Source organism: Rissa tridactyla, chromosome 9, assembly GCF_028500815.1.
Source record: "Rissa tridactyla isolate bRisTri1 chromosome 9, bRisTri1.patW.cur.20221130, whole genome shotgun sequence".
Lineage (NCBI taxonomy): Eukaryota > Metazoa > Chordata > Aves > Charadriiformes > Laridae > Rissa > Rissa tridactyla.
Window position 1 is genome coordinate 42,678,402 of NC_071474.1, and position 72,089 is coordinate 42,750,490.

A 72,089-nucleotide genomic window follows, 5' to 3' on the forward strand; every position below is an offset into this window, starting at 1 on the left:
CTAAAGCAAGATTTGCTCTGTTTTGACTATACAGTTGGCTGGAGGACAGTAGAGGTACTTAGACATATCAGGGAACAGCACATTTCCATGTGTAGCTCGTTAAAACTGAAGACGGCGGTTCAGCAAATCCAAGTCAGAAATATCAGAGCCAGAAATACCCAAAGCTACAAATAAGACACAAACATTTGGTATTGCAGACTTTGGTACTATTTGGCTTTGTGAGGAAGGGTAAGTATACACGCGCTTTTGTTTTCCAAATTGTCACTGACATATCAAAGGGGGGAAGATGAAAGGCTTAACTGGTACCATCAAAACGGAAAAGAAACTTTAAATCGTGGCTCACATCCAGAATGGTGTGCTAGTTCTGAAGCTGGAAAATGCCCTGTGGAAACTATTTGAAAGAGAGCATACTCTTGAATTGAAGTTCCCTCTGTTTTGTTAGGGAGCTTAAGGAACCAAATGGAACTAGTCTGAGTACATCTTTTAAGCTACAAAATGGTTAGAGGAGAGAAAGTTTATTTCAGGTAAATGTCGAGGACACGCTGCTTTTACTGGGAGCCCACTCTGAAATAAATGATTCAAGGTCAATTCAGAGAAAGTAGTCTTAAGCCAGAATTTGACTACTATTTGTTTTCTCCATGCATCCTCTGTGCCCACCTGGCTATTGCAGGGCATGTGGGATGCACTGGTTCCAGAAGGTCAACAAACTCACCATTCTCCTGGCAACTCTGTAACACAACAGGAATTCCTTAAAGAGGAGAAATGTTCAAACTTCATGCCCTGTGTGTGTCAGCCCCATCTATTTTCTGAGAAAAGGAACCAACTCCAATGGCAGAGAACTTAGTTAAAGCAAAAAGAAAAAAAAAAAAAAAAACTGGAAAAAAAAAAAAAAAGAAGAAACACAGACTTTCCATCTGGTTTCCCAGCTGCTTCTGTAAAGACAAATCGCTCCCTGTTGAAAATTACAAAATTGTTGTTGTAGTGCAGCTTTTTCAGAAAAAGGCACAAGAATTTTTGACTGACAAGCCCTTTCAACAATGGCAGAAGTCAAGTTTTGTCTTGCACTCATTTCATTATTTGCATGTGAGAGACTTTCAGAAATTACGCAGATGAAAGATGAAATAAGACTGAAGGACTTGTAGGAATATGCTACAAACAAAATAATAACTTTGAGTTAAAGTACAAGAATAAAGGATGCACAGGCCAAAGAGCTGTTTCTCAAAAAAAAAAGTGTTTTTATTTCCCTGAATTTGAGTTCTATGAAGGAATTTTAGCTGCTGGCTGAAGTAGGGAAAGATGAGGGAATGTAAGAATTTTGGCTGGTAAAAAATGCACTGTTTTGAGTAGAATTTTTTGACAAAAATTGAGAAAAGGGTTGGAACATCCCACAGCAATGCTGGATTACTTGGCAAAATAAACAAAAATTGAATGGACATATATAGGAAAAGACATTATTGCTGAAAGCCAATTACTTCCACTCTGCAAATGCCATTGTAGGTCCCTTGGCTCTGAGATGACAGGTGCACCCTTCCCCTCTGCAGCCCAAGCTCCTTGGTCAGCACGTCCCAGCTGGAAAACTGACCCCATGTTGGCAAATGGGGGTATAAAGAATCCCAAATCCATCTCAAATGTGTCACATTGAAGCTTAGCATTATTGTTTTTCTTAATAAAGGTATTTCATACTCTGGCCTTACTCAGCAGTCGGAGGAAAGCTGGCTCTTTCCTCCGCACTGCTCAGCACAGGGAGTGGAGGCAAAGGATGGCATGCCCTGTGTGACGGTGCTTCCCACCACCTGCTCCTGCCTGCAGAGCTCTGCAGCACAAAGCTCCTTCCAGATCCTCATGGCACCACTTCTGGCCCCTTTCTGATCTCTACCCGTGAGCCCCTTCTGGCAGCGCAGCATCTTTCTCCACGCATAGTCACCCAGGGCTCCTCCGCTTCGGCTGGCACGTGGGTACAACAGCCAACTGCCCGTTCAGCCACCAGCCCAACCCGTCACTGCACGCGACCTTCACATCCCAAGCACCATTCAAGACCCAGCGGAGGATGTGGACATCCTTTTTGCTCGCTAGTGTTAGAAGATGTGCTCCCACCGTCTCAGTCTACCACAAGTAGAGCTTGTCTTGTATGAGAAAATGAGCACAATGTCTGCTCTTCCCCAACCCAGTCAGATCTCTGCTTCCACCACATCCCTTCATTTCCAGACTCCATTACTGCTAAGCTGCCTTTTGAAATGCAGCGTGACAGTCTCGTTCTTCCCTTTTTGAGACAGGGTTCTTTGTACTGACTGGCAAATCCTGGGATTAGTTAATCTGTAAATTCCACAATACATTCCTTATTTCTAAAAGCTTATTCTTATCTAAGTGAAAGCTGCTTTGACTATTTTTTTCTCTTTTCTTGTATCTCAGGCCTTTGGGAGCTGACTGCTAGCGCCACAGCTCTGGGGAGGCAGTTAGGGGGTAAAGTTCAATTAATTTGAATCTGGGCAAAAAAAGTGTCAACAGACCTCCACACATCCATAAAACCAGTCAGAGCAATATGCAGATAAACTCTCCACAGAGTATTCTGAGTATTTGCACTTCTCAAATTCTTTGCTGCACCAATAGTCTCAAGGCTGATGATTTTTCACAAAGGACTGAAATTAATGAAGTACTCCTTAGCGCTCCCTCTTAACTTCATAAGAAATGTAAAACAGTTCCTCCTAACTCTACTCAAGCAACTCTTTGAATTTCAAATGTAATTTGGGATTGTTTTGGTTAAAGAAGCAAGGGCTGTCAGAGAAAATCAACAGTAAATCGGTTCTGAAGATGGAACTTTCCTAAAACAGACGATGTTCTCACTTTTCTCATTTCAGTAACTTCCACATGTTACTTTATTTCCCTGAATATTTCTTCCAGAAGTAATAAAATATTGCTGTATTACAGTTTGTCAGTAAAATATTTTCCTATTAACAAGTAGGAGAAGTGGAAAAATACAGGCAAGGAATCGAAAAATAGAGACAGAAATACAGAAAGAGAAGACTGGAAAACAGAGACCACAGCATAGAAATGAAATTGAAATATTTGCTTTTATGCTTTGTGGAAATGGGTGAGACCAATGCTGGCTGGTAAAATTCCATTTAGCTCCACTGGCATCAAAGGTTCTACACCGAAGTCGTGTTAATTAACCCCACATAAATGCATTTTAAACACCTTGTAACAGCTTTTGATGTTCTAGAACACACAGGTAAAATGAAATTTCATTTTTCTCTTTAGAAATCTGATAGCAAATGCTGCTGTTTCTTCTGTAGAGTATAAAAAGCCTTTTATTTTTGGACTGACAATTTCACAAAGCATTTGAAAAACAGATTCCTGGATTAATAGTCTCTTATTCTATGTATTGCAAAATTAAAAAAAAAAAAGGTCCTGAAGAATTGAACAGCAATGCAACTTGTAAGATTCTCTAGGAAATGGAAATTTTCATATCAGATTCTCCAAAGGGAGAAATATGTCGTTCCTATAGGTCTTTTGAACCATTATATTAGACTCCAAGAGCAAGACTGTAGTTTTCTATTAACTTTTATGGGATGTTAAAAAAAAAACACTAGGGAAAATTAATTTCTTATTAAGTTGCATGATTATTTCTTGAGGCATATTGTAGTAGTATTATAAATAATGATAATGTATCATTTGTATAGCACATTTCACCTTCAAAGCACTTTACAAACATTAAGTGATATTTAATCTTTTCTGATACAGTAGAAACCTCAGTGCTGTCCAGAGAAACAATATGAGCTCTATCATCACCTCAGAACTGCATTTAGAATCATGTCTGGCTCTTCTGAATTTCATCATTCCAGTCTACCGGGGCTGAAAGTATGGCAGTGATTCTAAATTTCATCCAAAATTCAGAACTTTCAGACGTGGATCATTAAAGAGATGCACCAAATTAAATATAAGTTTCTGAGCCTGGACATAGTTTCCAAGCAAGCTGTCAGCACTAAGAGATAGACAGACGCAGAAAAGTTACATGGCTCGCTCAAAGCCACTGGTATCCGCATTGGAAGCCCTGAGTTGTTAGAATGAAGCAGTGGAAATGTGAAAAAGTGATGACTAAAATTGTCTGTGCCCCATAGAGTTCCCATTTAAATCAAAGGCAAAACTGACTTCAAAGGAAGCTGAAGCAGCCACAAATAGTGTATGTAAAAAATGAGGAACATTTTGCTTATGAAGACAGCTAATATTTTATAACTGTGTCTGTTGTGCCTGAAGCTTATTTCTCTCTGCAGAACGTATTCCCCAATATTTATATCCATTTATATTCACAAGGATTAAGAACAGTGGAGCTGTCTCAACCAGTTAGTAAAATCTCCCATGCAAAGGCTGTAATCCTGAACATTACTGGAGTTGACTTGCGGACCATGTCCCTCAAAATCTGCAGACAGCGGTTCTCCCAAATGAGCTTCAACAAGGCCAACCTGGACTAAACCAGCTCCAACTGGAAATAACTTCTAAGTAAATGACACAAAATTTGATGGTCCAAATCAGTGTCTGGCTTACTGCCACCAGCTTCCATGCAGTTACCCCAGGGATAAATTGTTCCATTTTTTCTAAATTAATTTGCTCATATGTCTTGATGTTACGTATTTTTATGCATGCTTTTATGAAACTCCACATGTAACATTCACTAATCAAAAAGAACCCCAGAAGTACAGCACACTGAGTAAAGTCCAAGTTCAAAATTCTTTCTAGTTTTAAAATAATCTCAAGTCATAAGGAAAACATCTAAATAACAAGATTCAAACTGCATTTTTATGTTTAATTCTAGATAAACCAAAGCCTATTTTGCTCACAGTTTATTGCTCACTTATACTAATCCCTGAAAGGTAATTGCATGAAAAATTGTGAGGCTACATAACAGACAGTGATTTAAAACCAACTGTGACATGAACACAAGGGAAATAAGCTGCCATTAATCTTAATGAAATGTGATTAGAAATTATGAGATAAAAATACCAGACTCTCATTTTTAACATTATTATATAATTTCATGGGGTTTATATTTGTGTGTATATATTTGTATACTTATTTGTAAATTCTGTATGCAATATACTGCCATAGTTTGGTTGATCTGAGCCTACGGAGAGGAGGACTTTCCTTTTGAAATCAGTAAGCGTTTATTATTACAGAGTTCTTTAAAAAACAGGTACCCTTCCTACATTATTCATAAAAATTGACATATATAGCCCAGAAAAAGTGAGTGGGATGTTACATGATGTGCAAGTATTATTTTTGTACTCCAGAAGTTAATACAAGGCCTTGAAAGGAAAATATATATCTTTGTTGCTTCAAAACCTATTTGAAGTCTTTTTAGTGTTTGGCTATAAATCTGACCAAAATTTCACTATGCCAGTTGCAGAACAAGTTGGCGTCACTAAATTTGTTGAACTGTCATCGTGGTCAACTGGACCCATACTTTCAGCATAGAGTTGTAAGGAAAGGAAATGTTTGTGATTATATTGTATGTGTTTGTCAGATTGTGAGCGCTTAAGAACCCATTACTTAAATGTTACAAAATCCGAACAAGCACTATAACGCATGGGAGAGCAGGCTCCAGTGTTTCTCCTGCTTTTGAAACTCCTGACTGAGTTCAGTCGGACGAGCCTTTGCCACCGCTGGGCAACAAGACAGAGCTGTCAGGAATAGGCCATTAGTCAGTTGTTACCTTTTAAAGCTCAAAACCTACCGATGACAGACGAAGACTGGCTGAATTGCTTACTGATTTCAACTTGATAAATACCAAGCTCTTCCTGGTAACCACAATGAAAAAAAAAAGAGATAATTTCTGGTTCCCGGATGTTTTCTAAGTGTAATTTTCTCTGATAATGGACCTTCATCATCAAAAATACTCTGGAGAAATGCCAGGGGGGTGACACTCACAAAGACCTCTTCACCTTTCCAGAAGCTTAGTGAAAGCAGTCCCTGCAGTGCACTAATTCAGAGCATCCTTACGCCACTTCATACTGTGAAGCAGAGCTTTTGTGAAAGCCCTTTTCAGAGAAAAGGAGAGACTTCATAGAACAGGAGAGAGATTACCTTCCTTCAAAGCGGTAATTAAAAGACCAGAACGTCTCTGTTCTGCATTGCCATCAGTTAATCAGTTTCTCTCTAATTACTACCATGTGCATACAATGCAGCGCAATCCTGTATTTTCAGTACTCACGTACCTCCCATGGTTACTCACCAGAGCTGATCAACAACACAAGCTGGAAATATGTAACAGATAAATGTGAAAATTCTCCCCTAATGGTCTGACCCTGGCCTTCTTTCTTGGGTAAACCTTCCTCTGCAGGCAACGGGAGCTGTGTTTCAGTAAAGACGTCAGGATGAGTTCTCTGACTTTGCAGACACCTTACCACCATTTTAATGTTGCAAAATAAAGCACTGGCGTACCCAGGCCTGCAGGAGAGCTATCACCATGGCAAGGCATGGGCACGAAGAATTAGGGAATCAAACAGCAGGACACTAAGTGTTAAGTTTTCTACTCTCCGCAGCAAGTGAATGCAGCCTATGCAAAGCACTGCTAAAGTCTCCAAACGTTCTGGAGCAGTGTCTGGTGACAAGACTAAGAAAGCATTTAATCCAGAGACCCTTTTCTAGGAAGAGAGAAATGCCAAGTTAGTAGTCCACATTCATACAGGACATTAATATCAGAAGCCTTTACTGCATTATCAACTAATTCAGTTTCACGTTCAGGCTATTTCAGTAAGTCTAGCTTTCTGGTTTCATCGGCTGCTGTTTATTAAGAGTTTGAAGCAGAAAACGATGGCAAATCATTTTCTAATTTTTAATTTAACTCTAAGATTGTTCTGATAACCGTATTGGCTTGGAAATAAACAACAATAAATGCAGATTGGCATCCACAAAAAGGATAGACAGTTCTCTAACCACTGTAATTAATATTGCTAGGCTGGGTACTTTAAGGTCCCTGTGTTTCTCAGAGTTGTTGTGTGCTAGAGAAAATCTGTTCAGTCAGGCTGATTTTGGCTTTCATCCACATATATTAATTTTGCCCAGAAGCATTCCAGAAACTTAATTAAGCTGACAGGTTGCATTCTCTTATGGTCCATCTTGAATACAGTAACATTTTTAAAACTTGAATTAGAGAAGAAATTCATTTGGGCTGCCTACTTGAAACTCTTACAGAAAAAAAAAAATTAAAAAAATTATCTGTCCTTAAAACATGATTATTGAATTTTCCATTAAAAAGTGGGGTTGTTTATACTGAAGTGTGTTTTTAAAGCACTTGTTTTTTCTGGAAGTGAAGGTGCAGCCTTTGCCGTAAACAGCTGGTTAATGCCTGACAGAGCGCACCCGCTCTGCCGCTGGTTCCCTCCTGCAGAAGTACAGTTCATTCCCTCACATTCTGTGATATACTCAGACCTTGACTGTTTAGCTGCTGGCTCAGCCCTCCTAACTGTTTAAATCAGCCATGAAAACCTTTTTATTTACTGCTAAGCACAGCAAGAGATGGACCTGAACCAAGACTTCAGGTTCAGAAGCTTTTCACACTTCAGACTCCGAGCTGAATCTTACTCCCATGCAAGAAAAGAAGGAAATTTTTAAATATTTTTTTAATATTAAAAAACAGATTTTTAATTCCGTCTCCAAAACCGTGTCTATGCTCTAATTCAGTGTCTAGGGACTTTCGAGTATGTAATTTTCTATGGTTTTGTTCTGGGTTTCCTAAATAGAGTTCTCTTTTACCCTAAAAGATGCAAAATATAGAGCTGGGTAATTTCTACACCCATTTATGAGAGTCACAGAACCGGTGCAGAGGTCCAGTGGTACGTGGGATCTGCTGGCTCTTGGGCTGTGGTCTGTGGCAGAATGGGGTCTTCTAAGGAACCGTAATCAAGTTACTGCAAGACAAAACTGATGTCCTCGGGAAGGCCAACAGAAAAAACCCTGCCTTAATCCAAGACAGAAATAATTTACTTATTTTCACAGATGACTGAACAAAAGGATTGGAAATATTTGAATTTGTGAAGTCTCAGCTTGGATTCTTCCAAAAAGAGAGTGAAAACAGGGTCAGAAATGTCCAAAACACACCTGTTACATTACTAATGCATTTACTGAGATCCATGTCAGTCTGCCTCACTAAGAGTCAATTCATCATGCCCTGTAAATATTTGGTTTATATATAAATTCTTATACGTGCTGTATTTTCTGTAGGAGGATTTGCATGCATTACTGTGGTAAATGGAAACTCCTGTTGAGAAACCGAGCACGAGTATTATTTCTCCTACAAGTCTATTGTTAATAGCTGTATAATATATTTATTGAAAAAGATTTTAAATAAGCTAATTCAGTGTGTAGTTGATAGCAATTATGTGACTTTCCCATGCTGAACACAAGCCGTCAAACAGAGAATAGATCAAAACAATGAAGCTCTTTGTTTTTCTTACCCATGAAGTCCCAAGCCACCTATGTTCAAATGACATATTCTCTATTCTGCCTACAGAGGACTTAACTGCAAGAAAGTTATTCCCTACCCAAAGATCAAATCAAGTCTATTCAGGAAACAAAGTTAGAAAGTGAATTTCAAATAATTTAATTACACTATATAATTACTTTACAGGATCCGTAAAGTATTCATTAAACAATAGTAATTCCTACCTGATTCCCACCCTGACACACATTATGCCTTTGAAACATAAAAGACCTTAAATTCTTTCTTTTACTGAGCTAATGAAAATGTTAAATTACAGTAGCAAGACCCAACCGAGCAATTGAAACAACCATTTCAAACAGATGATTTGGGATGATACAGTATGTTTCAAGGTGTGAAAACATTATTAAATAAATTGCTAGGGCATGAATGCAACACCCAGTGGTTAAACTCAGTGGGCCATAAGTGATTCTAACTATAATTTCAGCATTATTAATGTGTTCATCTATCTCTCCAAAACAATTGGTGAGAATGTGGATGAATTTTTGTATACAACTGCTCTGCAACAGAAAGAAGTCTCACGTTGTCACTTAGTTACCAAATGCATTTACAGAATTACAGTTCCTATCTGTCATTTAGATAGCTGATGATTAAAAAAAAATTAAAAAAAATAAATAAACCTCCTTCGTCTTTAGTTGCTATTTTGTTGTTCTAGTTCATTGGGCATTTAATTAAGATTTGGAAGCCCAGGCTGCATTCTGTAGTCCCGGTAGTTTCAGCGGAAATGCTGCTTGGGCATATACTGCAGTAACTAACTGTCCCTTTAGTCCACCAAAATTAACACCAGTCTCAATCCCTCCACAACGTGACAGTCAAGCCTGCAGACTCTTCTCAGAAAGAATTACAGGGTCATTTTTCTTACTGAAAATAATGGCATGTCAGCATTGAAAAATGCACGTGGGAAGTGGCTGTCACTGAGCATACCTGGAACTGGAGCCCCTGAGCGCTGCGGTTGCACTCGCCTTGCCCCGCTTTGAGGCAGAGCACTGCGAGAACCAGCCGGGCTGCCCGCAGGACCTGAGCCTGCATCTCGCTCAGTCCTGAACTGATGGCTACATGCGGATTGGTGACAGGGGACAGTGCAGATACACCACGGCTGAGGGTCTGGGTGCTGGGCTCCCATCTCTCCTGCACGTTTGTTTTGGAAAAACAACCTTCTCGCTCTCACTGTTCTTCATGTTTCCACATCAGACAAACTTACTTCCATTTGTCCCTCTTGTCTATATGGACTTCCAATATCCTGGGCCATCTCCTGTTGGGCATGTTTACATTTAATATCAGGCCCTCGGGTTGTGGTCCTAACGGCTTTCACCTCTGTGCTGCTTTAACCACAAATTCAAGTAACAATTTCACTCCCACCTGAGGTCCTGAGACTCACCTCTCTTGTGATCCCTGCTATATTGATACTGAAAGTTGGGTTGATGGGTAAGATGGGCAATCCCTGCCAGCTTCGCGGTTCCCCTCTCTCCCGCTGTGCGTACAAGAGAGGTTCCCATTTTCAGCTAGCTTAATTTAATTGTAAATGTAGCTACACCATGTCTAAGCAGTGCCTGGCAGAGAGTCCCCAGTCAGATTATGACCCTCTGGGCATTGCTGCAGCACGAATTATACAAGCTATTATCAGTATGACAAACCAAGCTTTTCAGTAAAAACCAGTGAGCCCCCCAGCCACATAGATTCCATGTATGAGAGCACACCAGTGCATCTCCTCTGTTACCAGTGGAATGAGAGGAACAGGTTTAAAGCAGGCGCGTTAACAAGGACAAAACTCCTCACGTGGCTTGAGAAACCTCATGCCAAAAGTGTTTTTTTCAGTTAGTACTCAAGAGTGTGACCATTTCAGAGACTCCACAGCATTTTTCCAAGCATTTTAGGCACCCTTCTCAGACACAACATCGTGACTGGTAGAGGACAGAAGGGAAAGAGCTCTTCTGAGAGTCAGATGAGAGATGAGATTTCTTTGAGTCCAGCAGAGAGCATTTCACTTCCCACAGACCACGTGTGTGCCAGAGGCCTTCAAAAGCACTTAATGGAGCGGGGACACTCTCAGGTTGCTAGCCACCCTTTTTGCAGTTTCAACCTGAAATCGCGTACAGTTTACCCAGGCTCAGGTCACATTATTTTGTCTCATAAGCAAAGAATTCAGCATCACTTATTCACGTAACAAGTGTTTTAGGTCCTCTCTCCATACGGTTGAATTGCAAAAGAGACGGTGGCCAGTCCCATAACACACGGTGCATGCAGCAGTGTCCCCAGGATGTTGTCTCACAAGGGCCTTCAGCACTGTGTCCAAAAATAGTACCACCTGCACTGTCAAGATGGTGAAAACATTGCAGCAAAAAGAAATGGCAAAAAATGCTCCTCAAAATGCCCCAAAATACTGAAATATACCCCAAAATGCTGAAAAAAAACCACACTAAAAATGTGAAAAATGCTGGGGAAAAAAAATGCCAAAACAATCCAAAAAATGTCCAAAAAAACACAGGCAAATACACCAAAAATGCCAAAAACAAAAAGGGAAAAAATAAATAAAAAAAAAAACCCACCAAACAAACAAAAAAAAAGACCCAGAAAACACCAGAAATGCCAAAAAGCACCCAAAGCGTGACAAAACCAAATGAGGCTCATTCCTTGGGTTTTTTTTATATGAAGCTTCTCCAGGTTCACCCTGGGTCTGCTCAGCTCCGTGACTACCCAACCGGACAAAGCCTCCAGAGAATTTTTTCTAATGCAGCAAAACAAACTTTACTGCTATTTTTACAGAGTCTGGACAGCAGAAATGACTGACTCAGGGACACAGACATAAATCTGCAGAGTCCAAGCTCAGAAACAAACAACAGTAATGAAAAAAATAACTGAACAAACATTTAAATTCAACTAAACTGAACATATCTCACCATGGAGTAAACTGAGACTGCTACTGATTATTGAAGACGTTGAGCCAGGCTGAGTAGGACTTTCTGGAGACAACCTGCCCCAACATGGGCTGTCTACGCCTTTTTTTGCAAGTTGAAAACAACATGGTTTGTTTCCTAAGGAAAGAAGGCTGGTGATAAACAAAACTAAGTGGTTACAAAATCTTACTTGCCACAAAACATTTCAATTTTCGTAATACTGGAGATTCTCCTTGGCTTCTATATTTTAGTTAGAGGCTGGACTTGAAGGATTCCCTGCATCTGTGTCAGTGGGAAGGCAATAGATGTTACTGCAATATAAATGAAAAATAGTAGTAACTGCAAAGACTACAGTGCCGCACCATATTTTTAAATATTCCTGTTTGCTGCAGGACAGGAATGCACAAACATTTAGCAAACCCCAGAAGAAAAATTTCTAGTACATAAGAAATCAGTATAATATGTTTATCACGTAATTTACCACAGTAAATTAGCCAAGCTATGAGCAGGGATATTATTTAAATCAAGGCTGTTGCTTTTGCATTTTTGTTTCTTCACCTAATTTATTCTGGTTACTTCGTATCTGTGCAAATGCCTTCCTAATTATGCAGACTCCCAATTTGAATAAAATCACAAAACACAGAAAGTATCTATTACTAATGATGTGAAAGATTGCTTTCTGTCTATATTTGTTGTTTAATTCCCTGTGCGTTAGCTCTTCAGCGTGTCTGGAAAGATGCTTTTGTCCGAGTGGTCGTGCGATTACTTGGCCAGCATACAGATCTGTATTGCAGCACAAAAGTGATCTACAGACAGGATGTGTTCTGTGTCGAAGGATCAGTTTGAAAAATGTACTTATAGTCTATGGACTGCTTAACTCTTCACCATGAATTCAATTATAAGCAGAGCACCACCTTGTCTTTCCATAGAACTTTCATAGTGACCTTAGGAAATGGTAAAACACAACCATTTCCAAATACATGAACCCGGCATTGATTTCTTACATGTGAGACTAGGAGGTCACCAAAAACGTTTTATGGGTATGAAGCTGAAGGATATTTTACTTTCTGCTTTGTGTCGGGACTAGCAGTGAACTTTATACAAAGTACTTGCTATCGATCACAGAATCAATTTACTGGGGTCAACATCACCCGAGACAGGGTGCTCTGTGGTGCGCCCTCCTAGAGCCCATTGCATGCGAGGTAGGGGGAAGCAGCTTAATCTTTCCAGGGAAAGAGGGGGCTAAAGCGCAGTTCCTGTAATTCCTGGAGACTGATAGCAACCTCATGGTTAATTAAGACAGATGATTCACTGCATTTTTTTAAACCAAGATAACTTGGTTGTATATTTAAGCCTAAGAAGAACTTTCATCACGTGCTGCCCCATGTCAGCTACAGTAAAAGACATATATGAAGTGTTTCAAAACTGCCAGAAGGACAAGCAAACTTTCTAGGGACTGGCCCTGAAATTAGCGGTTGTTGCATCCACTGGCCCATCTACCATTACAGTAATAAATGGAATAGCTTATGTGTACAAACTGCTAAAATGTGATTTTACACAGTGTATCAGAAACCTCAGATTCCCACAGCACTGTCTTGGCCTAAAATTTCTGTGCTCTCCTTCACTTCGCTCACCACTCTCCCAAATGCCTTCCCAGTAAGTCAGGACGCCAAACAAGAAAAGGATTTCTCCATGCCTCCGTTTCTTTTGTGAGTGAGGCAGAACTACTTTCAGCATCACTTCAAAAGTTCTTACAGACCAGCAGGCAAACACTGATGTGGCCAATACTCTACTCCCTCTTTTGAAGGGGATTCAAGCAAGTCATTTGAGGGCGCTGTGCTTTAGAGCCCACAGAGAGGGCGTATAACTCCCCATCACCATCAGCTGATTCCTACAGATGTGATTCAGGTATCCAACAGGCATGTAATCATGAGCTGATTACACATTCTAGGGTTTATCTTAGCTGCTATGTCTCGGGATCAAAAACCCATGGTCTGAGTAAAGAAATCTTTAGCGGTAGCTTTTAGGCTCTAACTCCCACCCCCTGCTGTGGTTCAGAAGCTTTTGGTCTCCCAGTCCCAGTCGCACACAGGCTACCTCTATTGATTGAAGGCTCTTAGTTTAGAGACTTCCTCCTGCAGAACATGAGCCAATAATCTGTCTGCCAGCGTTTCAGTCATGCTTCGCTTCCTCTGGACTGTGTTCCCAGACTGCACGCTTCTGCTGTGACAAAAAATGCTTAATTTGAACACTGGATGATTAAACACTAACTGATAAAAAACACTTAATGAATACAGAGGAGTTTGTAACTTCAGTTTGGATAATAAACTCTTCAGGCTACATGTTTATTTAAACTTTCCAAACCTTCTATCAGTGTATTGTTCTGGAAAGGAATCTGCTGTGCCAGAGACCCCTTAAAAAAATGTCAAGTTGGAAGACTTTGAACATACACATCAACCGCATGGAACACTCACAAGCTGTGATAGCGCTGGCTTCTAAATTAAAGACTTGAGCAATTCAAAATAATTACAGATGCTTTTGCTCCCTGTCATTCAACAGAGAAACCTGGTCAAGGTGCCTCACTTATGCACCTGCAGGAGGTGTTCTGAATGCTGAGCAAGGCTGCTCAGGTGACCTGACAGCCAACTACTGCTGGAACCCCAAAAGCCTCGAGAACAGAAAAAGTATTTCTGATAACAGCAAATTTCCAGAAAACTTCAGACATTTATTTGAAGGGCATTTCTACTTTTTTTAAACTGTCTGTCCAGTCCCTTTTCTTACAAACTTGACACTTTGCAAAATACACATAATTAACAACAGGACAGCACTCTCTTCAGGTCTGCTACTTAAAACCTATTAGTTATTTTGAAATAAAACTGTACATAAGGAGTCTCAGTTCAAACAATATTTTTTTTCCTTATAGATATTTAAAGTAAAGAAAACGTACCAAACTTGGCTACTAAATGTTTGTTGTGCGTTCAGCCATTAAAGACAACATCAGGTAACAGCTATTTTCATGTGTATCCTCCCCAGATTGATTTGATTTTGTCTCTGTCAGTCTACATTATTTGAACATACTTGTGGTCATAATACCTCTCCAAGGGTAGTAGCAGAATTATTTCTAGAATAGCCTCCTATTATTCTGATTTACTGGACAACAACAACATCATCAACAAAAAAACCCTAGATGATTCCAAGAATCGGCATCTTGAATGCATAAACTCCCCCAGCGTTAGCAAAACATAGACTCACATACATTTAAGGGTCTGACCCAAAGTCCTTTTCAAAGGGACCCAGAGATGACCAGCAAAACTCAGTTTTCCAAGTCCTAATGAAGTGCCCTAAGCATGAGATCTCGTCTTTTGAATTCACCTTGCACAGTCAGGGATTTGATTTTCAGAAGGGAGCGTTCACCAGCTGTACTTTTCCACGGCTTAGCAGAAATTTGGTTCAATCGGGTTAGATCAGTGACTTAGAGACACAACAGGGTAAGAGAGACAGTATCTCAGTGAAAACTTAAAAGGATCTGAGGGACTTGAATCAGGAGAATAAACCCTTTGCCCATTCTATTACACACACAGTCTAACAAGGAGACCTTGAGATAGCAATGCAAGTGGAATAGCAGTGGAGTCTCACTCCTCCCTAAATCCTTAGTGATTTTCTTCGGTAGAACTCATTGATCCGAGTCCCTGAGATTAGCGAGAGGAGTATTCACAGGAATGGTGCTGTCTGTACACATTAGGGCAGATGATCCTTAACACAACTTAATTTAAATAGCCGTAGCTCTAAGACTGCGTGTAATAGAGAAACAGTGTATTGACGCATTTTGTTAATACTTAGCTATTTAGAAGTAGACTTCAATCCTCCAGATAAAATACAAATTTACAGAAGCCACTGTAGAGGTAGCACCTATTTAAAGCATTTTAAATATTGTGATTGAGGGATGTTTGTCTATGTGGACCTTAAAATTACGGCTTTTTCATGTTGCCATACTGGCCCTGTAACTGCACATGGAAGATCAAAACTGATCACGTGGGGCAAATTTTGAAGTGAAATGGATCTGAAGTACTCTCCATTCAACAGGAAGGATGTTTAAGAAGCTTAATTTTGTGTGTTATACGTATAAATCTATTTTATACTATAAATATGTTTATCATCTATATGTGCATATATTTTATATTATATCATATATTTATATTTTACCCTCCTAAAAAGAGAGTAATAACACCAAAAGAAAACACACATGCACACAAAAAATCAAACCCAAATAAACAACAGGGAGCACTGCATATCGAGTGAGATTCTGCCAGCACCTGAATCCGAGGTAGAGTGGCCATTTAACGGTGAAATCCGCAGTATAATAGCTTTCAAATAAATATCTTTCTTATGTTAATTATATTGTGCAGCAAATGATACAAGTACATTAGATAGGGTTACCCATTATCACCGCTGCTATTTGCAGTGGATTTATATCCAGCTGCTGTGAGGATATGCTGGGTATTAGAATGACTGCCAGCCTCAGCCTTCAGGATGAGGATGGCTCCCTGTAATTAACAAGTGAGCTGCGTGAAACCATTGCTCAGCCTTCAGGGAGAGAGGTGGAAAAATCTCCGTGTCTAAAAATCGGCTATTATACATCAGATAAACCACTCTGCATAAGAATTTCCAATGTTGGTAATTTAATGTGTACATACAGTATGTGCAATATGCACATAAATATCTAATACACACAAACACGTAGTATGTAACATGCATATATGTGCACATGTACACACACACACATATATATATATAAAAAATGTACTCCACACACAGACATGGAGTTCACTTTGAAATTAGGGACACTGGTTAAAGCAAGAGTTCAGGAAAGGTGAACTGCTTGATGATCCACTTAAAATGGACATTCTGGAATTCATTACCACTATCTATGCCATCTACCAAATATCTGATTTCTTTCATAATCGACATAGGAACCTACTGAAGAAGGTGTTTATAAAATTCTGCTTTGAATTGCCCTACATTCCAGGAAATACTTCCCTTTGCACAGTGTTTGTCCCTGGTACTTGGGACTATGGCTTTTCAAAAACAAGGTTCTAGGATGATTGCTTCCAAATTCAGAAGATTCAATTAGCTCTTTATGCAAATTAAGCATCATCTGATAACTAATCCTGCTGCATCTTATTATAAAATATAATCAAAAGCAGACACAGTGTGATATTAAATACAAATTACTGTTAGAATAATATGAATGCTACAAAATAACCTCCATATAAATAAAAATTTAGAGCTGTATAATACTGGAGGAGACATTTTGATGCCTTACACAAATACATAATTACAGATATTTTGCAGAATGTGCATTATCTTATCATCACATTATAATGTTGCAATTGGGGTCCAACATTTACAGCTGTATTATAAAAGGGGTTCCTTCTAGCTGGTAGTGGAAAGAATAACTGAGTAAGAACACTGTGGCAAAGTTTAATTGAAGCTTATTAATATTTCAATGCATCATGGTTCAATTCATTCAATTTATAGGAGATAAAATTTAAGACATTATAATTTTTAAATTAATAAAATAATCTCCAATCTGCACAGCAAGCTGACTCTTTATCTACTGCTTTTAATTTTATAAAGTTGTAGCCTCCATGGGTATGGAGACACTGTGGAGAAGTTAGCAATCAGGACTCATCTCTTATCCGGTCTGTCTCATGAAGTTTTTTATTATTTTCAACTACGTATAGATAAACTTGGCTCACAGCAAAATCATCATAATCACATCATCCTTTTGAAAAGTTCTCTAACTTGTTTATTGACAAGGAAATGGTGAAATCTCTTTTCTTCTTTGACCTAATTATAAACAATTATCCCCCGGGGTAGAAGGCTAGCAGCAGGCATCTGTAGGAATGGCCACTTTCCCGCTGTATCCACTAATGCAAAAACATACAGCTCGATTATCTCTGATGGCCAGCTTTCTGCAGTATTTCATATCATGGTCATATCTGGATTAAAAAGATTTTGCCCTTGGGAGCCATATAGTTGTTGAAATGTTTTATTTTTTTTTTTTTAATACATAAAGCACGTGCTAAGACTCTGTGTAGAGATGGACTTTTATTATTACACATTTTCAGGGGTGAGATGAGCTCCACAGCTCCAGGTCACTCATGTTCCTTGGCCACAGTGGGTGGGAACAGACTTACCTGCGAGCTGGGCCAGCACACGTAGGTGCAGCGCAAAAGCCCATGGAGGGGCCTTGTTACTGTGTCAGGGGCACAGAAAGTCTCGATAGAGGTCTGGCTGCGCAGGCTCTGGTTGACATCAAAATGCAGAGTAGCAGAAACAGACCTTGGAGAGAGTGGAAAGAGTTCTCTGCCCTCACAGCTCCTTTTGCGGATCACAAGAACTGGTCACGTGGCTTTGTCAGCGTGATCCTAACAGACAGTCCCACCTAAATGAAACCCAGTCGAGAGCAAGTGACTGAAGGTGACAACAAGCAAACCCAAGTGGACTGCTCTTAAATGTGCTAGCAGCTTCACACGTATTTTGAACACCTAGTAAGAATCGCAGTGCAGCAGTGAGTGCCTCATCCAACTTAAACGTGGAATCTTTTCTAACCTACCAGCCTATAACCTGAAATTCTGAAGCTGAAATGTGAAAATCTGGTTTTGAAAGGTTTGACATCTTCAGGGACCTCCTGCCTTTCAAATGAAATTCTTTGGATGAATTTTATATTACAGTAGACAGTATCCACTCTATCTGGAAGGCAGAAAGAACTGGAAAGCTAATGGTAACATATATACTATCCCTACTTTTCCTAAAAGGAGTGAAGCAGCAACAAGAATAACAAAGATAGAACCATGGGAAACGTGTATTGATAAAAGCTTTTGGCAACACAGTCCTAGCCCATAACGCTGGAAGAAATTCCAAGTCACCTAGAGACCCTTAGAAAGATGTAGCATGCAGGCCCTCCGGAGAGCTTAACTTCGTGTTCCTGCATTGACTATTCAGGAGCAGCAGGCTTTCCACAGCTCTCACCAATTCCTTGCGTTTAGACGCTGTTACAGGTGCCAAAGTCCATTGCAGTGAGTGGTCTGAGAATGACCCAGAGTGACTGGAACTGTGCAGAGAACGAGCAAGGATTAATCCTTCCAGGAAGACAGATTCACCTGCCCTCATGAAGCAAAGCTATGCTCTGTGTTGTTTGAGAAACACTTGGCATCCACATGAATACGTAGTCCACATCGAGCACAATTTGCTGTATTATTTGCATACACATTTCCACCCTCAGACAGGCTAGGACTGCTGCCGAGGGAGCGAGGGCAAGACAAAAGGCAGAGATAGAACTGCATCAAGTGTTCGGAGCTTTGGTTGAGAGTAAGAATAAATCTAAATATTTTCAAGTCAGTGCACATTTGGCTTTTTATTTCTAGGGCACATAGAGAAGTCCTCTGCCAAAGTTGAGGACCATCACTTCCAGGGTTCTGACAAAAGGACGGGACACACATTACTCCCTAATCCTCTACAGTGCAACGTCAGCCACCCAAACCACCTCACCTGGCAGTTTTAATTAAGACAACCATACACTGAAGTGTGACTTGGACTCATTCAACCGATTTGCTGGCTGTACACCAATCCTGCAGAGAGACAGTAACTACTATCTGACAGAAGGGTAAAGCATGTAAAAACTGCTCGACCCATTTGCTATGAGCATTAGGAATATGTCTGTCACCCAAATGTCTACTGAAAATTATATTTAGTCTCATAAGTACAAAAAAGCATTTTTGAAAATTTCACATGAAGCTTGGACAGCATTGAAATGACCTCTAAATGTAACTACTTTAACTATCGAATATACATTAAACTGGAGAACCCTGAAAAAATGAGGCTTCATTCTATTTCTTTGGTACTGTAAATCTATCATGTCAGGGCCTAAAAAAAGGTCTTATTAGAGTATCATTCACTTGGTAACTCATCATGGGAGCTTCAATCCACTGAGGTCTAGTGTGTCAATGCTTATGGAGAGAACGTTTTTATTTCACGGCCCATTGAGTCAATGGATGGAGCTGTTTCAGTCTGCTGGGTTAATGTGGGTGCTGCTGATACACAGTGAATGCATTTACAGTATTAAACAGCCTTACGAAATTTTTCATGAAAAAGCACATACTCTATATTCAGAATTATATTTTTTCAAATTAAAACAAGTCAATTATTAAGATTTGGTTTTCAAAATAGGAAAAACAATTAATTCATACTGTAAATGAATTGCTAGCTCTGCCACCTAGATAAAAAAGGGGAAAACGCTCTTCTTTTTCTTAAGTTATGATAGCCCAGAGAGCATGTTTTAAAGGTCAATCTTGCATATTTCTACTCATGTGAGGGATAATTATACACACAGACAGGTCTGCTTTTATGATTAAGACTATTTGCATTAGTAAAGTTTTGCAAGGTCAGGTTTTTGCTAGTTGAGACCGAACATTTTTAAATTTCAAAAGAGGCAAGCAGATTCTGCAGTAGGAGCAGAGCAGGAAGTCACAGCCAAAACCAGTGACACCATTACAGTGAAGTTTGGGGAATGAAACTGGTGCACAGACTTCTAGCGCTGGTGGCAAAAACGTTGCTGCTTTAATGTTAGCCCTCCTTCAGAGTCCTGGGAACCCCGTGCTCATCCTATTTAATTCACAGAGCATGTGAAAGCCTTGAAGGGCTGGCAGCCTCACAAGAGACACTCCATTGGCATTTGTTATCTGCTGTTTTGCTGACGCTTACTTTAGGAAACTTTAGAACAATATGATTGAGGTTACCGACAGAAGTTCCACTGACTTTCCTTGTGAAAGAAGGTAGATGGAAAGCCAAATAGGAGCTCTCTAGGACTGCCCTAATAAAAAGAATATGCGTTGATGAAGGAGGGCTTATCATTTGCATGAGGACAAAGGAACAAATTAAGAGAAATTCATACGAACTTGTGAAAATCTCATTTGGTTATTTGTAATTTAAGCATAAAAAATTGGAAATATATTTAAACTTGTACACTGATGGAGTTATTTCTTTATGACATTACTCAACGAAAAGACTCAATCATCTGGGAATAAAATGGAAAATCTTCATTTCACATGTCTTAGCGTAACTTCCTAAAGTTTTTTAGGGAAAGCTTTATAATAAAATAAACATTTCTAGGCAGCACATTAGAGAACCTGTAATATTTGTAACTTTGACTCATTAATATTTTTGATCCAAATACACACCTAATGGTTAACAAAGCAGGAGAAAGGCATCTCCTGCTGCACAATTAAGGTTAAGATTCCAAAAGAGTAAAAGCTTGCTTTTGCAAGACACCAAAAAGAAACACAGATAAGAAAGTTGAATAGGGGTGAAGAAATAAGTCCCCTTTCATTTTACAATCCCATTAAGAGCTGAAAGAGAGTTGACCTGTTTCCAGATGAGGAAGTGCTCTTCCCCAAGCTTAAGATATTCTTCTTAGCTGTTGATATTCTTTGGTGTGCTTCTACTGTCTCCTGGTCCCAAAAATACTTAGAAAATAGCATGGCCATAGTTTATTTTTCATTTTGACGTTGCATTAGGGCAGATATTGTACTGTTTATAAATTTATCCTCTCTTATGATCAGTATTACAGTAATACCTAGGACCCAAGAACACGGAACAAAACCTTAACTGTGTCTCAAACATGAAGCTTCAGCCTTTCATTCTCCCAACCTCCGATACACAATTCTTTCCAAAATTGTCAGTGCAACCAACTATTGAATCAAACATCCATAAACACAATTTGAGAAAAAAAATTATTTTGCTAAGAGGCTGGAAGCGGTCGTTGTAGTGCACCACTACACATAGAGTACAGTGCCATAGAATAGGTATGAATCTACATTTATGGGAAAGAGGGTTAGCTATGCATTTTGTGCTTCCAATGAGAACAAGTACAGTAGATAGACTGTGCATATCAATCAGCTTAATACAACCATTACCATTAATTCTGAATTGGTTTACTTGCTGTATCGTCTTTTTGCTATTGGTGGATGAGAAGGGGGTCAACAGTCAAGTGGAAGTACAGTTCTTAAAAGTAATTCAGGATCTAAAATATGAACAACAGCATAAGCCTCAGCTATCCTATTCTGAAAAACAAAAACGTGAAATTGAAAGCCAATCTTCAGGGTAAAAATACCCAGAACAAATTGCAACTGTGTTCAAAATGTGCGAATTATTTTTTATTCACTTAAACTGGTTTAAATCTGTAATAATGCAGTGAGTAATTGTGCCCTGAGTAGGCAGAGGCGTGCCTGACTAAAAACACTGGAAATGGCAGTTAAATAATTAATGTAAAAATATGTTGATGATCCTAAATAAGAAAATGTGAGATATTTGAAATGAAATAGCTGGCATCAGGTAATCTGCTTACTGCATAAGAGGCATTAGAAATATCCATTAACTGCATATGCCATAAATAAACAAACCTATGAAGGAGAGCGATAACATTTTTCCATTTCTGCTTAAGAGGAATATACCTCAAAGCATTTAGTTTTACAATAATCAAATAAAGAACCCCAGCCTATATGCATCTAAATACAGTTTTAAGGTACCAATACAAATCTCACAGTTTATTTGAGAATGAAATTAAGATATTAAGTACTAAAAAATTTTTTGGGGAGGTGATGAAAGAACCAGATTATACACACTTCTTTGATGTTAAATGAAGATTGATATCAATGATACATGTGCATATTGTAAAGACAGTTAAATTAAATGTTGTATTCAAAGAGAAAGCCAAAATAGGAAGAGTAATTCCAATCCGGAGCTGTAAAGTAGCTGTAGCTGTCTTCTGAAGGTCTTGGAGAGCATGGGAGACAAGCACCTGCCTGATGCAGAGACAAATGACTGCCCTGAAGCACAATAAAAAACTAAATAGCATTCTGAAGTCTTCTTGAGGCTGATTTTCATAGGTTGTGGTTCCACTTTGGCAGATCAGTAGCATTACTGAGAATACTAAGTGGATCGGAGAAAGCTGGGGAGAGACACCTGGGCCCAACGACACAAAGGGGCAACTTTATCAGAATCAGAGTTAACATTGAGAGTGTGAAAGAGCCTATGCAGCCGGGAGAGCCCTGCCTCGGCGGGCTAATGAGGCATTGCAGTAACCAACAGTTTCAGCATCACTGAAAAAAGAAATCATTCAGCTTCCTCTGCCTGCATATTCTCCCCTCTCCACTTTCTTCCTGAGCAGATAAGGTAGAGCTGGGGCTGTTATTGTTGCTGTTGCTGAGTTTTATTATTGATTCCAGCAATATATTTGTATTTTTAGATATATTTTGAAAGCTAGACTCCTTTTGCAGTACAATTTAGGCCTGCAGAACTTCTACCCGTGTTTTAATGCGAACTCTTGGGGCTGAGCTTACAGCAGCCTGTCAGAGGAGTGAGTGCTCTAAATGACGCTATTCATCTTCTGGCCATGCATTTTGCAGGTGAAAAGAAGGATAAATGATTTTAGCCTAATCTAGTACCTGCCTAGCTAGGCCTAAACATTACTCTCATCACCATGGTAACCCTGAAGGAAAAACACACAACTAACCTTTAAGTGTTAGGAATAAGGAAAACAGGTTTTATTCTTTTCCTTGGTTTGGGTTTTGTTTTGTTTTTTTTTCGAAAAACCAAATAATGCAAAAGATTCAATAGCAAAGACTCTTAATTTACTCCCCAAACTATGAGAGGTGAATCTGGTATACTCCTTTTGCTTTTGCACTGTGCTTCAGGGGAGAAATTCTCTTGATAAAATGGCAAATGAGGAATAATTGAAAACGTAGACTGATGTAAAACTCAGGTAAGCAGCTGTACGCTCAAGTTTCTGTGACCTTGGCATCATCTTGATGAATAACACACAGTCTCTTTACTTCATTCGGTTTAGCAGTCAGATTAAAAACTAGGCCGAGAACATTCATTAGAAAATTATATGCATACAGACACACGTAAAACCAAAAGGAACCCTGGCCATCATAAAATGAGCTATGTAAGACTAAAATAAGAAGATATCCGCCTTTAAAAATCAGCTTTCTATATCAACTGCTTTGCCACAAAGACATTTTACATGAAAGCTCACAGGCATCTCCGGGCAGGGACTTCAGAGAAAGTCTTTCCCCTTATGGGTGTCAGAAGAATTCATGCCGAAGCAGCTCTGTTTTCCACAGAACTTGACAGAATCATGTATTCACATTGGGCCAACAAATTCCCAGCACATAGTACTGACTGACACAGCACAGTGGGAAGCAGGCTGGAGAATCATTGATAGGATTAAGGTCCATTTCTGGGTCTTGTGGTGGTTTGCAATGTCCCAGTGCAACATAAATGGGTTCCAGTGTGTTACTTAGCAAGGGCTCTGAGGAGGCTCTGTTATGTTTTCCATACCAAACACCACTCTGGCTTTGCAGAAGAGTGCCCGGGGAAAACTGCACAGCTGGCCAGATGTTTCCTGCCCTCTGACGGGAGCAGGCTGAAGGGAAAACAGGACTCCATGGCTCCTCATCGCTTGCTCCAGACAGACATTGTGTCTTCCTGTTAGCCTGTTCATCATCTGACAAAGTCTTAACCACGGCATAGTCAGCATTTGTGAAAAGTGGCTTGCAATATCATCAGGGAGTCTGTAACCATATTTCTCTTCTCTGTTGCATCTAGTGTTTGTAGCAGCAAATCAAACAACAGATGTATAGCATCTAGAGTCAGACAACGTGTTATGTTCCAAACAGCTTTACTCTGCAAATATTGGAAGATATTTTCAATAGCTAATATTATAATTTTTCCATTTTTCTTATGAAACAACCAGAAGATGATAATAAAAGTGACTATGTACCTTAAATAAATTAATGTTTATCTGTTTAGAAAAAAATAAATATAACTTGGGGAAAAAAAAACAATAGATGCCAGAGAATCATGCATCTGTTCTGCTCTGTTTTATATCTGAATAATTAGGGTTGCTTCTTCTTCATTTACTTGCAAATGCAGGCATTTTTTCTAACATGCATCCATTTAGGAGAAGAGATTGTACTAGCATTTTCATATACTTAAGGTGAGGACAATACATGATGACAGTGTCTAAAATTATTATTTTCCCACATAAGTTTCCTTTTATGTTAAATTTTCAATTTTCTAATTTCAGGTTTATCTACTACTCCTACAGGAATACACCTGTAGAATGTGCTTAAAAGAAGTGCTAATAAAAACTACTTATTAAGCTTAGACTCTACAGTTTGAAAAGGAAAAGTCTCAGTTAAATGATCAACTCTAATAATAGGTAACACAAAAGAGACAGAAAACTAGAGAAAGTAAGGGCCAGAAGTCTGATCTTATTAACAGGGTATCATGCATAAATGAAGCTGTTGCCACGCTAGGTCACTCAACTTCACAGTAAATGAAGAAAATTTACACTAGGCAAACACATGTCACATTTTGAAAATCAGAACACTTATCAGGCAAATTTTAACCAAAAAAAAATTGTTGCATGTGACATGATGCCTGATATTTGATAGACGTTTAACTAGCACTCACTAAATAGCATAACACACAAGTTTCAAATGCACTTAAAAAATTACACTCTAGCAGGTCAATGACTGAGCAAAAGCATAAATGTAACCTCTCTCCCTCCAGCCTGCTGTTTGGTGGTTGCATCAGGAAACTCAACTTAGCTAATGATTCTGTAAATCTTTTTCTACCACTCACACAAATCTTTAATAAATCTTATGGAAGTTTAAGCATTATTTTAAATTACTCCTATTTATAGTCATGTTTAAATAAAAACGTAACACTGCAGGCAAGAACAGTCTAACAATGGTCCAAGATTCTAAAGTAAAGAATTCTTCACATCCATATCCTTCCTCTCCTGTCATTTTAAAGATGATGCATTTCTTATTTATTTCCCTTTTCCCTTCTTTATTTCTCTTTTCTTGTACAAAACTGATCTCCAAAAGACAAAAAAAGACAACAAACCTTCAGATGTTTTGTAGTTAAAGTCTATCTATTTGTCTTTTATGGTAAGCAATGCAAATTTTGGCTTGTAGAAATAACCTCATTAGGTATGCAGGCTTTTCTTTAGAAACACTATCATAAAAACCACAGCTAAGTCATTAATCTTTTCAAAAAGCTTGTTGAGATCCCCATAGGCATTTAAATGGATCATAACAGCCTGACATATGAAATGTAGAGCTGCAGCCAAGAGTCTGACAGAAGTGCAAATTTGGACAAATAAGACCATCAAAGCTTCAGCTGAAGAGATTTCTGTCCTCTCCACAGGACAAGGGGTTGATAAGACCCATCGTGGAGGATGAAACTCTAAGTAAAGAGATGAAAATGCCAAATTCATGCCAGCAACACATGGACTGTTAAAAGCCTACCTGCTTGAAGACGTCAGCTATTAAATGAGACTGGCACCATGGGATAAATGATGGACTATTTGCCCAAGGGTAAGTATCCCTGTTTGTCTTGGCAGATGATTATATTGCACTCACAAAAGTGAGCTGAACACTTGGTGTATTAAACCAACCAAATTATAATATCCTCTTGCACAAATAGAGGAAAACCGAAAACAAAGATTTTCTGGGATAAACCCCACAGATTAGTGGTTATAATATCCATGGACAATGAAAACTGGACAAACAGCTTACAAATAAACCAGTCCTCATAAAGAACAGACCCAAATTTCACTATTCACCTCTGGAGTAGCTCCAGCCCACTTTCCAGATTAGGTATGTGTGCTCCAGGTTATCTTTCAATACCAGCATAAAGTCTTTCACCTAGAAACCCAGACCCAAACCGACTGTACTCTAAAGCAGAGGTGTTCAGACTCATTTATCAAAACTATTCAGGCAGGACTATGAGCTGAATCAGACTTAAGATGCTGAGAACTCCACAGAAGCTGTACAAAAACTGAAAAAGTTTTGCCAAATCCTGGGAAAAACATGGGTTTGGCCAGAAACAAACACTTTGAAGTTGTGGGTTTTTTTAATGGGAACTAGGGAGTAAAAAGAATTGTTGTCCAGGTGAGTGAGACAGAAGAGATGAGAAAAATTAAGAGAAGGGTTGCAGAATGAACCTCACAGCTACAGCAAAAGTAGTAACTGAAATTTCATAATTTCCAGGAAGGACTTTGAGAACAGCTACACTATGTGCTTTCATAAACCATTCTGAGTTTGTGACGTCTCAGTATCACCTAGGTGAATATGGAGGACTTTTAAAATTTAGTGTTAATTTCATGTACAAAGCACGACCATTTTTCCTGCTTGCCCAGCACTAATGGCAATGCATAATGTTGTGTAGGAAAATAAGCAGCACATTATGTGGCATTTTAAAAGTTATACAGCAATGAGACACAAAAGAATGTGAATGTATGTTTTCATTCAGGGAGGGGAAATATGCAGCCTTTGTGATAAGTTACACTTTCTTACACAAGCATCTTTTCTGAGATTTCTGCAACCTCAGTAGTCAATAATCTCCTTTTTCTTTTTGAACAGAATGTAAAACAACTTGGAATTGTTGAGCCAGCCACACAGAGAATTATTTCCAGTTACAGTTAGCTTAACATGCAAATGAAGCATTGCTCTAGCATCTAATCGTGCCTCATCTTGTTATAAAAGGTCCGAGGAACTCATCTGCTTTAAGCACACGCAGTAATTTGGAGAAACGCTTCACGATATGCATAAAAGTATAAGTAAGCTTATAAGTACACAGAAAACTACAGCAGAAAAACAGCTGTAGTTTTGCTACAGTTCTGTAGTATTACTGCAGTTCTGCTGCAGACCGGCTAAGAAATCTAGTGACAGTTTAGTGGTCCAAGCTCTTCATTCCCAACGCATGTTCAACTCCGGCCTTGCTATATTAGCCTTGACAGTTTTGTACCACAAGGGCTTGATTTCTCTACCTGAACGTGCTGCCTCCATCCCCATTACTATCCTAGGCCAGGGAAGAGGATGAGGAGAGTCTAGACCGGCCCCATCTAACCTCAAACACTTCACCAAAGTTGCAAATTAGAGCTTAGGATCCCAAAACACTCTCTGAAGTACTTCAAATGGACAATTCAGTTCAAAATTGCAGGAGATGAACTCTGGGTTGTTCATACTGCTGAATCAATTAGCAAATGAGGAGCTCTTGTTCTTCTGAAATAGGCTGAAAAACTGTTTCACTTAGGAGAGTTTTTCAAGCTTCTCAATTATTTTCCTATCTCAAGAGCGGAAAGAAAAAGTAAAATGTTAAGAACATTTCATAGGCTGAAAATAGAAAAAAGAAAATTTATGCTGCTCATCTGGATTGTTTGTTTTCAATATTTTGTGCTGCACTTAACGTTATTCCTTCATATTTTCCAACCAGGAATTACCTTAACTTTCTAAAAGAAAATCTATTTCAAACAAAATCCTAGAACTCTTCAATTTTGAAAATGTCAAAACAGAAAGAGTGACAGCTCAAAAACTGTTTGCAAAATAAAAAATTAATCAGAATCACTTTTTCCCCATGAAAATGATACATTGGAGTTTTACAAGGAGTGTATGGCAGAATATCACCAATAACGCCTCTACTACTGCTCAGTCGTGATGCTCTCTTCTTAAATCAGAATTTGGACCACGAAGAAGCAGAAAAGGCTTCCAGGTACACAAAGGTACAACTGGCGAATAAGAACCATCATAGTTTCACATTATGGATCAATGTTATAGGCAATTCCCAAGTCTGATTTCAACAAATGTACACAAAGCTACACAGAAATAATCCATTTCAGAAATACACAGAAATAATTCATGTCTGGACTTATTTATGTTTACATTGTTTTCATATTCAAGATTTGCTATAGTTCACATACAATTAAATCATAAAGTTCAGTGCAAATTTTAGTTATGCTTTTTTTCTTAGAAATACTTTATATAATGTCCATTTTATATAAACTTTATTTGGTGTCCACAGAAGTCCATATTCATGAACTTTTAGTCTACAGACAGCCTCACAATAACATGTTCCCTGTGTACTAGCAGAAGTATCTCACTGCTTACCAAAACAATGCTCTACATTATTAAACTTCCTTCAGCTGCCATACGACTACTAAGGCAGGCTGAAAAAAGCACTTTTAAAAAAAGTGCTGCATCTGTGACATAACTATGAGATGACATGACTTTTCTTTTTTTTTTTTTCCAACAGTCATTTCCTAATCAAAGCCCAGAGGCTGTTGAACTAATGAAAATGTCACCTGCAATTTGATGCGGATAGTTGTGATTGCCTAGGTGTCATCACACATATTGCAGTGTTTTCTCAATGACTGCAGAATACCTGGTTTTCCTCCCGTGAGTACAGGGTCATTGATAACCAGAAGAAGGAGCCACAGAAACATGAGCTGTGCGGCTGGTGGGTAACAGCCCCTTCCAAGCAGGCCCTGAACACGTCAGCACACCTATCAGAACAAATAAAAGCTGCTTAATGGCTATTCAGTGCCTAATGAGACCTATAGGCATAAAACCATTGCCAGAAACAGACTTGAGTGAATTTGTGAAGGATTGATCCAAAATCTGATGCAGTGCCATCAGTACCAATAGTACATGAGGGCTAAACAGCGCTTTGTTCAGTTTTTGACTTTTGTTCTATATGTTCTGTGGACACGGTTCACTCTCACATAGCTTTTCAGGATTTGCAGGTACCATTTGTAGTTTGATGAGTACTCTCAAGTACATTACATACCCTCATGCTTCAATTTATTCAAGCATCAACTAGTAGTAAATACTTGCTCAATTAATTCCAGTCACTAGGAGTTGAGTATCTAAGCCTCTTACATAGATATATGTATTTTATTTTTTTGCCTCCAAACCCACCATTATAAAGCTTATATGCAGAGATGATCAGGGTAACTTGGTAAATTTTTTTCAAGTGAAAAATGATATTTCATTTTAAAAGTGTGCCAACATAATAAAGGGGTTTTTTTCAGCATTTCAAGTCTCTAACTCAAAGTGAGAGTAAGACTTGAACCTCCAACTCCTAAATCCTACAGTGCTGACCGAGCAATGCAAGTAAAATTTTGAACTACAACATGCTTCCAAAAGTTACTATCAAAGATTCAGTATAAACAAAGGAGTTTGCAGATGAATACTGCAGCATTTATCCATACAGGTTGTTCGCAAGATGTTCATACAAGTAATTCCCTTCCATTTTGTCAATGATAAATGAAAGAAAATGTGAATTTTGCTCTTGTGAAGGAAAAAAAAAATAAAAAGTCACCCAGATGAACTACAATTCTGTTGAAGTTCACAAAAGGTTTACCTCAACATTAGCACTGATGAATCAGCAAGGAACCTCACAAGCCCTTCAGAAGGACTGAATGCAGAAATAATTATTTATTAGGTCAGTACCCGACAAGATTGTTGTTTTGATGAATTGGCACACATGGAAGTTGCAGATGATGAATTGCACTGACGTTAATTCTATTAAAAGTTGCCTAATATGCATATAATTTGATTTATGAATTTTTCAACATAGAAGAGCACCCTCCTCTCATATAAACCAAACCACTCACATTACTAAAACATAACAATAGTACAGGCAGTAGATACTGAATAAAATCTTCCATTCTATAGCTCGTTACATTCTCAGCAACTTTTAATTGTGGAACATGACAATCAATACATGTATCTGCATACTTTGGAAGTCAGAATTGACTTGTCTATCGTCAGAGAGAGAATGGTGAATACACCTAGTAGTTCTACATTGTCAGCAATATCTGTCTTAAATTACTATTTACTAAGTAGACAAAATAAATGTCCGTGAGGTGTTTCTATCTTAATACACTGGAATACATCATTTTTTAGGTTCTTTTAGTCATGCAGTTCTATGATTCTCTGATCTGTGATACTCCTAACAAAGCTAAACACAATGGAATAGAATAATTCATAAAAACTAAAATGCTGCATGTTTATACATATTTGATTTATATCCGTCTCCAGAGTCTTGTACTAGCACTACAGACAAGCTTAAATAAATATATCTTCCTATGAATCCAACTCTAAAACCTTATACAATGCCATTTTTACTACTGCAAAATGAAGAGGAGGAAAAAAAAGACACTTTATTTTATAAAGAGAAAAAATGTTTTTTCCCCTTCTTCAAGGGTAACCCTGGCCATGACTATGTGGATAACACAAGTTACCTCAGAACATGCTGAAGATCACCCAGGGAAATGAAGAATTTCCAAGATGAGCCACTATCACAGATGTCAGCACATTTTCTCTTGAGGACTCATCAGAAACTAAAGCAAAAAGCTTTAAAATGTACAGAACTAAAATACACAGGCAGGAGTAGTATTATTCCAGCCAAATACACCAGCAAACTAAATCTCATGCAGAAAACACATGTATGTATGTACATATGCATGTATAAACCCTTTTTCCTGCCTTGTGCAGGTTGTCTTTATTCAGAAGATCAAACACCTATCTTCCGAGAATATTTGAGAGTCTTGTGGAATGGACCTAAAACCATACAGATTTTGAGTAAATTTGGGGCACCAATAAAATTTGTCCTTTACATTTAGGCAACATTTTGAAACATATTTTTTTGCCTTCTTTTATTTCCATTATAACTGTGAGAAAACAGGGGAGGGACCCTACTTGGAAACTCCCTCTGACTTGGGAAATTTCCAGTAGCTCTAGGGTAGAGAGCATCAATGAAGTTATACTGCCAATTCTCTAAAGCCACATTCTTCTAGCACTGCTGTGACAACAGCTCAGTAGGTTTCACGTGCCAGCCAGGAGAAGTCCTATGGTGATACAGGCAAAACTTCAAACATAGCCAAAGCAAGCATGGGAGAACACCAGAGAGGTCATGGGCATGCTAAAGCAAATAAATGTCTCAATCAGAAGTCTAGAGAAGAGTAATATAAAAATTTTGGAGAGGATTAGTTATATTTTTTTCCAAAGGTCAAGAAGGATTTGATTTAGTGGAAAAAGTTTTTGTGCTGTCTGGCCTGCCTTGTCCATCTGTAGGTGTTAATGGTTAACAGTTTTTCCAACTGGATAGCAGAGTGGCTTCCACTTTCTACCCAAACTATAAAAATTATGCAGAAAATTCACTATTCTTTGCCTCCCTGGCAATCCATCAACCTTAATTATAACTGTGCTAGAAGAACAGCACTCTTTATAGAACTTTTTAAAGCTTGACTTGTTCTGCTGCCATTATAAGAAAACTAAATACCTGAGCAATTTAATTTAATTTCTCTGATACTGCCTCATGTTTTCTAAACAAGAGCCATAGCTCTTCTAAGTTTGAAACATCTGAAATATTGATTACAGTACACTTTTTTTTTGAGAGTAAACCGGATTAAATGGGTTATTTTTGTCATTCAACAAAAGCCATAATGAAGCACGGGTGACTAGAACGTGCTGTCTATACATTTTGTCTGTCCTACTAAAACTGAAGTAAACCAGAATATTTTGGGGTGAGTAAGCATGGGGTTATATATTTCCACTGGCAAAAGGAAGGTTGGTTGCCCACAGAGAAGCTGTGTTCATAGCTCTGAACTCCCCTAATGTTTTGACTGGTAGGAAGAGTTTGATGAAGAGAAGGTGAATCTGTGAGCTGTGGTGTCCTGTGGAGTTTCCTGTTTCAAGGTGGGTTTATTAGACACCCGAGGACTGTTTTTTTTTCCTCTTTGTCTGATCAAAGCCTTCTTTTGCATATAGTCAACACTTTTTTTTCTCCCATGCAGATTAAAGGGGAATTTTCAGCCCTTTCCACAGTGGAATCTTTAATAATCTCTCCTTTTGCTTTTTCTTGGCATGAGGAAAGAAGAGAAAAAAGAGAGTGGTAGCCAAATACAGGCAATAAAAGTTACTGTCTTGGTTTCATTCTCTTAGAGCAGTACACTAAAAAACAGGAAAGAATGAACGAAAGAAACAATGTTAATGCCCCTATTTGTTGGCAATCTGTAGCTCTAGTGCCCCTTTTGGTACCTGGGGATGGGCTGTATTTCAACTCACACAGCGTCAGAGGGATTGACCTAACATAGATCAGGCAAGAATGAGACATCTTTAAGAAATCTGTACACCTTCACCTCCGCCCAGGTCAGCTTCTATCCAGTCTTACTGATACGCCATGAAATATATACGCCAGATAAAAAAAAAAGTTGAGCATGAAAGAGCAGTTCATGCGGTAGCAAACTTGTTCAGAAGGCTGCATTCCCAGAGATCAGTCAAAGTTAGGCAGTCACGAGAGCCAAGGCATCTCAAATCACTTGAACAAAACCAGAAAAAGGGAGATACTGGACTGAAAAGCTTCTGACAGAGGATGAGTTCAGAATCAGAGAATGAAGCAGCCGGCCATGCATAGTCCTGAGAAGACCCTTCATCATGTATAAATCAGTAAATGGAGAGAATAAGGGAATAATTACTACACTATCTGAGGGGGTTTTCTTCAAAAAAACTTTTGTTTGTAAACAGGCAACTTTAGCATTCATTAGACCAAGAAGAGAAGCTAATGTTGCCTTATTTTCCCTTTATGGCTCCCACAAGTGTCTTAACAAACCTTAAGAACAACATAAAGTCAAAGAGACATAATCGGGTCTGTTTAACCTGGCCATTCACACTATCAGTCCTGCCTGTGTCAGTATCTTTTCTTGTTTACTTAGAATTAGTTGCACTTGCCAACTTGAAAAATGCCTGTTTTTCGTGGTAAGAACTATTTTTGCACCTCAAGAACTCTTACTTTGGCTTTTGTCAGTATGAAGGACTATTTTCAGTAATAGAAGTTACACATTTTTGTCCATGGTAAAACTGCAATGCACTTTAACTTGCAACAAAAACTTTAGGACTTCATTAAATTTTGAAAGAACAAACACTAACAAACAAACCCTGTGCTCTTTCAACTAACATTCTGGGAAGCCTAAATGAGTGTATAGCAACACTTTATCAATACTCAACTTTCCATATTAATTGCATTCCGGTGGAGAAACCTGCCTAGAAGTATAGAAATCTATCATATTTGCCTTCCAGGTGCACAAATAATGATAAAATCCTCTGCAAAGTACCAAGAGGTCTAAAGAATTACAGAAACGATCACAACAAAAGAGAGATCAAAGCGACAGTTTCTCATTGATTTGAATGGAAAGCAAGCAAGCAAGGAAGGAGGTTTGAAACGTCAGTGATTTAATAAACAAACTAAAGCATAATCAGAAAGAGCCCTTCATCTACCTTCTGTGCAACATTAATGGCAAACGATCATCTAGTTAGTCTTTCTGAAATGGAACCCAATAAAAAGCTCTAGAGATAAGGAGACCTTTGCTAACAGTGTCACTCCTCGTGATCTTGATTATCTCAAGGCTTCTCCATTTTCAGGTCCGAATTAATTCTGGATGCGGATGGGCAGCAGATGGGATGCTACTGAAACGCTCTAACATATTCCATAATTAAATGTCTAAATTGCATCAACTACTTTAGTGTTCTTTCCCATCTCCTCCAGAGATAAGTGCGTGTAGAAACTTTCATTGATACAATTTATCCCACCAAATTTTACACACAGGAAGAGACTCACAGCCTAGAGAAGGCTGACGAGGCATATTCTCTTCCTCATAAAAAAGATGGATATATATATATTTATATATGCACACATACATAGAGAGAGAGGGAGAGAGAGACTTCTCGTAATCATTGCAGCAAATTATAAATGATGCATGAAATGAAAAATTCCTGTTGAGTGCACTGAGAAGTGTATAGACAGTGCCACCATGGAATCAATGTTTGCCATGTTATTCACTTACTGAGAGCCACTGACTCAAAAGTCAACAGAAAAAGCCTCTGCAGTTATACACTCCCACCTGTGCAGTATTTGTGCGTTTGCCATTTTTTTTCCAAAACAGTTCAAAATAAGCATTTTGCAGACTTTCAATCACATCAAGGTCTCCAAACTTCCAATTATTAGAATCTAAAGTAGTTTTGAAAACCGCATATAGCAATGTGTAAAAGGAATCTTAAGTTCTAAAATTATGAAATAAAATAATCATTAAAAAGCAGGGTAGTAAACTGCCATTTCATGTTTCTGTGTTAGAAATAGGCAGAGACGGACAGTGATTCCAGATTATTATAATGGAATCTCAAGGATCAGTGGATTGCTAAATTGGGTTTTACCTCTGCAATTAAAAAAATCAAGACTTAGTTTGCTCGCCGTAATTATTTGCAATCAAATTCGCTATATTTATTAGTTTGATTTTTGCCATCATAGCCTATTCTGAGCAAAACCTTAATTTTAAGGAATTTATAATTGTATAAAGATTTAACTTTGTGACCATCAAACCTAAGCAGATATTTAAGCATTTTCATTCTCGTGTCTGTGGAAGAGCAGTTTCTCACTTTACTGCTAACATCACAGCCAGAATATTCTCTGTGTGAGTAAGAGACTTCGAGAAGAATTTAAGTTGATAGCAATGTCTCAAGATTTGGGGAAAAGGTAAAACATCGACAGAATAGCCAAAAGACAGACCCAAGATATTAGTGAAAAAGGAGAGATTTTGGAGTACAAAGCCAGATACCATTGACGGTCTGATCTGGTCTTCTGTAAATCATCTGGATTTTATGCTTGTATAAGCTGAATACGTGTGAAGGGGTACACACAACACATACCACCAGCTGGAGGCAAAGCATTGCTACATATCCTGCTGTACGCAAAAAAGTGAAATAGTTGTTCAAATTTTCTAAAGGACAAGTATCCATTCAGGATCTTAATCCAGTTTGAAGCACACAAAGCTCATAAATGTAAAATATTTTGCCTGAGAACTGGGGGAAGCAATGCAAACATCCTCCAGATATCATCAGTGTATATGCCTCAGAGCGAAAATGCTGTAATTTCACCAGTTTGTCTCCTCTCCTGCAGGCAAACGCCTATCTGCAACTTTAATTCAGGCACAGGTGCAGTTCCAGATACTTATGCTTCTAATTAAACCGTATTGAGTTGCAGGTGTAAATCAGTCAGAAGCTGATTCACATTTTAGTTGGGCTTCATTACTGGGTGCAATTTTAGTCTTGGTAAAATGTCAGTGTTAAATTTGTTCTCTCTATGCAAAAGTAAATCCAAAGCCTATCTCATCCATTAAATGCTATGGCAGAATAATCCTAATTGACTAAGTATAAAAACAAGGGATAAATTACTTTTGAAAGATATGACAGACTGATATTAAACACTACCAAGAAACAGACAAAACGAAAATCTGACCACAATCAGCTCCTTTCAACATTTCATTCAGATCCACTTTTAAGTGAATGATTAAAGAACTATGATGCAAAATGATGTTTAAGAATTTGCATGATGGGGCAGAGGATAAGATCTGTATCACAAAACCTCTTCAGGATGCATCCCAGCATAGCACCTGCCTTCATCTCATTAAGTACATGGTATTTTCTCAGATCTGTCTTTTTTCTTGCTAAGAGACATCTGAAGCCCCACCAAGCTTCAGAGCCAAGCTGAGTCTTGAACCAGTGGATTTACAATCACAATACACTATTTGCAAAACCTCTGACATGTATTTAATCACCCTATCCAAATGAAAAACAATTTTCAAAAGGAAAATAGCCTGGGAGCCCCATCTTAAGTTGTTCTCAAACTCTCACATATTGTTTACTGATTTTTTATGTTAAGTCAGCTTTATATTTTTCCTTCCTCATATATCTATCTTGGACAGCCTCCATTAGCTGGCATTCAATTGTAAAACTCTTCAAATTATGCAGATATGTTTTATCCACATACTTAAAGATAGTGTTTCAAACACTGCTCGTGGACCTCTCTCCCCTTTTTAAATCGCACAGGAGAATTTTTTTAATCACATAGAGGAATTAGGCAAATCTTACTATTAACTGAAAATTTGAAATGGTTGGGTCTGTAGTAGTGAACTCTGTAGTTTCTAAGTAAATAGCCACAGCAACTGAACAGTCTTTTGAAATCAATGTGCAACTGAAACACTAATGCAGCAGATTCACAGTCTCCACCAAAGAATTTCACTTTCCTCCCAGTTACCCCTCTGGAAACAATGTGGGTACGTGTACATAACTAAGCAAGAGGCAACCCAATAAGGGAAACTGTTTATTTGCCACAGCCATAAATATCAGTATATTTCAAATTGTGTCCTCACATGCCTGGGTAACAAAACAGTGATTTAATCCCATGAAGTCTTCTTCATTTAGCATATGCATTTTCTCAAAGATGGACTAATTAGTGACAGCCGATCAAGTTTGTCCTTTTGCTCAAGTGGTAGAACACGTGCTTTCAGGCTCATAAATTCAAGGCTGAGGGAACAGATTAGCTGTGTGCAATTAAGCATACACTCAAGTGTCCTGCAGCACTAGATCCTCGGTGTTCAACGCAGGTGGTCCACAAAATCTCACAGTGCATATACATACACTGTCAAGCATTCCTGTGCAGGCAGAATAAACTTCCATGAACATGAGAAAATCTTTTGTCTTGCTCAGCAAAAGGATATGAAATAAGAGCTGGGAGCTAAAGATTTGAGAGACAACTGTCCCACAAAAATTCTTATCTGCTAGCAAACCTATGATCTAAGAAAGGAGGTACTGAAAGGAAGGAAGACAAACTTGAGCACACACGTGGATATTTCACTCTGCCTCTTCCATTTCCATACTTCTTTCACTCTCCTCAGTACTTCTTGTCTTCACAGAATGAATGTGGGAGCCATGCAGCTATGCCGTGGCAATTACACATAAGTTTTAGTAAGAAATATTGCAGTAAGCACAGCAGCGACATATTTAGGGTAGAGAACAAAGACTGAATGCCAATGATATAAGACTGTATGTCTTAATACCTGGAGTTTCACATGCTTCGCTTTTAAAATTGAAACCTTACATCTAGGCAGGTGCTCATTAGTACAGTCTGGGTGAATAATGTAAAGCATTTATTTCCATGTAAATGCTGATTTAGTGAAATTTAACATTATTCCATGCTGAGTCAAAGGGACAGGCAAATAATATTTCCACTGAATTAAAAGATTCCATCCCATTTGTAACAGTCTATTCCAGTCTGATGCCCAAGTCCTTGAAATGCATATGGCAGGCAATGCAATGATCCAATAGGGAAAATACAGGCTATCCCTGGTCACAGATAAGGGGAAGTCATAAGTCCTGCAGCAGGCTGACTGTAAGTCCTTTCACTTTAGCACTAGCAGAATGTTTGGAAGTCACTCAATTTCTCTTTGCTGCAATAAATTCATAGCAGAATTTGACACAAGTCAATTGCCACTATGTGTCTTCATTTTCCTCATTTCCTTCATTTTCATCTCTTTAAGACATTTTGTTTTCTTTTCTTTTATACCTTCCTTGAAACTCCTCTCCAAGTCTTCTGATTTCACTATGATGCTTTTCTATTTATGAAAAATTTCTTTGCTTTGATGAGAAGGACCCACATGTCTGGGGAAAAATAACAAGCTGAACATAATGTTGAAACAATGAAAAAATCCATTTTCCACTAAACAGTGGGGGGAAAAAAGAGGGGGAGGCCTATTCTAGTTGCGCTCTTGACTGTCGCTTTTCAGATTAAAAATATTTACAGGCAGAATGTAAATTCAGTTTGACAATCTCCCCCTAAAAATGTGTCTCTTACAAGGGAAAATTAATTTCATTCATTTCATTTATACTACTTTGTAAACATTATTCCTGGAAAAAGTAGAAGCCAAATTTGTTCTATCTGTTTACTTAACAAAAAAACAAAACTGGGAGTTCCCTTGTTCTTAATAGCTAGAAGATTCACATACTTTGTATTAAGGACTTTGAAATAAGATATGACACTCTGCCTCTATTGCTCAGTTCGCATTGATTAAACTAAAGCACAGCAGGACCAACTCTCACTTAGCAAAAGCGAGATCCCTGTTAAAGGCCGCATCATTATAAATCACGCTGGTAAAGTAAACAAGTGAAATTCTCTTAAATAATTCATACACACATCTCATTGACATCAAAAGCCTTCTCTCAAACTGCATCACAGCAAAGTGTAACTGCTTGATTAATCTAGAAAAATATTAACTGTACACAAAGAATACAGTTAGCAGAAAGAGAGGGCAATGGAGGAGACAAAATAATCGCTAATATTATAGGAAGCGCAGCAGTACTTCAGTTTAGTTAAGTCAACTTGAAGATTTGCAACAGAATAGGCACCTTAAATATCAGGAAAGCAAAAGAAAGGACAACAGGCATACAGAAATGTCCTGCAATGGAAATAAATAACTAGCACACTGAATGTGTTTGTTATCAGTAAAATATACCAACATACACAGCAAGGATTTGCATCAATCTCAGCACTCATGCTGGAGATTGAGGTTCAGGAGCTGCAGGTCTGAATAGTACAATAGCCTTTCACTAAAAGGCCGATGCTGTGAATCCTATGAACAGGGTGGTTTCTCACTAGCTTACCTAGTCAGGCAGCGTTTGCAATTCTTACACTGCATGGCAGGATTTTAACCCATATTGTTATGCTTTCACAACTAGCTAAAAATGTCAGACCTCTGAGATTCGTGTTTCTTGTTGGATTTCTGTGAAATTAAACTAATCTCTCTGTTAAGCTTCCTTAAACAGTTTCACAAAGGAGATAATTAATTGGGCCATTAATCTTTACATTACATGTTTTCACCTTTTTTCCAGACAGATGTATACCAGTCATATGACTTCCATGGAGGTCGTATTAATTCTACAACATTCAGAGAGCAGAAGATAAAAAACTGACATTCACTGAAACACAAAGTGTAAGAAAGAAAACATGTAAGGACTACGATACCAGCAACAGTCGAAAGCACCAAAGGTGCTAATGATGCCAGCTGGTTCACTGGGAAGCTGTTAGCTCCCTCCCAGATTTTGCTCCACAATAAAGTAAAATTCTCAACAATTCTTACTGAATTTATTGACAGATCACATATTAAATTTAAAAGGTTGGACCTGACTATAAATTAGATGGGAATCAAGTTCAATCTCCTTACCTCCCAAACACTGTGAAAAGGTCCCTATACAACTTTTACAACAGAAAGACTTCCCATGAGCAAGCTGCACAGGTTGTACTGATCACGTAACAATTTATACCAGCTCAGATTGAGATCAAAGCTTGAATTTGTAATCACAAAGACAGGACATATTGGTGACAGCATTTATTTTCTTAGTCAGTAGTTACTTTTGGCTCTATGATCTTATTTATGCAACTTAAACAAATCAGCTTTATTGTCTGTACTTCTCTGGTCTTAGCCACATGTACTCTTTTAGCTCTAGAATTTAAAGGAGGGCATTTTTAACCCATTTTGTAGAACAGCTGCTAAAGTTGCATAAATGACCTCGAAAGCCTAAAGTGGGATTATGGGAGAATTCATGGGTATAGGCATGGCAAGAAGCAGAAGGAAGGAAGAACATCCTCCAAGGACCTAATTCCACAGGAAGGAGAAGGCCACAGTATGACAGCACTGGGAGGTCTCCAGTGTATAAGACAGCCCAGAAAGGCTCTATAAAATAGAAATGGCAGCCAGGCTGGAAGAGGCAGGCACTGGAAGGCACAAAGATGTGCTAGAGCTGCTGTTGAACAGCTGCTGCCATGTCAACACGTTTCTCTGCTGGTCCTTGTACAAGTGCAGCACAGAACTTTACACCTGGACCCTACCAATGCATTTCAAGCTACATGTCAGTGCACTGGTAACAATGTAAGAAAACCAGATCTGGTTCATGATAAATAAGAATAAGTGGAACAAAACGATTAGAATCATCCAGCTCTTCTAATCTGGTTTTAAAATATTGTGTCTTCAAATCTCCTCACGTAGTTCTGCTTTGAATAATGTCCTAATACAAAAGATCACATGCTATGTGGTAGAAATAACCACTTAATTCATCCATTTTTCCTCACAAAGTTTGAAAGATTCTATCAGATATGTCAATAATATGGAAGCAGTAACACTGACATCTATCTCTCTCTGCTTCTCGTTTTCTGTTTTTAGGACATCAGTTCAGATCCACATAAAGGGATGCCATGGTTTAACCCCATCCAGCAACTAAGCCCCACGCAGCTGCTCACTCACTCTCCCCCCATGTGGGATGAGGGGAGAGAATCAGAAGAGTAAAAGTGAGAAAACTCATGGGTTGAGCTGAAGACAGTTTAATGGGTAAAGCAAAAGCCACGCACTCAAGCAAAGCAAAACAAGGAATTAATTCCCTACTTCCCATCGGCAGGCAGGTGTTCAGCCATCTCCAGGAGAGCAGGGCTCCATCACACATAACGGTCGCTTGGGAAGACAAATGCCATCACTGTGAACATCCCCAGTTTTATATTGCTGAGCATAACATCATAAGGTACGGAGTATCCCTTGGGTCAGTTGGGGTCAGCCATCCCAGCTGTGTCCCCTCCCAATAACGAGAACATCTCTGCATTATCAACACTGTTTTCAGCACAAATCCAAACCGTAGCCCCATACTAGCTACTATGAAGAAAATTCTCTCTATCCCAGCCAAAACCAGCAGAGGGGAACACTGCACCAATACACATATTTCCTGAAAACAATTCCAATCAGTTGATACAAAATGATTCTCAGAAGGTGAATTACCAATTTTATAGCATCTTTGCTATAATAACCCTAATAACATGTGCTTCTTTCTCTTCATACTTTTGCTTAAAAGAAATGGCACTGATGGAATATTCTTTTTTACTGTTTGTCTTCTTTTGTTCATTACAACAGTCTTTAACTTCCAAACAACAGCATTAGCCAAGACATAAACTTTTATTTAAATAGGCACTTAGGGGTAAGTAAACCTACCCCTCTAATAATATTCTGATATTTACTCTCCATTTTCCTACCATAAATCCAATTTATTTGCTCAATTGAAGAATTCCACCATGTATGAATTTCTTTGTAAACTGAGTGAAAATACAATCTTAGTTCAGTACAAGTGCCTTGCCAAGCCCCGGATCAGAGGAAACATAAAACAAAGGGGAGGCAGTGTTTCATCTGCTCCTCAGGAGCAGTAGATCAAACATTGGAAGAGTCTACATTAATCTCATATAAGAAATAACTGTTTACAGAACACAAGTATGTTGCGCTAGTCCATGCTGATCATCCCATCTCACTTCAGGATCCACTGATGAAACAGAGTGAGCTGAGACCCATGCTATGACAGGGATTCAGGAATTTCTACAGATTTCAGCATAGTACAGCTTTCACACAACAAAGAGGGGAGCTATTTCTCTTTCTTGTGTCTAATGGGCAATTTTACAATGAAGAACTAAAAAGAGGAAAGGGAAAAAGTGTTAGAATCATGGGGCCGCATATGGACCTGAGAGCAAATACATGGAAAAAGCCATCCTAAAGCCCAAGCAAAAGCTAACATATGCAGCCATGAGAAGACGTTTGTGAAACAAAGGTGTTTGGGGAAATTCAAGAGCAGAATGATCTTCCAGAGAATTTGTGCCTGCATCCAAATTCCATCTTTCTGAAGGGCCAAAAAACTTTTACTGAGAAAAATGGATTTATGAAACTAGAAAAGTTTTAGAGGCCAATTCACTGCCACTGCAGATTTTGTTTGGGATATATCTGAATACCATGCTGACAGGATGGAACCTAAAACATAAAGACATGCACAGATCTGACTGAAATTCACTGCTGTAAGTAAAGGTGTTTCTACCAACCTCAATGGGATTTGCACCAAGTCCTTTACTTAATCCTTATCTTGACATGTGTTTTTTTCTCAGTGAATAAAACTGAACATTCATGTGAGCTGTTACAGTCTTAGAGCACTGATGTTCTCCTCTTTTTGCTAAGGGCTTCTTGTTTAAAATATTGTTAAAGAGAAGAAAGGAAAAAAAGAAATCTTTAATTGTTAATTATCTGAATGTATATTTCAGAAATGTTCACTTACAATTATGAATGCAAAAGGATTTATTTATGAAGCAAAGCAAAGTGCAATATGCAGCAGTTCATTAAACTTAGCTTATGGTTTACTTTCATTAAAGCTGAATCATTTCTTACTAAGTAGAGTCACTGTTTATCTAATTTTGTTGTAGCTGTGGTGAATACTCAGTAAACAACATGAGTAGATTTTGGAATCAGATAACTACTAAGATCAAAGTTAATTCCTAGCAGTTATTATACTGCTAAAAAAAAAGTGACTCTGTAAATAAATAAATAAATAAGCTTATATTTTATTAAAAGAGCAGAACAGGTGTTTTTTCCAAGGCAAGCATTCAGTTAGCAGAAATTCTAAGAACTGAATAATTCCAGTAGAGTCACTGGTAGTAGGGCTAGCCGGACCTTACATAGCAACACTAATAAGGGGCAAGCAAGTAAAAGGTTGCTCTTCAGAGGCTGAGGGTTTCCAGCATCTTTACTACAGTAGGTTATTCCATCCTCTATTTCCAAACAAATGTTTTGAGGAACAAATGTCAGGGATAGTAAGCAGTGGTGAGTGTTACCCAAACTGATATACTTGTATCTTTACAGATACTGAAGAGGGGCAGAACTTTATTTATGTGATGAAATTCATAAATATGTGAGCAAGCTCCTCCTTATAAATTACATCAAACTCACCTAAGCCACCTTTTACAAATCTTCATACTTAGCCCAGTCCAGTCCAGGGCCTATAACCATATTTTTACATACTTGAATATAACTGCATGGATTTTCAAAGGACTGGAGAATTCCAAATAACACTCAAGTTTCAAGGAGTCTCAAATGCTCCATGGCCCTAGAAAATCTGGATTTTTATATTAATGCTCTAATATTAATTTACTTTGCAACTTAAGGCACCCAGTTTTTAACACACTGATCTGACAGGATACGTGCCACCTCAGCAGATTGCAAGGTACAGCCAATCTACAGCACTTTTGTTTATTTAGAGTGAAACGTTCATGAGTTTGTTTATTCCCAAGGAGAAGGAAGGACCCACAAGGGAAATATGATTTGCAATATTTAAACATTATTATAATCCCTCTGGATCTGTTACATTTATATATGCTAGTGGCTAAAGGAAAAGAGAAAGCTTTAGAAGCATCAGTAAAAACAAGGACGACCAGTTTCTCATTTACAGCATAAAACAAGCCTGGCAATGTAAAGGTACATAGATGCATATTAATATTGTGTCCCAGCTATTTGATTAGAGACCTGCCGAGGTAGTTGATTTTGGCAACCATGCAGCAAGAGGCTGACTGTTAAGTCTGCTCTGCAAAAACATTTGACAACAGAAATTAAAGAGGCTTCAAGATGCAACGACAAAAACCAGAGTTTACAAAGTGTTTAAGCAAGAGCCTGCTCAAGTTCAACGCCAGTGATAATACTGAGGAAAAAAGATTGCACTGTCTTCTAATGAGAAAAAGTGACAATACATGATTTTAAAAAATCATAAAGAATGTTTACCAAACACAACTGTGAACACAAAGTGAACTCAACGAGGCAGCAAACTCGTGCTCAAGTGATCACTATGCAGCTAAGTTTCTTAAAAATAATATAGACTTGAATCTGAAAGGTAAGTGCTTTGAACGGAATGCTATTGCCCATCTAAAACAACTTCATTACCTTTCTTAGGTGTGAACTATTTGATGGAAAGGCACTTAAAGGGTATGAATAAATATGGCAAACAAATTTAATATTCATTTTTCTGACTTTATGCTTATACAAGTCAAAGCCCACTTAATGTAAGGCAAAGCACTCTATAGAAACAGAACGGAAAGACAAGTAAGCAACTTCCATCATGGAATTAAATAATGGAGAGTGCAGTCAATGTAGTAATGACACCTTCCCACAGAAAATGACCTGTAAAATTCCCTGTAAGGCTAATTAAAAGTAAATTTTTGGTTGTTAGTAATAACTGTTCATGTAAAAGTGAATAAGCAAAGACACATAGATCCTCAGGTCATGATTCTTAAATCCTTTGCAATTATTTCAGAGCCACAAAGTTAATAGTTGTCAAAATTGCTGCTGGTGTTTTGAATATCCAATCCCATTTGTTAGCAAACAAAATTGAATGAACCTATTAAATCAGGAAGGAGTAAATGCAGCTTTGGCACGCCTATACTTTGCCCGTGTGTTAGAGAGCATTTGGAATTTCTTTTAACTAAATTTTTTCATGTGACTGTTTTCGTCAGCATCTCATGCATTTGCTCATAACTCATCTCAGCTATAGCGCACAACATAATGGACTGCTGAAGAAACGATGCCCAGCAAGGATCATTATGGACATCATAGATGTCTATATTGCTTATCTATCATATCATAAAAACAGTTAACCCCCAAACAAGAAATCTTCTGGTATGTTAGAATGCTTTTGCTAGAGCCATTACCTCAAAAATATCAGATGCACATTAATGCGTGTTTCAGAGTCTAAAAAAGTCTTTATAGACCTTATGATAAACCAACTAGTGTTAGGAATATCAGGGATTGCTCTGAAATCATAAGGAGACAGGGTTTGTTAATGGAAGCCTCTGTAGATGTAACAAACATGCAAAAAAATTGCATATTGAGACAACTGCTCTTAGTGTCTCCTCATTGTGCTGTCACAACCATTAGCTTGTTCTTACCAAACATGACATTTGATTTCCCAGTGTTTTGACACGGAAGCAAGAAACAAAATTTAACAACCGAACAGAACAACTGCAGGTGCAGCACATTTCCTTTCAGTCATTTTGTGCAAGTTCTGAGAAAGATTAGTTCCCTCTTCCACAGCTATCCCCTTCTTTTCTTTAAGGAGCCATATAAAAAAATATTAGAATTGGGCCATAGTAGCAACATCTACACCATCCATGGTGTGGTTGTGAGGCCATGCCAGAGATCAGATTCAGAGATCACCTCACTGTTTCCGTGGTGCAACATGTCCAGGAGCAGTTCTAGGCCAACTGACATATACAAAGGGAAAATTTTACATGTGGTAAGTGTCATCCTCTGCTTGTGGGCCTCCTTATCTGTGGTGTGGACAGGCAGCACACAGCACTTTGAATGTGGCTTAGCTACCTGCAGGGACCCCTTTTCTGTTGTTGCGATATCAGAAGATGTCATGCTGCACTGTTGTAGCCTCAGCAACATCCAAACAAACAGGAGGTCTCAGAAGCACTACCACCTCTGCTATAGCCTCTAGAAAAAGCAGAATAGTTCAAACTCTGCATTTATGTTGATTGAATAGCGGGCACAGGACATGAGAAGCAGTCAGGTATGCTCATAGGCCCAGAGCTCTGTTAGTATTCCTAAACACACGTCTACCCTCTGAAGCAGAAAGAGACGGGTCCTTTAATCTTTTCTTCTCTAAAGACTCTGAAGCAGAATCTCTTGAAAAACATTTCTCTTGAATATTCTTTTACTGCATTTCATTTTTTATAAAACAAGTTATTGTTGACTTGCTAAAGTACATGCGAGCTTGGAGCATGATGGTTTATTACAGTAATCCAGCTCCTCCACATCCTCAGTCCTCTAGCTAAAAATATGCAAATAGTTTTGAAGTGCTGGCTATGCCTGTACAGCTAAAATTCTTTTGCTGAAGCAATGAAAACGACGCAGTCATTTTTGTCTTGCTTCTAAAATATCTGAAACATCACATCTGATATGAAGGACAAGCAGCCAGCAACTCCTCAGTTTTGAAAATCGCTCGCCTTGACATCATAAACTGTGTTTGAGCTACAAGGGAACGCAATAAACCATGCCTTGTCAGAAGCACAAATGCTACCTGAGGACAAATGTTTTCAAGTAGGTGCCCATTAAAAAAAAAAAGCTGACAACATCACATCTCTAATAGAAATACTAAGGGGTGCAACTTGAGATATCTCTTGGGTTTTGATGGAGTTTTTAAACAAACTTTGCTCTTACATTCTTTTAGATGTAGAAGTATAATCCCCTTTGGGAAAAAAAAACCTACTTTTAGAAACCATTATTCTAAGCAGTCTGATGTAAAACAAATAACTAAAGCAATTGAACGTATGCCAAGTTGGGGAAATTATTTTTAAAGTACATTCTACCTGGAAGTAGCATTCACAGAAATGTGTGCACACTTTTGCAATTTCAATCTCCCTGTAATGGATTCCGGGGTGTAATGCAAATAAACACTGTGTTGAAAATATATTTGGACTGCACAGCCATGCAAAAATTGCATGATTTACTGGTTAAAGATAATAATCTGTTTAATAACTATTTTTAAAATATGGTCGCGTGTGTATACACACACACACGTGTATATATACACAATTGTATTCAATGGTATAAGCAACATGGTTACCTTGAGATATCTAAGATAATTAGGAGCAAAATGGAATGTGGAGAAAAACATCTGTGATGATCAAAACCAGTGAAAATTGACACTTTCATACTGTATAAATTATTTTCAAAGCATCCATTCCATCTCTACTTGATAGATTTTTTCTTACTCTGCACTGGCTTTGTAATAACAATAACTGTCTTGATAAATTACTTAGCACATTATTCAATTTCAAGTAGCCACATTTGTTTTCATGTTTCCAGCAAAATTATGACAATAGAAATAGATTATTGTAATTGCTTCTTCAAGCAAAGACTACAGGTGGTTTGTTTTTTTCATGACTGATAACTCGCATTTTCCTCTTCATTCAGTCACTGAGATGTTCAGACTGTTGGCGGGGGGAGGAGGTGATACGGACTTTATTGTGGCAAGAAAAAAACAGAAGAATGATTGAACCTTAAGAATATTCTGTCATTACATGTATACATTATGGTGATGATGAGGAGAGACAGAGATCACTAAAGCTATTGCAATTTCTGTCAAGGGCATCTTTCATAAATAAGAAAAAAAAAGAATATATGAACAGTTTTTTCTTTTCCTTATTTTAAAACAAGCTAGAGTGAAAATCTTACCACAAAACTACATTGGCATTATTTAAATGAGATACACAAACATTAATGTACAATTAACTATGCTCCTTTATTTTATCTCCTTTTCATTTGTATTCACAAATATAATTGCTATTCTAAACTGACCAATCCTATTGTCACACCTGTGACCTGTGAATTTTTGGTCAACCATGCAGACTAAAGAGTCGGCCTATGTTTTGTTGTTCCTACTTTGCTTCACATTCAACCTAGTTTAAGTTTCTGAACTAGTCACCTCAATCATACAATCACAGCTCAGTTTTTGCCATAGCTGTTTACAAGCTACACCATTTCCACACAAGATTTGTTTGTTCTTTTTTCGTAGAACAAACAAATATAAATACTTCAGAGCCATATAGCTACAAATATAATAGGTCTGCACGCATATCTGTTATCCGTTTTAAAGCCACTCTGTAACTGAAAGACTGCTTGCAAAGCTTGTTCCAATATTTTAACAGAGGTTGGTGAATTCTGGTAGGGTTTAGTCAAAACTGCCATGGAAGTTCCAAATCAGGAGGTAACGAGATTATCAGAACAAAGGGCAAGACAGAAGCATGATGAAACAGGATACAAGGTCTCTACAACTAGTTTCTAAATTATCTCCTAAAATGTTGACAGACTCAGGATTTTTTGCTGTTCTAGGCAAATTGGTGAATTCCTAAATTATTCCCAATCCCATGTTAAACAACAGCAAACTGTGCTGCTGTGAACAGAAACCCATTCTGCAGGTGATGCCTTCCCATGGTAAAAAGAAGTATCACCAGATGATTTTCACATGTTGCATTTCTGTTCATTCAATACCTACAGGTGAAAATAATTTGTGTCTAGCAAAAACACTAGAAAAGGAAGGTGAGCCACCATGCCACCTTGTTGCATTTTTCATAAGGTGTCCAAATTTGATGTTATCAGAATTTTTAACAACTGCAGGACTAGCTAATTTTAACTTATTATAACATTCCAGGTTTTGCAAGTGATTTCATTTGAACAAGAGCCCAACAACACGTTATACCAGAGATTTAAAACATAAGGATTATAAGGGATTTCAAATGTACATATTTAATATAAAATATCACAAACAATAGTTAGAGGAAAAAGCTAAGGCATTTGATAGACCTCACGGTAAACCATAAATAGGTAGAAGTAAAGTTATTAATCATACTCTTAGAAAAATCAGGCTCAGTGTACCAAGACTAGCAACATGAGCCAGCTTATGATGAATTACTATTTCAGAAACTTCTATTAAAAATGGCCAGGTTACTGTAGAAAATTAGTAAGAATGAGTAATATGTTTTCCCTTCAAGTTCTGTAGGCTTCTTTCCCAAGATAGTTCACATTTACCTTAAAGGAAATTTCTCTTAATAACTATCAGAGATTCTCCACCATGAACAAGAAATCTTGCACAATTTGCCTACCTCTTACTCTTATGGTTATTAAGAAAATCTTCCATAAACAAGACCCTGGTTTGGGTTGGACCTTCTGTAGAATCTTCTGTGCTTAACTTCACACATAAAAAGCTCTCTTGCAATTTGAGAAGAAACAAGTATGCCAGGAGTGTGGCCAAACTACATTTCACTGCTGCTTTAATGGTCCCTCAAAGATGCTGACAGCCTGTCCAAGAGAGAACGGCCTTTAAGACTGGAATTCATTCCAGGGAAGCCTGGCCCAGAAAAAGAGGAATGCAAAGGTGTCTTAAAGCTGCTTTGATAGACATCAGGTTGTGTCAAAAGCCCTCAGCTAGAGCTGGGCATGAGACATTTAATATTTGACACAGTAAATGTTTTTCAATGCAGTCTCCCTCCAACAGAGAATTTCTTGCATTGAGGGATGCTATCTCTGAGTTCCTCCTTTCAATAAAAAGGATCATAGGCTTCCTGCACTCTCTACCTTCCTAAGAGGTACAAATTTAAAGCTCAGCTCTCTGCACAGGTATTTGTTGAAGTCTGATCCCAGCACGGCTGATGGAAAGAGATGCTGCAGTGCAGGCAGCGCAGCCAATAAATCGGAGTGGCATTTTAAATCCTCTGCCGCAGCAGGGCTCCTCATATATGCATCCTGCACTGTATATCTGCTCTCTTTCACCTTTGCTTCCTTACAGTAATAAGAATAAATGAATGCACGGTGAGAATGCCTGAAGGCACTGTACATTACCATCCCCTTTTTGGACTCTGCAGTAAAAATTATTCATATACCAAATTGTTTCACTTCTTATGCCTTTATTTCAAGCCTAGGGCTTGCAGCATTCTAGCCTAGTTTGGTCTCCCTAATACTTCTAATGTAATATTTACAGCAACCTATATCAAAACCAAAGGCTATATTTGCCCAGGGACCCTCACACTTCTTTCTCTGTCCTGCCTGCTGTCTGCTTCTAGCAAGACAGTCTCAGGGAGAAGCCAGATGATATGCTAATAATATTTTTTGTCAAGGTTTTAAATTCACAAGTACTTGCTGTGTCAGTTTACTCAGTGTGGATATGATTTAGAATAAAAATAATCAAGCTTTGATTTCATTTTAATAAGAAATTTGGTGTGGTTTCATAAAAGGGCTGAAACAGAATAGAGGCCGTGTGCATGCCAATTCAGAAGTTTTATATATATATATATATATATATATATATATATAAAGAAATTATAAAACTTTTAAATAGACTCTCCATCTCCTGGGATTTCTGAACTTTGTTTAAGGAGTCTATTGAAAGTCTTAAACGACATCTTTTCAGCCTGTTTGTAATGATCACCATAGAACTTCTGGCTTCTGAGAAATTAAAATTTGTTTAGCCACATATGTGCTGGAGTCTGATAAAAAGTTAATGAAATGCTGCAGTATGTGAGACTAGGACCATAACCTCGGTAGGAAGGGATTTCCACCATACAGGGTGTCTGATCTGAAGTAGTCACTGTGTCCTTTCACAGCATTAATGCCTACATACAGTGTGCCATCAGGGAACTACAGATCTGAGAGTGAATTTCATGTTCATGTTCATATGGAACATTTCATGTTCCACTGAGACAAATTTACATCCAGAATGGTCTGGGTGTAATTTGTATTTCACAAAAAATACTTCTAAATAGAAGGCAATGCATTAGCTACTATGATTTTCTGATGCACATAATTATACCAAGTATGATATTTAAATCATGACTATTATAGTAGTACATATGTTTTGTTACAAAGGATTCTTTCACATCAGCAACACTGACTACTAACCTTTAATTCACAGCTCTTTACATCTGCTAGGTAAGTGACAGAAACCATAAATACTGTAAACAGTATTTTGAACTTAGACTCCCTTGATGATTTTTTGGGTGAAATGTGTATACATTGCACAGTTTAGTTAAAATGGATGCTGTGTTTTTTGCCACTTGGTATTAAACCTGGAATATAAGAGTACTCCTGTCTAGTACTCCAACAGAGTACTAATAGGCTTAGAGATAACTGAGATCAATGTGAATGTTGTATATGCATTCTGGTGCTACCCAAAGAGACATTCTCCTCCTTGGCCATTTATCTCGTGACAGTCAGCTGGGTTACCAGCCTTCAGTAACTGCAAAATATGTAATTGTTACTTTGAATTCTTATCTGGTATGTCTGTGGCTGTCAGATCAACTGCTTGTGAGATTTACTGTCAGTCCTCAAACAGAGATAGCAGTCTTCTGTAAGTCTACCACATTATTAAACAGGTACGTAGGACTCTCATACTTCTGGATACCCCCAGGAACACCTATTGAATGTATAAGTCACTAGCATAATGGGCTTGCACATATTTACAGCTTTTGGGCTTAATTATTACAACATCATGTATCAAGTGATAAAGCCCCGTAGAAGCTCCAACTGGAAGAAGGCTCAGCAGCCCATCTGCTTTGGAACACAGGCCACTGACAGTGTTTTGGTGCTGTGTTCTAGCTTTTGCACCAGCTCCCATGGAATTCTGATAGTCTCAGGGACCTAGCCCTGGGGCCCTACAAAGCCCTTTTTCCACCCACAAACACATACCCCGCCACAACTGACTTCCACCAACGAGTGCAACTGCCAGCTCCACTTGAGCAGAGCCTCATGTTAGACCAAGTCCGATCTGGACGTCTGGGCTCTGACCTTAACATCTGAAAAAATAAACAAGCCCGAAGACCACATAGGACTCCATCCAAAAAAGGAAGGATGGTGCTAAAGAGGGACTACAGTAGAGGGAAGGTAGGGAGTTCTAGTCCCTGCTCTTTGCAGATTTACTATAGGATATTGCATAAATTATTTAGCTTCAGCAATGAAGACAGGTGATACTTACGTTGCCCTAAAGAGAAGCAGGAAACATCTATGACAGGTAAAGAAGGAAAAGTACAAACCGAGTAACATTATTTAGCGCTCTCTGACTCACCAAAACTTCTGCAGTAGTTGAAGACCAAGGCCATCAGCATTTATTTTCAGAGACAGGGTAGAACTTACCACATTAATTACCATGTGACATACTTCATAAAGTATTTAAGCATCCTCGGACAAAGATAGGCAACGTTGTACCTACAGAAACACTAATAAAGATCAAATTGTGCTTTTTAGGAAATCAGAGGAAGTTATTCACGTAGCCTCTTCAGGCAGCCTTGAAAATCTCAGTAAGTATCTACTTGCATCTTTGGCTTCTCAAAATGCCTTTGAAAAACTGGTGTCATGCCTAAATCTCCACCCATTTGAGCACAGACGGTCCTTATGTCCGGATACTAAAATCACGGACTTGTGTAATCTTATGCAATACACTGGATGAGTGATGTGCCACAGGTGAGCCCAGATGAATGAAATACTCATTTTGTAGCTGGTGTATGCCAGACTGATGTATGCATCTTCTGCTATTACGACTTACAGAAAGATAATGCATTACAAATAAAAGTTAACAAAGATTATATAATTCAGTCTGAATCTGTGGTCCACACATTTTTGTCTCTGGACCAAAACAACTCACTCTTAAAGCAAGTGTGCTGCCTGCTTGTTGCCATAACCCCAAGGCAGCATATTCTTTTTATAATGCAGTACAGAAAACAAACACATGCACAGTAAAACTCCAGCTGGGAAGAATAATGAAGCATTTAGCAAACCAGACAAAGACCACACGGCTTCATGTCCCTCAACACAGCAGAATCTATTACTGGATACAATAAATAATAAGCTAATGACAGACCTTTAACGATCCAACAAGTTTTTCTGAAAGATATACAGACTATTTTTTTTCTATTCAGCGGTCAAATCAGTCAAACATCTAAAAACTTAAAATACTTCTGGTATGTGCCAAATTCATTACAACTCTCAAGCAGTAAAAGTTGTACACAGCCCTAAGTACTATTACAGAACCAAGTGCTTATATGGCTACTTGGAGAAGCATGAGCACTACCTAAGTCCAGGCACCTCAATGAAGCTGGCTAAAAAAAGATGCTGGAATTCCCTATACGGTCAGCAGAGAGGGAGCCAGGCTAATTGGGAAAAGAAGCTCCCAGAAAAATTTCATTTTGCTTACAGCAACACACCACTTAAACAGTTCCACCCTCCACGGTGCTTGAGGCATGACAAAGATAGGAGAATAACGTCTAAATTAACTGCGGGCAGATATTGCCAGGATTTTCTACAGGACTTTATTCTGGAATCCCTTCTCCTTCCCAACTCCTGTCCCTTACGTGGGCATACTGCTATTTGTGGGCCAGAGGATGAGCTTCAGCACAAGAAAATAGTTTGTGGCAAGCACTGCTAGAACTTTGATGTTCAGTACTTTGTGAAGGGCCTGCATGTGGCAGATGCAAAGCCAAGCCATCTTCATAGACTAATAGCAGTTTTTGTCAATGCTGAGAAGGGACTTTCTCTAAGGAAAAAAAAAAACAAGTTCAGTCACTATCCTTCTAATTAGTTTTCCTCCCGGATCTACTCTCTGATCACTGCAAAATGATGTCAAGAAGGAAAGTGACATGAATTTCAGGGCTTGGTACTGAAGGAATTAAATAGTCCTTCATTGTGAGTGGAAGTAAAAGTACACGCTCTGTAAAAAGTCATCTGTTCATGACAAGCAGCTTGTTGGTTCAGCTCAGCAAGCCTCACGCTGAGAGAAGCTGCGATCACCCACTGAAATGGAAGAGACAGAAAAAGACTAAGGAAGAAAAAGGTCTATTTAAGCTCAAGGGCAATCTTTGCACCAGAACAAAAGGCAAATGAACTCACCATGAGTAACCGCATGCTACAAAACCAGAAGGCAATTTCTAACAGAAATGAGGTCTGGAAGCGTCTTCCAACATGACAGTGGAGGAAAAATTAACTTATTTTAAATTTCTGAACAGGCTTACATAAAATAGATGTCTGTGGTACAGAAGCTTTGGATTTGGCTTCCATTCCCTTCTCTGTGTCTCCCCTGGACAGAAGAACTACACAAACAAATCAACAATTATTTTAAAAGAAAGAGTTGGAAATAGGGAGCAGAAAACAAGGCAGAATGTACAGATGTTTGAAAGAAGAGACAGGCTTCTTGTCCTCACTCTGCCACTGGGCCACCTCCAAAACACCCTGGACTTTGGTTTCCATCTTTGAAGAAAACTACATTGTGGAGTGTCAGATTGACAGTGGGGTTGTGCAATATTATTAGTGTGTTTTGAGAGTATTATTCATTGAGAGCAGGATCCTCTGAGTCCAAAGTACATAGTCTAATCAGAATACTTCTAAATTTTAGTAGACAATGCTAAATGATGATGAATACATCAAAAATTACTTTATTTTCCACTGTGAGAAAATACCTAGCAGCTCAGGCTTTTCTTTTTTTATTATTTCGTTACTTATCTATTAATGGCCTATGAATCCCCCAAAGTATGATGCCAAATCACTGCACAAACATAGGATAAAATAAAAACAATGCCAAATGTCTTAAGTATCTAAAGGTTAACATCTGTTACAGATTTTGAGACAGAAGATTAATACTTTTTTGTGTGCACTGATGTTTTTAACTCACATTTCATCTGGAATCAGTGGCATGCAAGAATATTTTTACCTACATTTCCTCCCACTGAAAAATTTTGATTGGAAGCCAAACTTCTTATATTGTTTGACTCAAAAGGCACTCAAGCAAAAATTTGTCGCTGACAAAATGATTAAGTTAAATAACTTTTTAAAAATTGAAACAAATTTGTAATTCCATTTCTTTTTAATATGTAGTAAGACTACAGTCTTTTTAAAAAGTTTAAAATGGAAACAACAGTCTTCTGATTATTTTCAGCCAGAAATTCTCAAGTCTTGATTTTCTATCCAGTCCACAAGTGAGATAAAGAAAATATTTTCCAAATTTTAACTCTAAAGAAAACCTGTTATTACTGCAATTTATAGTCATTCTTTACATTTAAAGACCTCAAATCTTCCCGTATCTTAACACTGTATTTACAAGCATAGATACAGAGTTTCCTTCCCAGTATTTCAAAAAAATAAAGAATAAAGTAATCCTATTTATCTGACCAGCTTCCCTTTCATTCGCAATTTATTTCACTCGTCGTGCAGAGGTGCCTGGCTTCCTCCATTCTTTGAAACAGCCCTCGGCAGAAAGCGGACAAATTATCTGATGATTTCAATAACTAGACACACTATTGGCTTTCTGGCAGTTAAACAGTGGTGACTATCTATGTTGATTTTTTCAACTTTTTTGTCACAAACTGATCCTTTTTTTGTGGCCATCTAATACTCTCCCACTGTAACTCTTCTGTCACCCCACTCCTCTCCCAACTTGGTCTCTGGCCCAGTTATTCCAATGAGAACTTTCTTTCCCACAACCTTTGGAAGTGTTGTAGACTCTTTTCTTACCCACACCACTAACCCATAGCAAATATTCTCTTGGAAGCATCCTACTTGCAAAGACAAGGAACATTTCCTATGGTGCATGTTTTTCTTCCTCTCACACATTAAGTTTCAGTGCTGTGATGTATTAAATTATTACAATTACGACTACATTGCTGTAATAATTGCAATAATTACTACAGCAGTTGTCCAGGTCTGCAGGAACTGAGTTTGACTTCTGATATATGAAGTAGTTGATGCTGCAACATCTGCCTGCATCAGCATTTATTGTTTTTCAACAGGGAGCTCTCGGAGACGAGTCTGTAAACAATGTTTATAAAATACAGATGCTCTCGGTTGCAGATGATTGAAGGAAACTTAATAGCAGTTTGGATGGCTTAAGTGGTTGTGAACTTCCAAGATGATTTATCACCAGTAAAAAACAACCCATTTTGTAAAACTTATATCCTATTACAGAAGTATTAAATGAAAAGTAGAGCTGGAGAAATTGTCTTCTCTACAGTTCTAGGTGGTTTTTTTCTTTCTGTCTTTCTTTCTTTGTCATTATCAGCAATCCAAACTTGGGCAATGAAATATCTTTTTTTTTATTACGAATTTCATGTTTATTTTTAAGACTAGCATGGATGGATAAATAAATTCTTGAAAAAACAGGATTTGAATTCACAACTATGCATAGTTTTAAAAAAATTAAAGCAGAAGATTATTCTTTTAAGTCAGGATGAATGCATACATTTGTATTCCCTTTGCACAGCTGACTGAACTTCACTTTCAAAACGTCAAGGATAAATATCCTTCAAATGGTTCCATTAAAATGATGATAACCATAGTAACAGTGTGTAGTTTGCTTATACTTTTTTTTTTCCTGTTTTTTCCTTTTTGGCATGTATTCTTTGCAAAAATGTTTCTGCTAAGAGAGCTAAAGAAAAGCAATCCCTACCAAATTCGTGATTTCAATGTGGGTGTTCATAGCCTTTGTATTTTAAGTTATGAAATTAGCTTTTATTTAGTAATTTAAAGAACTGTTTATGGATATGAAATCTGAACAGGCCATTATGAAAATATACTACCACCTGCCGCACCCATCAGTATACAGGGGATACTATCTACTGTTTATTATTTCTTTTCCCCATGTAATTATTTGCATTTTTATAGTAGAATCAGAAGAAGAGAAAGTATGAAACAAGAAAATGTTAAAATTAAGTTAAAGATAATTAAGAGATCCAGTTACACGCCTCCAATTCCTACCAATACAAATGGACTTTATATCACTCAATCCCACAGATGTGTGGGGGAAGAAAATCTCAGTGGTTAAACTAACACAAAGTGTTGTAGCAATATTGTTAAGGCACTTACTAGCTAAGGAACATAGATTTAGGTCTTGTTCAATCATACCAAGTGTAATCCAAGGAAAAAGGCAGTTTGCCAGAGAAGCACTGAGGCCAGGTAGCCAAGACCATGCAGAGGCCACAACACTTGTGTATGTACCATTGGTTACAGAACCACGCTGCCAACATCACATTTGCACAACACGTCGGCTGGACACAAGCTAATTTTGGCCTTGACTTTGAGATTAGCACAGTCTGATTAAGGATGAGAATTAAACCCAAGGAACCAGAATTGTTCTCCCTTATCCTCACATTTCTGACAATCATTAAAGGCTGAAAGTTTAGATATCATCCTACTACATCAGAACAACCCTATCATGTAAACACAGCATTTTAGTACCTATATTTCTGTCAAGAAAAGAACAGGCAAAGTTTGCATTCTTTTAGAGTAAACAGATTAATTGGTCTCCACATTTTATGTGTTTCCTTGACAGTGGGAAAGAAATTTGTTGTTATAGCATATAAACTATCTACAAGAACATGCACTTCTGATCTAGTGTATATTTCTGTGCTGATTTTGCCAGAATAACTAGTTTGGCTAAGGTTTTACTCTCTTGTTAGCAAAACATTATAGTGGAGACCTGACCTATGTGCATACTTGTTTTTTCATGTGCCAATGCTGCTCTTAAAAGCTGGATTATTCCACTTAATGGAAGAAACATGCTTGAATCCGGTACCAAAATAGCATCGGAAGGATGCTTTCTTCTTGCTTCCCTAAGAAGCCACACAGGACAATCATAACGTTTTCTAATTCATTTAGATTAAAAACTTTGTGTATAGGATTAGATATGTAAAAATTGCAGCACTTCAAATGTACGTCATTCCTTGGAATATCGGTAATATTCAACACTGAAGTTTTTGGCTAATGTAGTTTTACTTGACGCTTCCAAACTCCAATGATCTTTAATTCATGTGTTTTTGACTGAAGATCAGAAATAAAATCTCCTTAAGAATTTATTTAAGAAAAGCTAACTTGGCACTTGTTCTCTTTGTACATAATTTTTCGAATAGTGCAGGTATGATTTTCAGGCTTTCCTTCTACTCATTTTGAACTGTGTTTCCCTGAATAATCCAACTTCTGTCTTAGTTACAAAATCTATCCATTATTTCTATTGTGATATTTCACCCAGCTATTTTGAAGTTAATCATAAATCCTTAATTGGAATAATCTGGTCAAAAATACCACCTTTTGCTCACCTATCTTCTCATAGGAAAGAGAAAGCCATGCTCAGTGAACCTGTCAGCAGCACAATAAAGTTCTGTGGTGCAGGCTTCGTTTGGTGGTTCTTACTGAAAGTTAAATAACTACTGATGAATTTGAGATTGAGTTCTAAAGCTGTTCCACATTGCTATTATTTCAATATAACATATTGAACACTTTCCAATTGCTTTACTCAGTGTGGATACAAATGAGGCAGTAGTACAGTGGCCTTGCTTTTTGGATTTGGCATGGTTTTCAGCTCAAGATGTCTCTGCCCTTCAATGCCTGAAGCTCCAGAAAGAGAATTATCCATGTATAAAAGCATAAGAAAATTTTCTTTCATGATAAATATAATAAAAAATGCCTTGCATAGAAAATAGGGTGGGGGTTTTTTACCTATGTTTGGGACTAAATTTTCTCATGTCCTGTATCTACTGTGAACCTATTTAATGTGAACGCAAGATGGGCGCTATGAGTTTTTTGGCAATATGCGTTCCTGGTTCATTCACATGCCACATATCCATCACAAGAAAAACAAATTAATGAAAAAACCCATCTCAACAAAGAAACAGTCTGGATCAAAATTCTTTTTCCTGAGCCTCTGTCAAGATTGTGAGCTTACATATTTGTCTACATATTCTATTCTAAGGCACCACACTGGGATGTTAGAGACCGTTTATGATTTCAGGGAAGGATTAAGAAGATGGTCGGGGAAATTCACAAGCAGCTTCGGTACAGCCAAAAGGAAAAATGGTAATATTATATGCTGAAGGGCTTTCCTGATTCATGTGACAGATTATTCTTAAAGGTCAAACAATGCTGTGCTGAGTCCCTTCTTGAGTTTGCAATGCAAAATCTCCCAATTTGCAAGCTTTGGGAAACACAGTACAGTTAAATCAACTAAATGGTTTTTTTTATACTGCACAGCAAATCCCTTTCATTCTGCTGCAAAGTACTTGCAAACGGTACGCCATCCTTCCCACAGTTATCTAGCATTTACCACCACATTCTCCATCTGATCAGAAACAGAGACCTTATGGATCCTTTTAAACATTAATCTTGTGGTTAATAATACACTTCTCTCTTTTGCTTGTCCTCATAAAATAATGAAGAAAGAGTGACCCAACTTCTCCATTTTTAATAGCATTACATGAACAGATTTTCATTTATTTTGAGAAAGTAGAATATTTTGCAGTAAACTCTCATCAAATCTTATCCAGTTAGAAGACAAATGTGGGTTTCTGTTATCTGTCACCAAAAACAGGAAAAAAGAGAAAGCGGCTTTCATTTTCAATATGGAAGTGGAAGGCTTTCCCTGTTTGGTTTTTTTTGTGAAATATTTAAACATTAGTCTCTAAGTTTTATCCCACCTGAATTTACAGAGAGCTTATGAATATCTTAAAGACTCTAAATTAAGGAGATTTTATCAAATCATTGGATGACTTATTCCAGCGACTACCAGTAATTGCTATCACTTAAATAAATGGTTTGTTGGTTGGGAATTTTTTTCCAATTTTAATTTCTCTAAGTGTTACTCGATGACAGTTGTTCTTTTTTGTATCGCTGATTTCTATGGGAAAGTTTCATTGACTCTCAAGATGGACTTTTTTTTCAGTTTTGTTGTCTTCACTCTCTGTATCAGAAAATGTCCTTATATTAAATATCTCCAGCAACTGCATTCTTTTTTCAGTTAAGTTTGTTTAGTGAGTTAATTTTTATGCTTTTTTTTCCTCTCTGATTTTCTGAGTTATTTTATAGAACATATAAAGGCTAACCAAGGCTTTGTGAACTTTTCAAGGAACCTTCTACCACTCACCCCCTAACAGCATATTTGCAGTCATAAAAATTAATCAAATTTCCCCTTCTTAATTAACTCAAGAAATCAAGTTATTTTTTTCTATGACCAAGCTCGCTCTTTCTAAAGGCTCCAGAATAGACTGGCTCTTAAACATATGCCATTTTTAGATAGGAACCTGAAAATGTCCTTCCAAGATAACTGCAGAAGAGGCAGGAGGGGCTGCACGTCAGTTGCAAGATAGTAATTTAATTTCTTTCTTATAATGCTGTAAGTGGGTGAACTCCGTATCTGACAAGAGAGATTTAGTTTTGTTGTTGTTTTCTGAGTCATGATCGCACTCCACATGTGCCTTGCAGCAGATGCCTGCAGAGGCTCCACAGCAAGAATTCCTGGAATCTTATTTTATGATGGTTAGCACACATCGAGTTTAATGCTTTATCTAGTTTTAAGTTCCTGAACGATCATTAGCATGTCTCTCCAGGCAAACAGTTCTTCTGTAGGCAGATCAGCTTTATTCCACCTTCTACTTGTGACTCAGACTGACAATTCTGAGCCTAATTCACAGAGAAAATTATCAGAAAATAATCACCACCTACTTATTATTTTACCAATCAGGTGACTCAGATTAGATCTGTCTACAGTTGTATGCTGTCTACACATGGGGAAAATCATGTTGTGTTTCCACAAGAGGAATAGCCTCTATTAAACGAGCACTAAGAAAGGAGTCAAACATGCTTATTCCTCCCTTGACTGCCTGGAATGTCAGCAGAAAGGGCTGGGTGAGTTACACATAACTTCGACAAATGAATAATTTTAAAAAAAAATATGAAAGAAGTTTGCAATTTTGGCTGAATTAATATAACAAGATTTTACAGAAAGATATTTGATACTTATCACAAAAGTAGATATAAAATTATATAAAAGCTCACAAAGGGCAGCCCCTTTATACACAAATAGTTTATATAGCTAACAGCTGAACCTTTCTTAAAGCTACTTTTCACATTTTTGCTGCATTTTTATGTATGACACATAAAGTTCCTATTTTCTTTGAAAATGTCTCTGATTTTTAATCGATCAGTTGCTCTAGAAGCTGCTGATGGCATCTCAGTGAACATCCATGCTCCACTGAACTGACAGCTCCAGTGATACAAATGAGAGAAGGAAGGAAAGGAGAGCACCAAGAAGAACTGGGATGAGTGAAAATCAACTCAGATCCTGAATTACATTGAAGCAATGTCCACCTTTCCGGGTGGACTTACCTCTTTCATCCCCATCTACTGCATGAGGCAAATATACCTTCAAAAATTGCCTTTAGTGAGCTGGAAAGTATAAACCTGGTTAAAAATATGAAGAGCAATTTCATTATATTTCCTTAGATAATGAAAAACTAAAGCTATAGCTTATCTATGGAGTCATGTAATGGGCTATTCACAAGCCTCAGAGAGCTCCTAAGTATTCATAAAAAAATTTCATGATCTGGAAACTTTTATAAAATATTAACACAAATTATATTTTATTGTATGCTGTATTCATTTATAGAAAATTTCACTTTTACTGTTTATTTCTTTGCTATGTTAAGACTACTTGCAAACAGGTAAAATGAACATTCGTAAACAAACTAGTGGCAACAAATATAAATAGTTGAGAAGACAAATTTGAGCTAATTTCATTATTTACAACCAAAAACCACCACACTATTAAAAAGCACTTGAGCATCTCTCTTCATGTTTGAGAGATCATTCATCCATTTTTTGCAGAGGTATCAATACAGAACATGCCAGTAACACAGACCACTCTTCTACCAACAAGAGGTGGTCGCTAATATGCCAAGCTTACTAAGAGCTTGGCATTTCCAATGTGACCAGCACTAGTGTGCCAGAAATAAAATTTCAGAGGATGGATCAGTGGTAAACACTGCAATCACGTGCACGACAAGGATATTCTTTTGTAGTTAGAAACGCAACATCTTATTCTAGCTCCAGAAATACAAACTTCAGAGAAACAGTTAGAGTATGAGAAAGATAAGAAACAACTGGTTTGCCTGTACTGAAGCCCAGTAAAGACCCCAGTTTAACCAATGACAGGTAATTTTATTGCCAGGTATCCTTGTTAAACTACTCAATATACCCAGGAGGATTAAAAAGCTTTGAGAGGGATTATAAATCGACAAATAGATGTTCCTTCCACTTCCAGGCATATCATCCTAAAAGAAAGGTCTTGGACGTTCACAATGACATCTACCTTTACCTGCTCAAAAGTTCCAGTTTCCTAACAACTGTATAAATAAATCAGACCTTGCGATGCAATTATAAAAATTCTTCTCACTTTTATGGATTACATATTTGTGCACACAGAGTGGAAGCCTGGCTCTCTGACAATGGGGGAAATTTTCCATTTGTATAAGGCCTTACGAATGGCACTACAAGAAGACGTTCCTACTAACTGTGTCTGCGTACATCTAATTACTTACCAATCTGTTACCTTTTAAGAAAAGCTACTACCATTCTGTTTTAGGTTAAACATTAACAATTTCAGAATAGCCAATATATATTCCACTTTCAAATGTTTTTCACTGATTTTTAGGACTGTCCAAGTATGTTTTTAAAAGATGAAGAGAAATAATAGTGAATTGAACATGACATATATATTTATAAAATCTTTGAGAGATTTGAGATATTTTTAATGTATAAACTGGTTCTACATTCCAATATTGATTTAAACAGAAACAATAATTTATAAATATTTACACTATCTATATTCAATGTTCCTTTCATTTCTATTTTTTCAAAAAAAGCATCACCTCCGTAAAAAGTTAAACTTGTTATATATCTTCACAGTGAATTATTTCTTTGACATTTTTACTAAAGCATACATTTTAATTTAAGCTCTGCTCAGTTAGTAGCATATGGATTTTAGACAGTTTTTTAATTCTTAAGAATTTTTCAATATATATCTGAACGTTTCTTTCCTGCTGGCTAGTATTACTGTTCAGTTGCTCCACCTGATGGAGACCAGAACTTACACACAAATATACACACGTTACAAATTGTTAAGGAAAGTCAAAAAATCATTAATCACTTAGTCTTAAAATTGCCTGCAGCTGAGAGCTTATACTGTGCATGCGATGTGCTATGATTTTGTCACTGCCGCTCTCAGTTCTCATCTCCAGTGTAACAATGAATCCCATTGTTAGTTCCCAAAGATGTTGTCCTTTTCTTCATATAAATGCACTTGCTCTACATGTAATGGATCAAGAATCTCTTTTAAAAAGAACTAAAGTATTCTAAAGGCAGATCACAGAGTCCACCAAACCCACTAACTCCCAGATCCAGCTGAACTGTTAAAGTCTCTTAAAATACAGCTTTACTCTTCTTTGCTTCATTCACTTATTGTTTACAAGTTTGATTTTCTTTATAATTCTCAACCCATTCCTTTTGCCAGGGCTCTTTTTATTTTGCTTTCAAAGAGAAATTTGCTCACATCATACTTAAAACTTTCAACCTCACCTGACTCACACGTACTGCTCTGTGTCCTTGCTTTCCATGACTATTGGATTACATGGATGGATTGTTCTCCTGACTGCTGCTTATTTGGCTAGTTCCAAGTTTATCCCATCTCAAACTTTTCTTTCTAAACAATAATAATAACTTCTAGCCCCACAGTTCCATAGTCTCTTTCACTGTTGTTATTCTACTCCACAGTTTTGACAGAGTAGATCATCTTTTCCTCCCTGGCCCTATCACTCTGCTTCCCCAGTGGTAAGCGTTGACAGGATGTCTCACCTGTAAACGTACAGCTTCTAAAGACAAATAGACAGTTAAGTTCCTTGTCTAGGACACTAATGATCCATATTTTCTCCAGGTTCTTTTGTTCCATTATTCATTGTTCTTATAAAGGCTTTTCCATGGGTTTACTCTCTTCTTGAATTAACATTTCAGCAGTGCTGGCTTTAGTAGTTTTTCAAATAGTGCAAACTATTTTTTATGGTTATCACCTTGTATTGCTGTTTTGTTTGCACCATTTATTCTCCTAGATGTGAATTCAAGGTTATTGTCCTTTAAAGACCCTAAATTATGTAGGTATGTACATGTTACTGTTCTGGGGGCCCTTCAAAAGAGCACACTCTGGAGTACTTCTAGTCTGATAATAGATATGCTGAGATATAAGATGTGCCATCAGGCAGAAGTACTTCAGTTAGGTTGTTTACTTTCTTCCACTGTGTTTTTGCTTAGACATAAAAATTAGTAAGAGTAGTGTCATACTATGCTGATAGAAGAAAACACTCATCTTGCAATGTCCGGATACAGTCCTCAGATAAAGGTGGGTTTCTTTGGGAGGTGGAAATCTGAAATGAATGACTCCTACTGCTTGTGGGACCCCCATCTACTGCAATTATATAAATGCAATTGCAGTATTTGCTATTGTAAACATGTTTGCAAATAAATAATACAATGTGATGGCCTCAAAGAGCAAGGAGTAGAGAAGCCCTGAAAAACTTGCTACAGAGCTACTGCAAAATTTCAGTACGCTGCAAAATAAATATTTGTTTCAAAAGGCAAACTGATCATTCACAATAATATGAAAGATGATAGCACAAACAGTTGAACACCATGGGTCTGGATTCCCGTGTCCGTAAAGTAGACTATAACATTACTTTTATGTGACTACATCATATTCTGGGAATAGAAGAATCCTCTCTTTTTAATTGGCATTCAATTTTTCGTTGATCCAAGTCTTGTGGACAAATGAAAATCATATATAGCATAGGAATGACAGAACAATGCAAGGTAATTTTCAACACAACATACTTTATGGAATGAATGATGTTAAAAAGTTGCGCCAATGACATATGAAATATCCCCTTTTTAATACAAAATAGAATGAAGATCTAGAAAAGCATAATGCACTTATTAATAAACATAAAGCTCTATAATCACAACAGTGTCAATTAGTGGGGAATAAGACAGATCATTTGATGTAAGCATGTAAATTTAAATTACTTAATATTTGAAATATGCTTCAAAATCAGTTTTAAGATACCTCAGTAAAATATGGAGGCAGGCGGGTAAAACAAACTGTAGCTGTGAGTTGGTACTTAGTATTTTGATCCATTTACACCTAGGTAGCTGTTGGCAGCATATTTCATTTTGCAGACTTTCTGAGTCCATCTCTGTAGGAGTGGGTTCTAATGAGTCAAGCCATTAGCAACAAATCTCAGGCAGCAAGAACAAGACAGCAGCAGCATTTCTACTCATTGCTCAAACCCTTCTGGGTGTTATACTCTAAAGGAACAGAGACAGACAAGGTCAAACCTGAACGTAAAGCCCTTTGTGAAATGTTATTTGTACACAGTACATTCCTCATTAATCTATTTCAAATGCCTACCATATCCATGTATTAATGCAATGTCTCGTGTGTGTGTTTTTCAACCATTTTCTCCTTTTTGCATGCTACAAAGCTCAAAAAATAGCAGCAGTGAGAAAAAGGTCAAATTCACGTATACATTGTTAGCCACCACAGAAAACCAAAATGACTTTTCTTGACAGACTAACAATATTTACTAATTAATACATCAGAAACCTTTACCGATATTTCATTAACTATTCAAGTCCCTCCAGTAGTGACTCATAAGAACAGCACAAGGTCTTCCTTTCTCCTCCTGTTTTTCATATTCTCTCACAGAGAACATTTTTGCACCATAAGTCTTAGACTTCCCTTGAGCTTTTTTTGGCTTGTTTATATTTTTTACAAACCTATCTTGAATTCTGCAAAGTTTAAAGAATCACTTTGATAGAGGAGTATTAATTTATTCCATTTCCATGAATATCCTAAAACCTGCCACAGGAAGGGATGAGAAGATTTCAGCAGCAACTTCTAAACCACATGATTCCACCCACGGATACTCTGAAGCGAAAAACTTCTCCTGGGTAACATGACCTGTCAAACACAAAGATGTGAACTGCAAGCAACATTTCCCCTATTACCAGAAGAGTTATATTCAATTGCTAGTTTCTCCATTTAAATTCTTCACGTTTTCCCCAGTAATTCTCTGCTACTCCACATCCCTTTCAAATTCGTGTCTGTAGAGCTAAATGAAAAAAACAAACAACCAAAAAAAAACCCCCCCAAAAAAACCCACCACAGCTATCCAAATATGACTTTGCCCTGTGTTTTCTGTTACTAATTATTGGGTTTCACAAGCCAGTGTGTTTCGGAGTGTCTAGGCCAGTATATTTCAGGACACCTTTCTCTACATAAGCCTATGAAAAGCATCAGCATCTGCCAGCCATTCCTAACAAGCACCTGAGCACATTCCTATCACACTCTCTGTTCCTGCCAGCACTTGGCAATGGCTGTTCAACTTTCTGCACAGCAGATGAGGAGTCTAATGAATAATCCTTGTCTTCTGAAAACTACTGAAAAATTCTAAGCATTTAGCCAGTGTCTTTTTCATCTCATTGTCATGAGCTAGCCTCCTAAGTCAAAGAACTGTATTTGGATTTTTCTTCATCCATTCTCAGTACTGTTTTAATGAACTTCCTCCTTGGAGTAGTCAGGATCTTGAAACATCAAGCTTCCTCCACTTCAAAATAAAATATCTGTAATAAAAGAAGGGTCCTTCCTGATATTCTGGAACAGGAAGAAGATTGAACCTGCAAGTCATTCCTCTTTTAAGGTCAGCCCAACCTTTTCCTTGAGTTTTCCAGGACCTCCATCCAACCAGCTACATCATCTCTCCGCTTTGTTGACAGGTTGAAGACACATGCTGCAAAAAATCATATTCCAGCTTTTAACCATTTCTACAATTAATCTTGAATGAATTCTCATGGGCTTCCCTTCTTCCTCTTTGCTGGTCTCAATCACATTTTGGTTTTTTTACTTCCTCTGTTTCCTCTCCCTTTTTTCATCACTTTTTATCTGAGCTGCTTTTCATTCTCCTTCATTTACATATTCAGTCTCGTTCAGATCTCAAAACACTCTTTACTTCATATAGAGTTTTCACAGATGTCACTTTTATCTAGCTGGGAAAGCAGTGAAGTTAGGTGAATTTCCATTTATTTTCTCTGTGCAGTGAGGAATTTTGTTTTGAGCAAACACCAAGGAAGTTTCTATAAATCATTAAACCTAAGTGAATACTGTGGAAATGTGTTATTGTCATAATGCAAGCACTGTACACATTAAACATTTGCCAGAAGAAAAATTAAACTAAGAGGAAATTTACTTGGCTTAGCTTTTAATCTAATAGTCTACTATGGGTAAGCGGTAGGAACTGCCAAAACTCAGAGCTTCTCCGCGTATATTGAAAATATGACAGGTTTGGAGGTGACCAGAAAATAGCAGACTATTTGCTTTAGTTACAAGAACTCATTCTTGATAGTAAACAGGAACCTTCAGCCTCATAACAGAGAGACAAAAAGAATTTGCATATAAAGGTGGCATCTCTGTCCAAAACAGAGAAGTTTCGCCTACTTTTGTCAACTTAACTGGTAAACAAAAGTAAATTTAAGTAAGAAATAAAAGGAAAGGATGCAAAAAGAGTTTTAACAGGGAAATGGTAAAATAAATACATAGAGAGAAGGTCTGAAAGGCATGCACAAGACTTTGAGGCATTGGTAGGGAAGTAGAACCAGAGGTGGAAGGATTGGATTTTGGAGAACCTGTGCGATTAGCTGTCTAGGAGGCCATGCAGCCTAGTCTATAATACTGTATTTTTGTTTCTCCATTATTTATAATAAAACACACTTTCTAACAAAATTAAGAATAAGACCTTAAAGTCAACAGAATTAATAGAAGAGTTTCCTAAGAGGAAAAGACAAATATAAAGGAACTGAGGGTCAGCGCAATTGCAGATACCATAAGTCAGAAGGGAGGAATCAATAACTACTCATAATATGCTAACTTGTAATATTGGACATGGGGCAAAAAAGAGGAGAGGGCAGTATTTCTAGAGAAAATGAGGTTTCCCCACATCAGCTGGATTAGACTTGTGGTGGCAAAAAGAAACCCATGAAAAGATGTGGAAGAGGAAGTCCTCAATAAGAATATGAGGGAAAAGCAAGGTGTCGTAAGAGAGAGCAATCGGTCGCTCAGTACGCAAACACAGGAGAAAAGGACAACGCAGCCAAAGGCAGAGTTGCTGGGGATTCAGAGGCAGTGGAAATCTGGGACATGGCAGAGATAATAGAGGTGTCTAGTGGGGAAGGATAAAGGAAACAGTGTTTTATTTTTTGTTGGGTTTTTTTAGCACTGAAAAAGGAGACATTTCAGACAGAATACTTAAAATTATCAAAACTGAAACTTTGATTAATGCTGCTGTTTTAATTGAAACTAGGTTGTTTCACAGAACATCTGCAAAACAGTGGAAACATGAACAGAATCCTTAAAGCAGATCTTCCAATATTAGTCACATTATGTGCCATCTGTTGGGAACTGTGACTGCCAGTTCATTTAGTTTTCTACAAACTGACCCTAAAAATAACTTCTTGTAAAATTATACTATTTTCTCACTTGCTGTAAGGAAAAGGCATCCTAACTTCTTTGAGCTAGGGCATGAAATGGCTTGCAAAATATCAAAATGCACTTAAAGATACACTAGCTCATTCAACTGATATGCCATGAAGTTGGAGAGACCTTGAATATTCCACTAATTTCACTGTAAAAAGCAGTTCTCTGAACATAAGGGAATTCCCAGCCAATGAATGAATCTTTGTCCTCATTATTTCTTTCATTGAAGTAGACAGAGGCTTGACAAAGAACTACACCACTTGCAGCTACAAGGGTAAATTCACTAGACATCCAATACAGTATCACACTAGGCACAAATACATATAATATCTGAGCTTCCAGAGTGTTATATTATAGCAGTAACTAAGCGTCATGATAAATAAACATGCAAAAATCAGGAGATTCCTCTTGCATAAAGAAAAAGGAGAGCTTAGAGAAAATAAATTATTATGTACATTTTAAAGGAAGAAAGGAACACTGAAAAAATAAATATAATCTCAAATTTGCTGGATATGGTTTAAATCTACAAAAAAAGAAAAATCATACTATCTTCTGTGGAGAAGACATGATTCTCCTAACAAAGCTGTATTCACTTGTAGTGAAAGAGAAAACAGAATGATGAGGGAAGAGAAGATGGGAAACCTGATCCCACTGAATTCAACATGAAAAGTGCTATTCACTGTGGTCTGTCCAGATTCTGTTTTTTAAAAATCACAGTAATGCGACAAAATATTCATAATGTTCAACTCCATTTGTTAGAAAAACAGACATATCAACTAGAAGTTTAAAGTTTTATTTACAATACGCACAAGGATTATTTGAGAAAGGTCTAGCCAACAGCAGCACATAAACGTATTAAAGAAATAAGTGACATCAGCAGACTGCCCTGATGCTGCAGAGGGATCCACAGATGTGGCATCTTTTGCGTGACCTCTGATAACTAGCTATGCCTGTCTCTCATGTGGCTTTCACCTCAAAGCCTGAATTACTTTCAGAAAGAAAGGGTCTATATTCTCATTTTACCGGAGAAGAAACTGTCCCACAGAGTTGCTCAAGAATACATAGAAGAATGAGGACCCTACTCTATAATAAAAAGTTCATTTTGTTATAGAAATGGGAATTTCTTAAGAGGAATTACATGTATTTAAAAGAAAGTGGAAAAAGACCTAAGCAAGGTGAAATAATACATACATAGACAGTAAATAAAGTAACTTGCCAATAACAATGTTGACATCCAAATACTGGAAATCGCTAGGAAGCCAAAGAGAAATTCACTTGAATTAAGATAATGTCTCTGGCTCCTAACAACAAATATTTCAGTTCAGCCTATGTCAACATCCAAGGCAAGCCAAATACATTGCCACAATCAGCAGTTGCCCTTAGGGAACTGAAATAGTCCATCAGACAGAAAAGCTCACTGTCTGCACAGACCCATACTGCCTGGACAGATACAGATATATAATTACGCATCTTTGTGCTTAGTTACTTTTACTTCAACAGAGCTGAAGATCTATGCAAAAGATATTTCCGTAGTTAAGTTTGTACAATTTAGCAATACCTATCTTCAGGCAGAAGGCTTTTCAAATATGAGTACAATAAAAGACAGGTGAATGACTGTGCCAAAAATCCATGATTAATTATTAATTTTAGAAAAAATTAATTATTAATTTTAAAAATAAGTCAGTCTTCCTTTGACCTGAAGGTAAGGCAAAAATTTGGAAAAAATGCCAGGTTTTCCATTTTGTTACATTGGTTTTGCAATAAGACATTTAATGCAGTTCCATTGGTACAAAGCCAGTGAATTCAAGCAAACAGTCTGTGGACCAGTATTTAAAAACAGAGATAAGTTAATTTCTCATGGATACAGCTTTCCTCTCCATAAAGTGATTTCAGTTTTAAAATCATAGAACAATTCCGGTTGGAAGAGATCTCAGGAAGTCAATGAGGTGAATCTCCCACTCAGAACAGTCAACGCTGTCTTCAGACCAGCCTGCTTACGTGTTGGTCTAGCCAGGTCTTGAAAACTTCCAAAAAACACCTGAATTCAAACCAGGTGTACAAGGCAGTAAGTGTACCTGCATGCAGTTTCAGAAATATATTTTACTTTTAAATGCATTCATTTTCATGTCTGGAAAATTCAGTAGATAAGAGGAGTATGTTATGAGGTAATGCTTCACAGTAAAATACATTTAAATCATCAGGCCATTTTCTCTTCTCGTGCTCCATTAAGTTAATATCTAAATTTTCTTGGTCTCCGGTCTCCTTCCACCCAGAATCCTTTCCTCTGCCATATAGCGTTTCCCTTCCCCACATCTTAGAAATGGATGTCCTGGATACCGCAAGCACATTATCCACGTCTGTGGACGTACAGCTCTCATGGTGCCTCAACACGAGTTAAAATTGCTACACTCCATCTGGAGGCTCTTAACAAAGTGATCCTTACAGAAACAGTAACATAACCCCTTCTGCAGCCTGGTTTCCACCCCCCATTTGGGGAAGAGATATAATTTTCTTTTCACATTCAAAAGGAAGAAAGCAACTTTGAACACAGTCTCTCTCACTCCAGCTGCGACATGAGGATAGAGCCCTTCCCAGCTACCAGGAACTCAATCATAAAGGCAGCAGATGTGAAGGAAACTGCATTTCTTAAAAACAGAAATCATATTCCTAGTTAAAACAGAAAGCAAGCTCCCTTTCCCCCAGTGATGTAAGATGATCTCTCCTGTGTAAGTGGATTTTGGACAAAGGTTCAAAAAACCAAATGTACAAATATTTGCCATTTGCTTCTACATTATGCTGACAATAAAGATACAACCCACAGTACAGAATATCCAGCTTCTACATTTATTATAGTGCCTACTTAATTTCTAGGCTAGATTCTCCACCACTGGATTATCGCTGTGATGCCCTGCAGCACAAGAGTTGAAATTGTCCCTGGATGAAAATCTGTGATAATGCTTTTATTTTTATTTTCCTTGACAAATTTGCCTCTTCATAAACCTATCTTGTCTTGTCACTACTACCCACATGAAGTGTGGCAGTATTATTTTCATATTGATTTAAGTCAAGGATCATTTTCTGCTGCCCTTAGGCTGATTTCTCTCCACCATGACTTAATATTCTTTCCCTTTTCCTGTAGAGCTGTTTTATCGCTCAGAATTTGCCATTATTCTCCTCCTGTTTTATTATTTTTGATTGTCACATGACAGTGCTGTGCTTCTCAACTCAGTTTCTCCCACTTGAGTTTTGTTTTCAAGAACTTCCTTTGTTCCCGTTTTATGCATTATGTTGGGTTACCTTTGTCTTGGTTTACCAGCAGCGGCTTTCTAAAAAAACATTGCTGTGCAAATCCCTGTCCAACTTCCTATTTTTATTTTGATCTCAGCCTGATTTATGTTATTCATTTTTGTCCCTCAGATAGTGTTTGGATTATGTTTCAACAAACTAGTGGAAACACTTCTCACAGGAAGTGTCGCTCTTTGAAAATGTATCTGCATGTACAAATTCATATGTTTTTACTCCTTAGGAACAGATGTTAAGGGAATGTAGGTTAAGCTTTAGATCCAAACTAGTCTCTGCAGGACTATAATTTGCTGTGATAAACAGAAAGATGGAAATGCAAACCAACAGGGGCATCCCAGATTTAACATGCCTTCTGTTCTGGCTGAGATACATTTGACTCTGTCACTTGCAGATACACTCTGCTACCACAGCAATCAAAACCAACGCAGAAATCTCTCTTAATCATTAAAAGATGGCTATTCTTGTCCAAAGCTGTAAACATGCAGTTCAACAGATTGAAATTTGTAAATGTGCCAGATAAATGTGTATCGTCCCATACTATAATTTTTCTTCTATGAAATATGTTTGTAAGAATATTTGAGGAACCTATAAATGACACACAAAGCTAGAAATGGACAAAAGCTTACATAAATTTTCCATGAATGAACAATATGTAATTAGTTATCAAGCGAAGGCTGAAATTTTTTTTTATTGCCTTTGAAAATGGCAAAAAAGAAAATAATAATGGTTTTGTTCTTACCTCCAGTCACTGCTCAGTTCTGCTTGGTACCTCCAGCAGACTTTTGCAGCATGCTGGACTGGGGCTGCCAGCCAGCCTTGAAAAATTCTCATTCATTTGCATTTGTTTTTAGGCCAATAAACCATGATTAGTTTTTCATT